This window comes from Solanum verrucosum, unplaced genomic scaffold (genome assembly GCF_900185275.1).
Source record: "Solanum verrucosum unplaced genomic scaffold, falcon-dt-bn FXZP01000102.1, whole genome shotgun sequence".
NCBI lineage: Eukaryota > Viridiplantae > Streptophyta > Magnoliopsida > Solanales > Solanaceae > Solanum > Solanum verrucosum.
This window is the reverse complement of record NW_026019930.1, coordinates 3658242-3730330: the sequence shown is the minus strand read 5'-3', so window position 1 is coordinate 3730330 and position 72089 is coordinate 3658242. Positions and strand designations below refer to the sequence as shown.

The 72089-nt window shown below is 32.6% G+C and overlaps 7 protein-coding genes across 8 annotated transcripts in view; 3 read left to right on the top strand and 4 right to left on the bottom strand.

The window, feature by feature from the left end:
* LOC125830882 (PHD and RING finger domain-containing protein C126.07c-like) overlaps window positions 1–2946 on the bottom strand; it is a 6437-nt gene extending 3491 nt beyond the window's left edge. The window contains exon 1 of the mRNA XM_049510065.1: window positions 2492–2946. Within this exon, the coding sequence (XP_049366022.1) occupies window positions 2492–2866 (375 nt within the window). The 5' untranslated portion in view covers window positions 2867–2946. The remainder of the gene's footprint in view (window positions 1–2491) is intronic.
* Window positions 2947–19670: 16724 nt separating this feature from the next.
* LOC125831020 (protein SOB FIVE-LIKE 4-like) lies at window positions 19671–20147 on the bottom strand. Its single transcript, XM_049510212.1, has one exon. The coding sequence runs from the start codon at window positions 20145–20147 to the stop codon at window positions 19671–19673; it is 477 nt and encodes a 158-aa protein (XP_049366169.1).
* Window positions 20148–39803: 19656 nt separating this feature from the next.
* LOC125830962 (uncharacterized) lies at window positions 39804–44226 on the bottom strand. 2 transcript variants are annotated; one of them, XM_049510154.1, is made up of 6 exons: window positions 43813–44226; window positions 42887–43029; window positions 41666–41809; window positions 41342–41527; window positions 40972–41096; window positions 39804–40225 (listed from the first exon to the last, which is right to left on the bottom strand). In XM_049510154.1, exons 1-6 carry the CDS (start codon window positions 44006–44008, stop codon window positions 40000–40002), a joined length of 1020 nt encoding a protein of 339 aa, XP_049366111.1. In that variant the 5' UTR covers window positions 44009–44226; the 3' UTR covers window positions 39804–39999. The 2 variants fall into 2 exon arrangements, with proteins under 2 accessions (XP_049366111.1, XP_049366119.1); XM_049510162.1 differs by lacking the exon at window positions 39804–40225 and adding an exon at window positions 40783–40887 and having other exon boundaries at window positions 43813–44081.
* A 3863-nt stretch (window positions 44227–48089) lies between these two features.
* On the top strand, window positions 48090–49454 carry LOC125830986 (tetraspanin-8-like). Its single transcript, XM_049510184.1, has 2 exons — window positions 48090–48667; window positions 49093–49454. Exons 1-2 carry the CDS (start codon window positions 48170–48172, stop codon window positions 49393–49395), a joined length of 801 nt encoding a protein of 266 aa, XP_049366141.1. The 5' UTR covers window positions 48090–48169; the 3' UTR covers window positions 49396–49454.
* Window positions 49455–58135: 8681 nt separating this feature from the next.
* On the top strand, window positions 58136–62280 carry LOC125831013 (protein Dr1 homolog). Its single transcript, XM_049510205.1, has 6 exons — window positions 58136–58513; window positions 58699–58762; window positions 59827–59916; window positions 60857–60951; window positions 61578–61646; window positions 61930–62280. Exons 2-6 carry the CDS (start codon window positions 58708–58710, stop codon window positions 62095–62097), a joined length of 477 nt encoding a protein of 158 aa, XP_049366162.1. The 5' UTR covers window positions 58136–58513; window positions 58699–58707; the 3' UTR covers window positions 62098–62280.
* A 1579-nt stretch (window positions 62281–63859) lies between these two features.
* On the top strand, window positions 63860–65017 carry LOC125830976 (protein MIZU-KUSSEI 1-like). The gene has a single exon (XM_049510172.1). The coding sequence runs from the start codon at window positions 63916–63918 to the stop codon at window positions 64786–64788; it is 873 nt and encodes a 290-aa protein (XP_049366129.1). The 5' UTR covers window positions 63860–63915; the 3' UTR covers window positions 64789–65017.
* A 2374-nt stretch (window positions 65018–67391) lies between these two features.
* On the bottom strand, window positions 67392–69870 carry LOC125830944 (piriformospora indica-insensitive protein 2-like). The gene is made up of 2 exons (XM_049510135.1): window positions 69676–69870; window positions 67392–68612 (listed from the first exon to the last, which is right to left on the bottom strand). Exons 1-2 carry the CDS (start codon window positions 69859–69861, stop codon window positions 67392–67394), a joined length of 1407 nt encoding a protein of 468 aa, XP_049366092.1. The 5' UTR covers window positions 69862–69870.
* Window positions 69871–72089: the final 2219 nt, after the last annotated feature.

Here is a 72089-nt window from a genome sequence, read left to right as displayed (position 1 = left end):
AGACATATTGGTGTAGTCTTCAGGTATGATCGGGTTCATATTTCGTCCAACCTTTCTTTATTCCATCGGTTTAACGGGTTTGATATCTTTTCTTTCTTTATCATCATTAATTTTGGGTTGCACCACGTTGATATAATTCTGAATATCACTGTTAAGAAGTCCCACATCGATAAAGGGATGGAATATTGGTTTCCTTATATGGACTTGGACAAACCTCCCCTCATGAGCTAGCTTTTGGAGGTTAAGTTAGGCCTAGGTTTCATATCTTTACATGGTATCAGGATCGAACCCATCTCAATTTTTGTTGTTCACCAATGTTGGGCCCCCATTCATAAGTGTTCAAACTCCAGTTGAGGTCTGGGTGTGCGGGGGAGTGTTAAGAAGTCCCACATCGGTAGAGGGATGGGAAATTGGTCTCCTTATATGAACTTGGACAAACCTCCCCTCATGAGCTAACTTTTGGGATTGAGTTGGGCCCAGATGTCATATCTTTACAATTACTATTATCTTTATTCCTTCTAATTTTAATTTTAAGCTTTTGTTTTATTACATATCATCTGATGCTTTGGAAAGAATATCCTAGCATATGGTATGTTTATTGCTGGACAAATATATAGAAATTTGCCATTATATAGGTAATTTTTTGGCATACCTTAAAATGAATGAACTAACTTTATTGATTCATGCACCTGTAAAAGATGACTAGAAACTGCCAACACTTTGATGAATATATCTTTTTAGTGTGTGTGACACTTCTTAATATTTCTTATTTAGTACTATTAGATATTGGTTCTTGATTTCAAAAATTACAAAATTTTCAAGTTTGAAGTGCCTAATCTTGCTCATTATAGCGAGTGCCGTATAGAGAAAATCTTTTGATCATGACTTTTTGTTGAGATATGTTTTTTCTTAATGAAGCAAGCTAATTTTATAACCACCCTGTTAATAAAGGTGGAGGTCATAAAATCAAAATAAGTAAAAAAAAATAAAAAATCACATGGATCTAATTAAATTGATCATTCATTTTAGTAGGTATAGAGAATGTCCAAATATCTTGACCTCACAAACAAGTCATCATACAACGATTTGTATTGACTATTGATATTATTTTATATCACTCGGCATACACATGCAATGCACGTGATGTGAAACTTGTAAGAAGAACAAGTATGAAACACAAAAAGTGGAAACAACAAGAATGGTCTTCCAATCCAAACCTTTGAAGAATTAAGATGACTCTAGTAAAAAAAATATTATTCAGAGTGCAGTGAGAACTTCATAACTTCTCCATCAATGCACTAAAGATAGTAGATCGCTAATAGGAGTCACTGTTTCTGATAGACTACTGGCTAAAGATAAATTGGTCAGAATTTATTATGAATCTTAATGTGTAAACACCAGTTTGATAACTTACGAGATATAAAAGTGTAAATGCAGGATGATGAAATCACAATAGACCAAGTGGATAGATTTTATACAGCACATGAACATAAGCTTTTCATCAAATTACTAAATTACATAGTATAACTAAGATAGAAATACTTTGCCAATTTCTGAGTTGAAAATCAGTAAAAATGAGCCTTATTACCTCCTTAAAAAGGACTCTATATTTATCCTGATGCAAGCCTGCCTATCGTTTCCTTTTTATCTTTAGATGTAATTCACCTGTCGACTATCAGTGGAGGATCTATGAAGAATGGAGGGGTTGCCGAATGTTTCGGTTGAAATTCTGTATATATATATATATATATATATATAAGGAAATGTAAAAATATTAACCATGGGACCCAAAGAAACAATGAGCCTCATGGTGCCGGTGGTTAAAGTTCAAGATTACCACTTTGGGGATGCAAGTTCGAACCCTGTTGGGTGAATTTACTTTTAACTTTTTTTTATCAGGCGGACATCCTTTTGTAGTGAATTTATTAAAAAATTAAATGTGGATAAGAAATAAGAAGAACAGAACCTAGACCTCTTCTAGCTAAAACCTTGACTAAACCAACTATCCAAGCCTAAATCTTGTGTAAAAGTTTGCTAATAAATATTAAGTATAGTCTTCCTTTGTGAATATTATGCTACATATGTTACTGTTCAAAGCCACGTGGCACCCGAAGCTTCCAAAATCCTGAATCCTCTTATGTTGACAATAATCATCAGCATTACTGAGACAGATGTTAGTTAAATTTAAACAGAGATGTTACTGTTCAAAGCTATGTGGCACCCGAAGCTTCCAAAATCCTGAATCCTCCTCTGTTGACTATAATCATCAGCATTACTGAGACAGATTTTGGTTTAATTTAAACATAGATTGACATGAGCCTGAATGGTTTTACTACATAAATGAGTGTATAAACTTGAGCTCACAGTAGTTATCACTATTTGCAGAATTGGGAAATCCTCAATCATGTAAAAAAATCTCAAATAGAGCAAATTCAGCACTCAACATTCATCAAATCCAACAGAAATTCAAGACAAAGTCAGAGTAACGAACCTGATCGCGGACAGGAACATTGACAACGCGTTCGGAAGGGAAAATGGGAGGTCTAGGAGGGCGGCGGATGATGGAGAACCGGCGTTTACACATGGGGCATCTGGACTCAACTTTAGACCACTCTATGATACATACAAAGCAGAAGTAATGGTCGCAACAATCTATAACACCTCTGATAATTGTTGTTCCATGTCCAGTTTCAGTCAAGCAAATTCCACAGCAATTCGATTCCGTCTCTGAATCCGAAAGTTCAAGCTTCGATTTGCCTTTGTCGGATGAGGACGGGGAAGATTCAGGTGAACCCAGGGTTAGGGTTTTGACACGTTTGCTTGGATACATTTCCGGAGCTCCGGTATCTTCCTCGTCGGACGCCATCTCTGAGAAGAAATTCTAGATAGCCGGAGTATTGGAATCGCCGGAATTGTTCCCGTCGTTAGTTGTTTTCTTCACCATTAACAAGAGGAATACAGATAAAATGATCCTTTGCACATGATGGAGCAAAACTTTGGGCCCATGGACTCAAATCTAAGTAAACATGCACAAGAAGCCCAAGCCCAAAATACAAACTATATAATTTTGCCCAATATTTTAAGGAAAAATTACTTAAATACACAACATTTCTTTACCTATTCTCAATATTTCCCTACTCTATTACTAAAATACAAAAATCCCTTATTTTCCCCCAATTCAACCTAATCGGATACTTTATTAGTTTAAGTATCCGCCTGTTATTAATTAAAGTATCCGTGCTGCTATATTATGCATCCGCCCGTTAATTAAGTATCCGTGCTGCTAACAACTTAATAATTTAAGTATCCGCCCGTTATTAATTAAAGTATCAGTGCTGTTATATTATGCATCCGCCCGTTATTAATTAAAGTATCCGCGTTGCTATATTAAGTATCCGAAAAACACTAAAAAAGGGATTTTTGATAATTAATGAAAGAGTAGGGAAAGGAAGTAATTTCTTTCTTATACTATGTCATTTGCCTAATTTTTACATATTTTAAGGAAATTTCATTGTCCTACAATACTTGCCATGAGAGCCAAATTATGTAAATTTTGACTAATATTTGAAGATATTTATTTTCACCACAATCGAAGAATTGCAATTTATAGTATTTTTCATGTGATTTTTGAATATTTTCATTTTAATTTTAAAATATTGAGTTAATCTAATCCAATTTAGCTCTAAAAGTGAATTACATCAACTCTCAAGAAGTGAAATATGATAACTATTTCGAGACGGAATGAGTAGTATTGCTGCATTTGAAATAAAAGGCAAAATAATAAAGGCAAAAGCAAATCCACATTTATGCTAAGAGTTGTATCTATTAACACTGACACTACAACAATACATAATTCTATTTATTTTTCGTAGAAACTTGTCCCAAAAAAGTCATTTATCCTCTATTACTTAGTTATTTTTTTAACCAATTTTTTTGCCTTTCATGTGATTTAAAAAAAAAGAAGTGATTGCACATCCTTTGCTATATCATCACTTAGAGATATATTAATTTGTTCCAAACTTTCAATCGGAATAAGAATTAGTATTTGTAGCATAAGAAAAGGTTAACGAATCAAAACTACAAACGACATGTGAGACTTGTTGAAGTGGTTGAACATCTTCATTATTAATCTGTAAACGATAGACTAAAAGTTTGAGTCACGTTTGAAAACACATCCTTGGTGAGATAGGAGGAAAAACTATAATAAGTACTAATTAACATCACCATCTTTAGTACAATAAGAAATTAAAGGACCCAAAAAAAAGAAATTTAAGTGCAATTGTTAGTGTATATATATATACTCTAGCACATGAAAATATGTAAATTCTTTTATACCTTTGCTAGATATTTCCATTGGATGCATACAAGTATATATATAATTCTTTTATTACAAGATCATTATATTCATAATTAATACATAGTTTGAAGAGTTGTGTATAATTAAGGTTAGTTATTCCTTGGAGGGTGTGTTGTTGCCACATGATAATCAGCAGCAGTGAAATCCATTAAACTTGCTCTATTGCCTTTCATTTCTTTTCTGCCTCTGCCAATTACTTCTACTTTAATAGATGCTGGAACATAATGACCATCATTAACTTCCTGCAAATTATACAACCCCTTAATTAAGTTTTTTCAAACTCTAATTTAAAAAAGTAATGATAGAGCATGGAAAGATAGTTAGTTGAACATCCTTTGTCGAAAAATTTTATACTATGTACAATAACATTGCAGTCTGAGAAGGGTAGGATCAAGGATGTATTATATACGCATACCTCATCCCTACCTTATACTGCATACATATATATGTCAGAAACATATAATGTAATTTCTGATTTCGCCAATGTGGAAAAGTAAGGTGAGAAATTATAGTAAATTAAAGGAGAAAAACAACAAGGTCATGATATTATAAGATGGTTCCTTCCTACCTTGTGATCAATGCCATTTCCAGCTTCATCAACAATTACCATCTTTTCTTTAACTGCAGAACCATAGTGTATAAATTAATGTACGATATATTATTCATGAGATTTCTCAAGAAAGGAACATTTTAAATGTATAGAAACTATGTACACCTATAGAAACTAAGGGGGGGAAATAAATTAAAAGTGTAATGTACCTTGGTCATGAGTAGTAGTATGAGCAATTGTAGTATCTTTTATGGATACTAAAATAAAAACAAGAACAAGCATAACTTTTAAGGACAACATTTTTCACCTCTTAGTCTTTTGTTTTCAAAAAGGGAGGGGAAGCACATAGAAAGAATTACTAGGATTATATTTATAGAAAAAGACTAAGGTAAAAAACTTAGTCAAATCTTGGGTTCACAACAACAACTCACTTTTTTTTAATTAAAAAATTGGAGATAAACATAAAGTACATTAATTACTATAGAAAACTTATGTAAAACAAAACATTAACAAGACCATTTTTATTTATTGGTGCCAAGAAACAGTTGTATAGAGTATAGACTCACAATTATTAATTAAGAATGCATTCCCACATATATATACTATATATATTCCACTATGAAGTTTGTTCCGATTGATCATAACATAAAAAGTCATATATACTTACTTATTACATAATACAAATAGGATAACTTAAAGACAAATGAACCTAATTAATATAACATTTAAGTTTGATTAACATTTTCAATATTCCCCTTAAATTTACTTGACTGTCTTTTCACATTCTTCAATTGCTTTTGATAATTTCATTTTCAGCTAACTAAAGCATTTAATTTGGAAATCCCAGTATATATTTGTTTAATTTGGTAAATTAAAGAGAGTGGAATGGCAGATACAACTGTTTTCCATCCTATCTTCTGTCATGCATACAACCTTAATTCAACCTTAGTTTGCGTAAAAGCAAAACAGGTTTAATGTCTATACATTCATTTAATTAATAGTGTACACAGATGACAAAATTAGCTCGTGAAATTATAACTTGTCTAATTGATTTAATTTGGATTGATTATTGAACCGTTAATTTATTAGCTCAATCCATTTCAACCAGATAATTTTGGATGGGTCAATGACATTGGTAAAAGGAGGGAGAAGGAGGAGAACATGGGCAACTCAGGGCAAGTGGTAAAATTGCCTAGATTCACTCAATTTTATATATCATGCTACTAATTGATAACATAAGTTTAGGATTTAGTATTTACTAACAAATAAGTCCACAACACGAGGGCTCGGTCTTCCACTTTTTATTATTATATATATAATGGTTGATTTTGAATTATTTTTTAAAAATATGTAGCTCAAGGATTGTGGAAACTCGAGCTTGGTGGTATTGTGTGAATTATTGTGATGACCCGTCATGTCATTGTAAAAATGTGAGCAAGTTGTAAGGTATGATATGTGTGTTTAGTTGAAGACTAAAGACGTGACAATAATATTTGATGGCAAAAATTGTTATTTTCTTGTGGAAGTGTACCCTGGATTGTACGGAAAAATGAAGCTACTATAGTGAGAGTTTTGGGATTCTACTTGGGATGTCTTCCAATTTTGGGTTTTGGCCCCGCAGAGTGGGTGGGACTGTAAACAATTTCTAGGTTTTCGAAAAAGAGAAGACTTGTTTGCCTTTTTTTAAACATAGCCACATGAAACAAAACAAAAACCCAAATTGAAAAGAAAATAGTCAATCAAATGACTGACTGCTCTACTTGGTTCTTTGTTAATTTGTAAGCAAAATTGTAAGTAAATTATTATGGAGTATTTCATATGTTGTCCCCCCTCCTAATTTGGATTTAACACTAGCTTAAAAAAAATAGAAAATAATAATTAAATTTTATAATTTAAATAAAGTTATATATAAAATGTATCAAAATATTATTTCATTTTGTGAGTAGGTCAATATGCATGCTTTGGCATGTAGGGTCATTTTAGTTACTCCGTGGTTCCTTCGTTTTAATTCATTGTCTTGTTTATGAGTTTTTGTATATTTTAAAATTACATAAAATTATTATAAATCACAATAACAAAAAATATATAAAAAATTGTTTGACTTTTAGAATTTTATCAGTGCCACATAAATTGAAACAAATAATATAATATGTATTATTTGAAAATGGTTTAAAAAGTACAAATAAATCTCAATAACTAATATCTTGAAATATTTTCGAAAATATATTTAAAAATAATTTGCCCAACTCTTGAAATTTTATTTGTGCCACATAAATTGGGACAAAAGAAAATAATATATATTAATTGAAAATTACGTAAGAGATACTATAAATAATAATTAGCATCTTCAAATATTTAAAAGATATATAAAAAGAATGTCTGGCTTTCAAATTCTATTAGTGTCACATAAATTGGAAAAGAGGAAGATGCCATATAGTATTTAAAAATCACATAAACGATACTATAAATCACAATAATGAACAAACTTAAGATATTTAGAAGACGTATAAAACACTAGGTTGACTTTCAAAATTATGTCAATGTCGCATAAAGTTAAATAGAGAAAATAACAAATATTATTTAAAAATGACATTAACATTAATATAAATTGCGTTAACTAACAAATTTAGATATTTAAAAATTAAGACGACTCTCCAAATTTCATCTATAATCACATAAATTAATAAAGAAAGAGTAATATATATTGGGTTTGTGCTAGCACGGGCTCCAATGTCTAGTAATAACAATATAACAGTGTTTGTGTATGTTTTGTTTTTTGGAGTCACATGCTCACTCGAACTCACAATCTTAGAGTTGGATGTGAAGGGTATTTACTATTTGAGCAACTCTCTCTAATCGTGTTCGGATCTGTTTGCATGCAATGATCTTTTTCTTTTTTTTGGTTTCCCACCCGGTGTCTGGAGCTCACATTGGAGCTCCGATTAAATCCGGATCGCGCACTGCAGGCCCCATTCGGATTTCTCCATACCCAGGGCTCGAACCCGAGACCTCTGGTTAAGGGTGAAGCACTCCCATCAGTGCACCACAACCAATGTTGGTATGCAATGATCATTTACCAGTGTACTCAAAGTGCTATCCCCTACCAAAACAGTTTTCAGATAACTTTGTCTACTGACATTTAGACAGATAAAAAGAAATCACTTATTTCATTGTTTATTTTTTGTCCCAGGACACAATGAAAAGAAGAGGGAAGCATGACCTATGAAACATAAAATCAGTAAACCTTTTGAATGACTTTATAATTTCAAAATTTGGTGGAGTTGTTTGAATCCTGTAACTGAATTCAATTACTGTAGAAGACAACATTGCAACTGGTGTATTATAGCCCGTGGTGGAGCTAAGATTTATAATTAAGGATTCAAAATATGAAGAAGTAAACACACAAATTAATCAAAGAGGGTTCAACATCTACTATATATACATAAAAATTAATTGTATCCATGTATAACTAGTCATATTTTCCGCCGAAAGGGGTTAGGCTGGCTCCGCCCCTGATTATATATCTATATTTAGAAGGCCAAAGTACTTATTTTTAAAAAGTGAGGTATTAACCGAGCTTTTGGGGAAGTAGCAAAAAACTGTTTTTCAGAAACTTGGAAAATATTTGAAGGTACTTTTAAAGTAAATTAATTAGATACAAATTGTTTCTCACCGAAAACAGTTTTGACAAAAATAATCAGAATAAGCTGATTTTAAAATCTCGACCAGGCAGACTATTATACTGTAATGCAAATTTGAATATTACATTACTTTCTACTACAAGTAATAAAATGTAATATGATATCATCAACCTTCAAACAGTAGTCGCAAATAAAATGATTAAAGAAAATAATAATGCTAGTTGTGCAAAATCCGAAATGGAATTTCTAGGAAAAGTTTAAGATTACACGGTAATAAAAACGTCTCTAATACCGATTAAGAGGACAACAGTATAGAAGGGATGAGATTATAAAATAATTATGAGAATCTCATTGAAACGTATACTTCCTCTTACGAACATTTGATGGAATTTTAGTAGTAGAATTTGGCGCTGGCGCACTGTTGCTACCATCATTAAAGTTTGCAGGGTCTGCATAGACTTGGTAACTTAAGAAAAGGAGTACAAGAACACAAAAAGGGCAGGTGGTGCAGGAAGCATCCCGCAGGGTCCAAAGAAGCTAAGGGCCACATATTCAGGCAGCCCTACTCAAACACAAGCATCAATGGCTGACTTTACGGCTCAAACTCATGACCTATAGGTCAACATGGAGACAAGTTCCCAAAATCTCCTTCAAAATATTTTCTGCTATAGTGCTCACTTCTCCATCTTTAGTCGTTTTTACATCAAATATGTTTCATGTAAACAATTGACAGCAAACTGATCAATCATGTAACGAATTACTGCTGCTTTTTAATTAAGGAAAATTTACGACTGAGTGTTCTAACATAAACCGATTGTTAGCCTATTAATGCCAAACTAAAAATTATACCCATGTTCCTAGCAGGAAAATTATTGTCACAAGATTCTCTAATTAACTGACCGTCTAATCATTGATTCTTCTTTTTCGAAAAGATTTAGAATCCTAATTCATATTTTAAGATCTCATTTCTCAACAACATTCTTATTAGCTTACAACAGTGCAACCCACCGAAAGAGGGGAAGGCATTGGTTCAAAATGTTCTACTTTAAACCAGAATTGTAAAGAGGCTCTTATACGTGATGCAAAGAAGTAGGCAGAAAGGGATAAAATACATGTAAGCCTACAAAAGGATGACAAGTCTACTGGTTAGAAATCACAACAACAACATATCTAGTGTATAATAATGATAGTTGAAGATCTCCGTAATAAAGTAATAAAGAATAATAAACGAGAAAATAGGTAAATGTGGTTTAAATAGATAAAAGAGAAAATACATCGTTACCCCATTTAACTATAACACTTTTTCTAAGAAAATACTGAAACTTTACAAAGGTCCTAACACCCCCCTTAAACAATTTGAAAGTGTTAAAAGTGTCTCATTTTTCGACGGCATAACCCATCGATGACCCCCTAAACTTGGCACGAAGTTTCACTTAGGCACCTCAAGTGGGCGATGTTCATTTTAGATACCTCATGTAGGGTCTCGCTATGTCATTTTGACATTTTTTGCTGACTAAGCACAGTACGTGTGCTACACGAATTTTGAGCGCGTCAGAGACTTTTTTTGTAAATATTCTGAATTTTTTTGTAAATATTTTCTTCTCCTTCTTCTTCCTTGCTTTCTCCCTTCCATCTTCCCCACCTTCTACCATCCTCCATCACCACACAACTTTTTTTAAAAATTCTACAATATTTTACTAGGTTGTACTCTTTGATTCTTCCATCTTCTTTGAAAATCGAATTTGCATCTTGATTCATATTCAAAAACAAAATCGATTTCAAGGGAACAAAAAAAGAAATCAACTTCTTTCAAATGGAAAAGTTGATTTACATTCTTACCTTCTCCATTGAAAATTAAATTGATTTCAAGGAATAAAAAAGAAATAAAGAACAACCTCCAACGAAAAAAAGAAATTTATTTTACATATCCTTCATTGTAAATCTCAATCGTAGTAGCACAAGATATCATCTTCTTTTAAATATCATATAAAAACTTTTCAATTTGGTATGATTTCCCTTATTCTCCAAAACGTATTTTACTTTGTAAACTAACCTATGGTCTTGCCTTTTTTATGGAGAAGAACAGATGAAGGGGAAGAAGGCGCAAGAAGAAGAAGAAAAGAGGTGGGGGCATGGGGTTTGGGATCTGGAAGAAAGAAAAAAAGAAAGTAAAATTGAGATTTTAAAAATAAAATAAAATTTTCACGTGTCACATACCAATTCGTTTATTTTCCCACATAAGATGCGTCTGGATGTATGCACTTAAAATGCGGTTTTGAAAATATAAAAAGTGGCAAAATGACACAATGAGGTTTGACATGAGGTGCTTAAAATGAACAAAGTCTAGTTAAAGTGTCCAAGTGAAAGTTGATGTCAAGTTTAGGGGGCCACCGATAGATTAGCCCTTTTTTGACCAACCCCAAGTATAATGAAGAACGTGCATACACACCAATTATTACTTACCACCTATTAATTCTTTTTATTTTCATGTATGTTATTTCTTATTAGTTAAATAAATAAATTGTCTTTTCTTCTTCTTGTTCAATCGTTCAACCGCAGGTAACCCTCCTCTTCGCCGCCTCCGCCGCTCTATAACATCATCTCAACCATTTGCAGAGCGGTTTAAAATTGAAATTGAAAAATAAAAAACTCTATCAAATCAATGGATAAGCAAAATTTCCTCTATTTTCTCCAATGAATATTTTTCTTTTTGTGTACATTGTCTTTGATTTTTTCTCAAAATTAAGATGTTATCTGCAAAGATTGGAACTCTCTTTATAATTCAGATAGGGTATTTGTGAACATGTCCCCCGGCGATTCTCCCTCACGTCTTTCTTTCCCCATGAAATCTAATACTTCTCTCACGGTGTTGACGGTAAAAATCTTTTAAGCTTAAAAACTCTCAAATCTAATACTCTTTCTCTCACCATTACTTTCCGATCTTCCCCTCCCACCTAACTCCGCTTTCGTTTCTTTCTCTTTTCAATAATCTCATATGGGAGCAATAACAAAGAAATAATGCAAAATGGGAAGCATTACACAAGAAGCAAGAGAAAAACAGTAACAATTAACAAAATAATACAATAACCGAAGCACGAATAATAGCCCAAATGGGAGAACAAGAAACTACTAGAATAGAGCTAATACTACTAGTGAGAAGAAAGGTCCAACTATGACCACTAAGCCTATCAAGCAAGGGAATGCTCGATTACTAATTAACATTATTCTACCGTAATCTGCAACCTCCAAACTCTCCCTAATCACTTTCCCCAAATTCTCCTATGTAGGTTAAGTTAGACAACTTTAGTAAACAAATACGGAAAGAGCAAATTACACACAGGGATACGACAAAGTATTAATAATAACGCCTTCCTGGGGTAAGCAAAGGAACCTGATCTTGTAGAAGCGGATGAGGCGGAGGACATAAACAGATTCGGAAGACGGAGAAACCATTGAAATGCCAGTTTTAGTAATCTCGAACTGCATCAAATACTACTCATAGACTAAAGCTTAGTGTTCCGACTGAATAATGGCTCATGAATGTACAATAGAGACAAAAGAGTACTGTAGAGAAGGTATGATTCCGATGTATTCGCCGGCGAGTTTGGGGAGCTGAAGGGGAAAGCAGAGGACTGAAAATAGTAACCGACCGGAACAATAAAATTTGGAGGAAGTTAAAAAAATCAAATGAAGCATTCATATGAATGAGAAAAGGCCTAAAATAGTCCATATTGAATTAGCCAAATATTTACACTCTGTACAGAAAACCACCTGTGACAAAAATCTCCTGCCGCATCTATCACTCTACTGACAGAGAACCTAAGAGCTAAAATAAGTCTTTAGGCAGGTAGCAGAAACGGTAAATGTAGAAGTCGTAGAATTGAGATTTCAAAGTTTCTTTAATTCCTTGAATTGGAATGACGTCGATAGAAATTCAGTTCATCAAGTTATTTAACCAGCCAGCCAAATCAAATTTGTATGTAATACCTACAGCATAATCACTCATATCTCTCCATACATAATATATATTTAGTTGTTAATTAGCTTAGTTGAACAACTTCACACAATAGAGCTTTTAGCTCTTAAAGTTGGCTGATCAACCAGAACTAATTGTTGCATCCAATTTTAAATAGAAATCTGCGCTTGATACGACAGATGAACCATTCATACTCATCTAAGACACCCCACCCCACCCCAGCTCACGAGTCTATCACTCTATCCTTGGTGTGTACGTAGCCTTCTCAATCCTGCCATTCCGACTATAAACTTCTATTTAGTCCACTGGAATTTACCCTTCCTTGCTACATATATCTTATTAGTTGATTATTTTTGTATGCTAACAAGTTCAATCTCCAATACTCCAGCAACTTTTAGACACCTCCATATCCTTTGTACCACTATATTCCTGTCTTTGATATAGTAGCTACGTATTTAACTCACAAGCTATCTTTTCCACTATATATGTTCCTTTCTAACAGCTACTCTGTTTTCGAAAGTCGTTTTGGCCTCAAATTTAAGAAAGAAAGACTTTTGAAATCTGCGGTCTACAAAAAAATCCTAGACTATAAATAATTTTTTAACGTATAAAAAGAGAAACTCTAAAATTAAGTTACTGCTAATTATAAGAAGATGATATAAGTTATTTTCAATTATAAGCAAATTACTTCTAATGTGTCGCATAATTAGAACATAAAGTAGTATTTTTAAATTGTTCACATAAATGTACACAATTCTTAACATTTTTGTTGTTAAAGCCTTCTATAATTAATTATCTAGACTACACTGCTCTGTCTTTCAGGTTTCCATCCGTGTAGTTGTGATTATTGTACTCAAGTGTGATTTCCTTGCTAACAGAAATTGACACTACTTACCTGTTTCTATCAAAGAACAAAACAATATATATTACAGTACTCCATTTCTCCGAACTTTCTTAATGGTAACCAAAGCTTTTATAAATATGTTTATTAGGATTATTGCCATCTCTTTATTCTAAATTACTTTATACCCTTCAATTCAACTTATTTCTTTCAAGTTCGAGCTAGCTACTACGTAGAAGCTGAAGATGATTAGTTCAAAGAGTAATAGTAATATTTGTCGAACTACCCCATAATTTTTGCTACCAACTGCACAAGCTCATAGTGAACATATCACGTCTCTAACTGGTAATTTCTGTTTTTTGTTTGAGTTGCTTACTGCAACATTACTAAAATAATAATCTTTCGTTCCTATTTTCACATTTCCTTTTGCAGAAACGTCTTATCTTTTTGCCCATGCACTCCCTTCTATGAAAAGCTGAAATAATGCCCGATGTTTTAGCAAGGTACGTAACCATATTCCATTCTTACTACGCTGCATATCCACAACTTAAAACGCTTCTCTTTTCAACTGCAGGTATTTTGTCAACAACAATGTTGCAGCAAGATGACCTACCACCATCGTCTATTTTGCCATTTCTTTACAAAAATATGTAAATAGCATAATGTAAACACACATAGAAAGTACAATCACAAATGTAATTTCTAGATATTAATAATCTTTTACTACTTGTCGCCCTACCAATATTTGTCACAGATATCACCTTATATATATATATATATATATATATATATATATATATATATATATATATATATATATATATATATATAATAGTGTATATTTTAAATTGAATATACATATATGAATGAATGAAATATTGAGTTTCTTATAAGGTTTGAACAATCATCATATCTTCGAATTATTTTTTGAGATATGAATTAGGCACAAATTCAAATTATCTAATTTAAGTAGCTTTTGAGCGATATATCAAGTGACCAAAAACACTTTTGAGGGATAAAATTAGTTTTTTTAGATTAGATATTGCATGTGTTGGATAAAAATCGGGTGGTTCAATGCCTTTAAAATTGAGGCATACGTCTCAGGCCCCAAAATTTAGGGGATCTCATCTTTCTGTAATAATAGAATATTAGTTTTTTTTTTAAAAAAAAAATTACTACTATATCTTTCTATTTATTTGTCTTTCTTTTTTAGTTCGTTTTAAAACATTAAAGAATAATTTTTTTCTTGTTTGTCAAATTTTAAATTTAACTTTCCATCACATGTTTAAGACTACAAGATTAAAAGATATATATATATATATATAATTTAGCTTAAGATCACGAGATTCAAAAATCTTCCTTACTTTTTTACGTGTCAAATAAAAATCAGACAAAAGATTAGAACGAATGGACTATTATTTATAGAAAACGTAAACTTTTTTCATTAAAAATAAGAAATAACTTTGCATCTCAAAAATAATTTTAAATATACTAACAATTTTGCATCTTAAAAAACTAGAAGAATAAACTTTAAATATATATATATATATAAAGTTTAAAACCTCCAATTTATTTTTAGTTTTAGTTTTAGGCCGGTTATTAGCTTGAACCGCTAAAAGTTGTTAGAAAATGAAAATAAATCATTAATGTATTTTGTGAAAAGCAGTTTTCTCAGTTTATTTTTATTTGTTCAATACTTTAAAAAATAGATTTTCACTTTTACTTGTTACTTTTAACTTATCAAGTAAATATAAATATGTATCTTTTTTCTTATTTTACCCTTAACATTAATTATTTATTTTCGAAATTATTTTAAAGAGCTAAAACTATACCTCAATCAATATTTATATTAATTATTATTTCTTAAGATGCATACAAAATCAAAAGTGGACAAATAAAAATAAATAGAAGAAGAAAATATATGCTAAATGTTATAAGTACTTATATATCTATCTATCTATCTAACTCGAGTCAATTCCCTAAATGGTCACCCAAGTTTGGGGAATTGTCTTGAAATATCATTTATGTTTCACTTAGGACCAAAATATCACTATTTTCCTCCAAATATACTTAACACTTTAAAAACTTTACTCTCTCCTAGTTGTCATGCCATGTTATTAAAGTCTTTTTTAAAATAATAGACTTATTTAATTCATCAAACTCATTTAACTAAAATAATAGTCTTATTATTTTATATATATATATATATTCGTTTATTAAGAGGAAATTTTCATACTAAAGAATCTTTTATCATAATTAAACTTTTTTATTTTTTTATGTTATGAAAAAATAGGGTTTTAAAATATACTATATTGTCATTAATTTTGAATACTTATAAACACATATATTCAAATAAAAATATTGGTATACAAATCACTCATAAATGTTAACTTACATCAATTAATCATAAATTATATAATGAATCAATAATATTAAATGTCAATTAACTATTACAATAGAATTAATTGTGTACTTTGAAATTCATGCTTACAATATTTCTTTTTAAAAAAAAAATAGAAAGTGAATAATATTATTATTAATTTTTTTCCCAAAAAAAAAATACTAAATGCCTCAAAAGTCTCCTTCTATTCTAGTTGATATGACATGCCATTAAATCATCATTTTAAAAAAAAAAACAATAGACCTATTTAATTCATTTAATTTATGCCTCTACAAAATAAATATATAAATTACGTGAAAATTTATGCAGATTATAAAAAAATACTTTTAATATATCTAATTCCTTCATATTTTTTTACCAAACAAAATTCAGTGAATTTTTCTGTGTGCAATTGTTACCTGAGAATTTTTTAAATCTCTTTGAAAATTTTAAGTAATTTTTTCATAAAAGTATTCAAATAAATTTGTAAGGTTGACAAAATAGTTGGTAAAAAGGAGAAATTTCTTATTTAAATTTTATTTTTAATTTAATTTAATTTTCATCAGTGATTTTTATATCAATATTTTTTGAATATATGTGTTTATAAGTATTCAAAATAGATGACATTATAGTAAGTTTTAAAAAAACTATTCTTCATAGAATAAAAAATAAAAAGTTAATTATTATAAAAGATTTTTAAGTATGAATTTTCTTCTCAATAAACTAATATATGTAATAAAAAAATAGTAAGATCATTGTTTTAGTTAATTGAGTTTAATGAATTAAATAAATCTATTGTTTTTTAAAAAGGCTACAATGACATGGAATGTCAAGTAGGAGAGAGTGGGGCTTTTGAAGTGGTAAGTATATTTGGAAGAAAATAGTGATAGTTGAGTGATATTTTGATCCTAAATAAAACGTAAATAATATTTCAAGGCAATTCTCTAAACTTGAGTGACCATTTTGGGAATTGACTCTATCTAACTCTGTTACAGATGAGGAAGTTAATACTATGTGGCCTATCCTTATTTTCCAGTCTGTTGACAGGTTGGGAGCATGCATTTTGCTGTAACTTGAATTGAGAGAAACCCTTAGAATTTACTTTTACATTCAATATTTCACATGCAATATAGCACTGTCAATTAATTGATTTATTTTTTTCTTTTTTGTTGTATTTCTCTTTTTATTTGAATTACTTGTCGATTCACCTATTTCAAGGAGAATTCATAATTTAAAATTTATAGATTTTTATATGTATAACAATAATTGAATTCACCACCAATAGTATGAAATATTTAATTTGACCTCCTTTATTTTTCTTTATTTTTGCATGCGCCGTTGACTAGATTTTAACGTAATCCTTTATACTTTAGTAAGAAGACCTTTCAAAGATCTTGTCTGTTGGATGCTCAGACTTTTCAACTACTGATGTAAAACATGTTAATTGTCGAGTACTGGCCGCATTGCCCTTGGCTTGCACACAACGGTCAGCCGACTTCGGACGTGGCATGCTCGCATCGGGCGTGGCCTGACCGCATCGCCCTTGTCTTGCACACATCGCTCAGTCGACGTCAAGCGTGGTCTGCCCACATCGCTTCCTAATTATTTGTTCACTTTTTTATATTAATTCCTAATTATTTGTTTATTTTGATAAATCAAGATTGGATAAAAAAAAAATTATCGATTATATCCTCACTAATTACTTTGAAAAATGTAGAATTTTTTGAAAATCTTAAGTTTTTAATTCATCAATTTCATAATTAATAGGGATAAAATAGTAAACTTACTATATCATTAATTAATTTTTTAATAGATGTGTCATATCAAAAGTGAACAAGTAATTAGGGACCGAAGAAGTAAATTACAATTGGGTCAATGCCTTGCTTCGATATTAAGGAATATTATTGAGCAAAGGTTCAACTAAACCATAAGCTTTTGTTAATGCATCACCTTTTCCCTTCCTAAGAGTACTCAAAGAAATTTTGGACTACAATTTTCAACTAGGAGTATACATTTTTCTTTTAAAATTAAGTGCAACTTATAGTGGAGTAGTATTTTTTGTTCAAAATTTTGAATTGAATTTAATTTTAAAATTAAATCAAATTAACTCTTGTTAAACATAAATTGGAACACCGCAAGAGTACTTCTATATCATGATATTTGCACTTATATTATAACCTGAATAACGCTAAGTTACCATCTACAAGATGTTAATGCATTGAAGGGTCATTTGGTACAAAATTTAATAACGCAGGGATTAGTAACGCAGAGATTAGTAATGCAGAGATTAATAGTGCAGGGATTAGTAACGCAGAGTTTATTTTTATCAAGTGTTTGGTTTATTGTTTCTCACCTCATCTTGTGTTTGGACTAAAACTCTATAAAAAAAATTCTTTCCAATTATACCCTTGATTTATTATAAAATTGGGTCAAGGTAGATAATTACCAAATAGTATTTTTTTTAAATGACCTTCTAACTAGATAGGAAAAGAACACTTTTGTTGTCATGTTTGCAATTTTTTCACTTAAATTATTTGAAGATAAATAATTGTCATCTTAATAAATACATATGCGGCTTTTAAAGATGTTAGTGGGGAGGAATTCTTTAGGTGATTATTAGATATGTTCTCTCGAGTAAAGTACATTTTAGTTAATTTAGAAGTTCATAATCAATTCTACACATGGTTATTTTGCAGAGAGTTGTTGGATGATACAGACTCGAGTGGCTTATTACTCTTCAATGTTTAATGTCATTTTCTTCATAAAATTTTGATCAAATACCTCAACCTTTTGAAATATATATATATATATATATATATATATATATATATATATATATATATATAAAATAAACAAAATAATGAAAATAATTTGAGGGATATTTTTATTTTTTAATAGATTTAATAATACATTCAATTAAAATCACAAACGTCATGTGGTGTTATATTTATCTTTTTAATTAGTAAATGTTAAACAATCAAATTTCAAAATATTGCATTGATTTGTATTGGATTTCTTTAGTAACAAACAACTTTCTCTAAATAATTTATAAGCTAATTTATTTAAATAAATTAACTAGTACAAATATAAAAAAAGTATCAAGAAAATAAACAAAATAATCAAAATGATTTGAGGGATATTTTTGTCTCTACATAGGCTTATTCCATGATATTATATCCAATGTATTACTAATACCTTCAAATGAGAGGTATTGTAATACATCCTATAATACATGTAGGATGTATAACTAATTCATGAATTAGTTATACATAAGCCTAAAATTCTACCAAACATAATACTAAATAGTACCATATATAATACATGGATTATTTCTCTTAATACTTCCTACCAAACGACCCCTGATAGTATTACCTTCTTTGCACCAAGTTAAATCGGTGGATAATATATTTACAATGTTCTGAATTCTTAAAGAGGTGTTAATACTTGCAATTTGAATGTCAAATTTGAAGTTGTGATTTGAAATTTATATTCATTTAGCAAAGCTTTAGTTTCATTTTGAAATTTTGTTTCAAATTTCACCTTCAAGGTATTGATAGTTTCCACAATACTGTTTGTGTCATTATAAGCATTTTACTAATAACACAAGAACATGACACAATGTGTGGGACGACAATGTTAATGCACTAACAAAATAAAGAAGAAAGGAAGATACATAAGAGTACTAATACTATCTAAAGTAAATAAGACTTTTGAGCTTCCGTTTGACCATAGATTTTGAAGTTGAAATTTGAAAATCTGAGTTCTTGAACTTGCATTCTACTTGGAAAAAGTTTTGTGAGTAGAAGTAAATTTTCTCACTAGTGTGAATCAGTTTTTGGGAACTGAAAAATATTTAAAACTCAAGTTTCATTCGTGGTTCTGATAAAAATTCTATAGTCAAACGCTAACAAATAGACTATAATGTCTACTTCCCTTTGCCCATCCAAATACTTTTCCTAACCTTATTACCACCGCCATTGGATGCACCTTTAGTTCCTTTTGCAGCAATGATAGACTCTTTCACCTTATCTTGATCATCATTCTTGTAACCATTCTTCATTGAACTTTTGGCTTTGTTGCTAATAAAACTGCAATTCTTTTCCTTCCCCTTTTCCTTTGAATTCTTGAAATTAACCATAGTAGCTACACCACCACTCTTCCCATTTCTCGAAAAATTACTAATTGGTCCTGAAGATGCATCAGAAGCCATTGAATCATCAGTCTCACAATCCTCATCGTCTTCATTAACGGGACCTTCTTTGTTATAATTACTGTCTTCTAATTCATCAAATTCCCCAATATTGTCATCACCAGTTGAAGGAGAACCAATGTACATTGTCCATCCAGATTCACTGCTGTTACATTCTTCACCTTCTCCAAAGAATTGGGAATTAGAATCCATAGAAACAGAGTAAACGCAAGAAACAGAGCAATAATAATTAGATGAGCTAAAAGACAGAACAGAAGAGTAAAAAATGAAGGCAAAAGGAACACTTTTTTTTAATTAATACAATACAGCTCTCACACCACACAAATAAGAAGAACGTGGCAGATTTATAATATTTTTGAAAGAAACCGCAAACCCCTGTATTTAATTTTTGTTCTCTCTTTAACACCTGGAATGGACAACATGTACATACAGCCATTATTTCACCTGACTTTACATCACATACAGGGACAGATAGAAGCTGTCAAAGATATTCATAGAGAAACAAGTTTTTATAAAAAAAAAGAAAAAACACGGTGGAATGAATGAGACCCTTCTATTTTTAATTAAATATTTTGGATTCGAGTCATGAGAATGGTGCAACTCTGGTTAGAGAGTGTTTTTTCTTCGGTGGGCTACACTATACTGTGTGAATTTGAATTAGTTGGATTACAGAGAAAAAAGCATAATGTATAAACATGTCATGTAACTTGGTCTTAGCTCTATGTCCTTCAACTTGAATTTGCATAAGTAGATAGTTGAACTTGTATAAATTTGAACAAGTAGATACATGTGTCATATGTAGCATAATATACATAGGATACCATGTCAGATGCAAATTGGCCATGTAAGATTAGACACCACATAGGACTCACATATTTACTTGTTCAACTATATACAAGTTTAAGTATCTATTTATGTACAATCAAAGTTTGGTGGCACATATGTGTTGGAATTCTACCCTCCTGAATTCTATACAGGAACACGTAATGACTACTTGTTCTTATTTGTTTGAAGCTTAACAATAAATAATTTCATATAACAACTTGCTCAGTACTTTGTATTATTTAAAAACCTTCAAATAACACAAGGATTACAAAGCTATGTAACCTAAGGAATTATAAACTCTAATTCCTAACTACCCAAGACAAAAAAACCCCAGGTTTTAGTCTTCAAACGTTCTTCAAGTAATTCAACTTGTCAAAAGAAACTTACTCACAAACACTTGATTGTATTCAAAACTCTTGACTACAATCGTACAATTTTTCTCTCAACTTGCAGCACTCCCAAAAATAAAAATAAAAACTCTCTCAACTCTTGATCGTGTTTTGATATTACTTTCAATGTAAGTGCGCAATCTTTCTGAAGAAAATAACCCTCTATTTATAGATCAGAATTCCAGTAAGTCTTTATTCGACTCAACTTTGTCTTTGCCGCTACAAAGCCTTGTTGACCTCAACTTGGACTCCTATTTGTACTCGACCTCTTTCACAGAAACCTTACACATAGTAGTTTTCCTACTTTATGTAGTTTTCCTTATTGATTAAGAAAACTTCCTTAACCTTGAATTTCTACTACTATACATTTTTGACAAAGTACTTTTGTATCACGTATGCACGACCTGTTCTATTCACTTTGTCATTCTTCAAAACTTAGAGGCTTTAACAAATTCCCCCTTTTTGACTATGGCAAATTCTTTCCGCTTGCATCGAACAGGTAAACACCATATGCACGCTTTCCTTCCCCCTTTTGACATTAGGCAAAAAATCTGAAAATGAAGATATATCCAAGCCAGAAGCAATAACATCACAAGAAGCTATAAAAACAAACACACCAAACTGAGTCATTAGTTACATCACAGATCAGAAACAAAAACCATTATCCACAAAAACAGAAATGTCTACTAAAGACTTGAGAAAGTGAGAACCCAAAACACAAGACATAGCACACTAAGCGGATGTTTAGACAGATGGTGGTAAAGCAGAGGACGAGGAAGATAAGTCTTTGGTTAGCAGTTCATAGAGGTGCTTCAGACGATCGGAATTAGATAATCTCTCAGTATTCAACGCAGCCTGAGTCTTAGCAAGCTCCTCTTTAAGCCTTGAATTTTCCTCAGCTAATCGATCATGCTTCAGACCATAATCACTGTGCAACTTATCTAATGCAGCAGAGTGAGAAACTTGTAGTGCAGTAATTTCCTCAGTCTTAGCAGTCAACGAGGCTCTCAACCGTTGCATATGTGCATTTGCCTCTCTCTTTGTAGCAGGTATAGTTTCATGATTCACAACCCCTAAGACATCCTTGATGGTCTGAATCTGCCATTCCCTAACAGGAACACAAAAATGTTCAAACACCATACCAAGCCAGAACCCATACGCCAGTCCACGTTTCTTTTTATCAAACACACATAGACCATGTATATGACTGAGAATCAGGGCAGGTAAGTTAATTTGGATATTAGATAGCAACAACTCCATAAGAGTAAAATCCAAATAATTTTCCTCCGTCCTTTTTTGCTTTTGAGGTAGTACTATCTTATGCACAACATCAAACAACAAACGATGCAAGGGTAGCATAACTCCTTTATCAACTCTGGTATAATCAGTCAGTGTAGGATCATTTGAGAATCGGCGACATATTTCAAGAGCAGAGATGTTACCCTCCAGAGGTGGCCAATTTCGCTTAACATAGTGACCCCATCCATTATTTGGTACCCCGATTATAGAGGATAAAATCTCAGCATTGAGGGTGAACGAAACACCACAAACAGTACTTGAAATTGACGTATCAGACCCTGTCGCATTAAGGTAGAACTCCCTGGTTTCCTCTCTACCCATTCTACGCCTAAAGGTTCCTTGACTAAGTAGTTCAGTCCATCATTGGGCTTGCACAAGTTTCAGTAATTCACTTATCTCGTCACCCCCAAATCCAGTAACTACCCTACCCCGAATCACACTTTTTCTCCTAAAAGATTGTGCCCTAGCAAAGTCAATTTCAACAATTTATTTGGGACCAGATTCTTTCGGTTTAGATGTATTTCTTTTTCGTTTTCTACTCTTCTTTGGTTCAATGTCATCATCATCAATCTCTATAGGATTAGAATGTAGAACAAACTTACTTTGCACCGGGCGAGTAATCTTAGTCGACTTAGCAAGAAGCATTGCGTCTTGAGTACGCTGTACAGATCGAGTCACTCGAACCGGAGCCCTCACTGATGGGTTAGAAATAAGACTTGCATGAGCATCTGGAAGAATCATAGCAATGGGTCGACAAGAGTTTTGACGCAGTCGTGAACGAAGCCTTTTAGAAACCAGCTGGACCAATGGAATATCATCGTAGGCGTCACAAGAAGAATATGCTTGTTCCTTTGAGGATGTTTGTTCCCCCTCACTAAGTGTTATCGTTTCATCTCCTAAATCAGACCCCAAACTCGGGTTTTTTCTTTCCCCCTGAATTGATGCTTCTTCCATTAGAAGATATGTAAGATGAGTTATTCCGCAAGGGTCAATGAACAGGACAACAGGTAATTCAAAGAGGTTTTCTGGATTTTCAAAGGGAATAAGGGCAAGGTTTAGATTTGAGGAGGATGCCATGGTTTTGAAAATAGGGTTTGATGAATATAGGGAAGAGACCAATGAAGGAAAATGGGTTTTCGATGGAGAGTAAAAAATAAATAAGGTTTGAGATTGATTACAGGGAAGTGGAAGGGTTTTTGGAGAAGAGGAACAGGTTGATTTGATGGAGGAGTCAGATTGATTTTTATTTTGGCGGTTTAAAAAAAATCCTGCTGACAGGTATTTAATGCAGAAACGAGTACCAGTGCACAAGTCTTAATATTTTGGTCTTACTTAAATAAGTATAGTAGACATACCTTTTAGTGTAGGATGATGAATTTTTGAAGTCCAAGTCCTTGAGTTCCTAATTACCTGAGAATGATGAATTCGTTAGTTACAGTTCGTTATGAGTATTAAAACCTGTTAGCATTTGCCCCTTTTCTAATTAAGTGCCATAGTTAACTCTCGTGAGCAGAGATACTCAGGTGATCTTCATCATTCCTAATTCCAACATGTTCCTTTCAAAGTGTTCCCTTGCTAATGCTTTTGTGAAAATGTCTGCAATTTATTGTTCAGTGGCACAGAAATTCATTGAAATTTGCCCCTTTTCTACATTGTCCCTTAGAAAGTGATGACGGATGTCTATATGTTTTGTTCTCTTATGTTGGACAGGATTCTTTGCAATGTTTATTGCGCTTGTATTATCACAAAAAATTGGGACACACTCAACATGAAGCCCAAAGTCCCTAAGCTGTTGTTTAATCCACAATAATTGAGCACAACACGAAGCTGCTGCCACATACTCAACTTCTACGGTGGATAATGCAACAGAGTTTTGTTTCTTTGATCCCCAGGAGATTAAACATGAACCAAGAAAGTGAGCCATACATGTAGTACTCTTTCTGTCTGCAAGGTAACTAGCATAATCTGCATCGGCATACCTTACTAATTCGAAGTTACTTCCCTTTGGATACCATAGTCCCAAATCAGTGGTTCCTTTTAAGTATCTGAGAATTATTTTAACAGCTTGGAGATGAGATTCTTTGGGACTAGTTTGAAATCGAGCACATAATCCCACACTGAACATAATATCTGGTCTGCTGGCTGTAAGGTACAAGAGAGACCCAATCATGCCTCTATACAACTTTTGTTCTACAGCAGAACCTGTTCCTTCTAAGTCTAATTTTGTAGCTGTAGCTATTGGGGTATCAATTTGTTTAGCATCTTCTATGTTGAACCTTTTGAGTAGTTCTTTGGCATACTTTTATTGATGAATAAAGGTACCTGATTGTGTTTGCTTTATTTGGAGCCCCAGGAAGTAGTTCAATTCGCCAATCATACTCATCTCAAACTCGTTGCTCATAAGGCTGGCAAATTCGTTTGTGAGAGTATTGTTTGTGGCTCCAAAGATGATGTCGTCTACATACACATGTACTATTAGTAGGTCATTTCCTTTGTTTCTGAGAAAAAAAGTTATCAATTTTCCTTCTTGAATAGCCATGGCTTAAGAGAAACCTTGACAACCTATCATACCATGCCCTTGGAGCTTGTTTTAACCCATAAAGAGCCTTATCAAGTTTATAGACACAGTCAGGATAGTCATTGTTTTCAAAACCAAGAGGTTGTTTGACAAATACTTCTTCCCTTAGTAAACCATTAAGAAATGCATTTTTTACATCCATTTGATACAAGGTGCACTCCATGTGTGATGCAAATGTAATGAGTAATCTGATTGCCTCTAACCTGGCCACAGGTGCGAATGTTTCATCATAATCTATCCCTTCTTCTTGATTGTACCCTTGGACTACTAGCCTGGCTTTGTTTCTTGTTATCGTACCATGTTCATCTAACTTGTTTCGAAACACCCAATTTGTACCAATTATGGTTCTATTTGTTGGTTTCGGCACCAGATGCCAAACTTTACTCTTTTCAAACTGATTTAGTTCTTCTTCCATAGCCATAATCCAATCTGCATCTTGGAGAGGTTCACTGATCTTCTTTGGTTCCATCATGGATATGATGCATTAAAAGCACAATGGTTTTTTATCCCTGATCTGGTGGTTATTCCGGAAGTGAGATCAGTAAGTATATTGTCCAATGGATGTGATCTTTGGTATTTGTAATCTTTTAGAACCAAATTTGGTTGTTCTGTATTTTGACCATCTTTCAGATCTGTTTGGTTTTCATTAGGCACCTTTTCTGAAACATCATCTTTCTCATGTGTTTCAACTCTGTCTTCATTGACTGTATCTGAATGACCTGTTTCTTGTATCTGTTCCTGTACAGAGTCAGTGTATTCTTTTGATGGTACTTCGTTTTCCTGCAAATCTTGGTTAGACATAGTATTGCTTTCATCAAATATAACATACACACTCTCTTCTACACACATTGTTCTTTCGTTGAGTACCCTATATGTTTTACTATGTGTGGAGTATCCCAAAAAGATCCATTTGTCACTTCTAGCATCAAATTTACCTAGCAGATTTTTTCCATTATTATGAATAAAACACTTACACCCGAACACTCTTAGATGGGAGATGTTGGGTTTCCTACCTTTTAACAATTCATAGGGAGTTTTACTTAACACATGTCTGGACATGCATCTATTTATGGAATAACAAGCAGTATTTATGGCTTCTGCCCAGAATTGGTTAGTGATTTTGTTTGCAATCATCATGGTTCTAGCCATTTCTTGCAAAGTTCTGTTTTTCCTTTCAACCACACCATTTTGTTGAGGGGTTCTAGGGGCAGAGAAATTATGGTCGACTCTATGGACATCACAATATTGGGCAAACTTTGAGTTTTCAAATTCTGTTCCATGATTAGATCTGATTGCCATTAATTGTTTATCAAATTTCTTTTGAAACTTTCTTATTAAAGAGCAGAATGCTTCAAATGCATCATCTTTTGATGTCAGGAATAGTATCCAAGTAAACCTAGTATAATCATCAACTAAAACAAACACATATCTTTTCCCTCCTCTGCTTTTGACTCTCATTAGTCCACATAAATCCATGTGAATTAGTTCTAAGGACTTGGTTGAGCTTACAACCTGTTTTGATTTAAAGGATGATTTTATTTGTTTCCCTAGAGAGCAGGCTTCACACATCTTTTCTTCTTTGAACTTTGTTTTAGGTAGTCCTATTACTAAGTCCTTAGTGATGAGTTTATTTAGTTGTACTTGGCTAGCATGACCTAGTCGTTTATGCCAGAGTAGAGGATCTTTATCCAACACACTTAGACATACTAGATTCTCATCAGATGTGATTGAATTGTCTACAGTGTAGATATGTTTGTCCCTTTTTCCAGTTAAGACTACCTTTTTTGTGATTAGATTAATTACTTCAACACCGGTGGATAGAAAAATTACCTTGTTTCCCTTGTCGCATAGTTGGGATATACTAAGTAAATTATGTTTCAGTCCTTCTACGTAGTATACCTTTTCGATTGAGTGTTCATCAGATCTTTCAATCTTACCAATACCTTTGATTTGTCCCTTTTTTCCACCACCAAATGCTACCATTCCACCTTTTCCTTTATCAAGTGAGAGAAACATTGTTTTGTCTCTAGTCATATGTCTTGAGCAAGCGCTATCCATGTACCAATGTTGCTTGCTTCCTCTCACTTCTCCCTGAAGGAACAATTAAAGGTTAGTTTTAGGAACCCAGATCAACTTGGGTCCTTTGTTTTGATCAAAAGGATGAATAAGATCTCTGTTTATCCATTTTGGAAGTCCTGTTTTGTTTAGAGAGTGTATGTTCCTTAGGTGTGTGTTAGTTTTTTGACAATTTAGTTTAGAATGACCAGTTTTACCACAGAGACTACAAAATAAAGAAGTTTTATATTGAGATTTATCAAAACCTATTCCAGCCTTAATGTTTCTAGTATTATTACCTAGATGTGCGACTATCATGGATGATCTTGTCCATTTATTTGCTCTTTCCAGATCAATTTTTATTCTGGACAATTCAAGATTCATTCTTCTAGAATTTTCTTTTTCCAAGCTTAAGTCATTTTTTAGTTTATTCACTTCATGTTTATACTTAGGTTGATCGCATGACTTTTCTTTATCAAGAATTTTCAGTTTTATATTTTCAGACTTTAGTGCTAGATTGCAGGTTTCAAGTTGCTGAGTTTTCTGCAGCAATTGTTTGGTTTTCTCTTGTAGTTCACTGTTGAGTTTTTCGAGATCGATGTACTCAAACTTTAAACTAGTCATGGAGGCAAGCAATTGTTTCTTGGTTTTAACTAGTTCTTGAATTGTATCTATAGATGTGAGCGTTAAGAAGGATAATTTTTTCTTAGAGAATTTAACTAACTTATCTTTAAGATCAGAGAGATTTACCTTCATTCCTTCAGAGTCTGATTCAGGTTCTGGTTCTGATTCTTCCATGGCCATTAAGGCAATGTCATCAACATCTTCTTCATACATGTCCGAACCTGTTCCCCAACCTGCATACATTGCTTGTTTCTTCTCTTTGTTTTTTCTTTTGCTTAAAAGTTCCCTTTTCTCCTTTTTCAGCTCTTTCCTTTCTCCATTCTGCTTCCCACATAGGACAATCCTTAATCTGATGATCGGTTTTACCACACTTAAAACATCCACCACTTTGTGATTTTTCTGTAGTCTTTTCTTTAGTGGGTGGTGACTTTTTCAAAGAATTCATTCCTCTTTTGAAGAGTTTCTTGAAGTTTCTGCTTATCAGTGCTAAATTCTCGTCATCTATATCTGATTCTTCACTCTCAGTTGCTTTGAGTCCAAGATTTTTCTCTTTGTTTCCTTCACCTCTTTTGTCAACATTCATCTCATATGTTTTGAGATTCCCTACCAGTTCATCCAAGGTCATATTTGTTAAGTCCTTGGCTTCTCTGATTGCAGTGACTTTTATTTCCCATGATCTAGGCAAGGTCCTAAGCACTTTGTCTACCTGTTCCTCAGTGGTGTATACTTTCCCCAAGGAGATTAACTCGTTCACCACAGTAGTGAATCTGGTGATCATATCTTGAAGTGATTCTCCGGATTTCATCTTGAAGGCTTCATACTCAGAGCATAGGCTGGCAATTCTGAATTTTCGAACTTGAGTTGTACCTTCGTGAGCGTTCTGTAAAGTGTCCCATATTTGTTTCGCGGAGGTACAACTTGAGATGCGATTAAACTCATCAGGTCCTAGTCCACATACAAGAATGCATTTGGCATTTGCATTCTTTCCCAACATCTTGTAGTCAGCTTCTCCGTATTTATCTTTAGGTTTTGGTACAATGTTTCCTTCACTATCCGTAATAGTAGGAGTTAATGGTCCATCAGTGATTCTAACCCATAGTTCGTAGTCTTCGGCTTGAATGAAGTCTTTCATCCTTGTCTTCCACCATGAGTAGTATTGACCATTGAATAATGGAGGCCTGTTGATGTGTTGCCCTTGACCATGTCCGAGAGGAGGTGCAAAACTCATAATGATCTTTCTCTCGAGTTATTAGACTCTTGATTAAGATAATCTGCTTTGATACCACTTGTTGGAATTCTACCCTCCTGAATTCTATACAGGAACACGTAATGACTACTTGTTCTTATTTGTTTGAATCTTAACAATAAATAATTTCATATAACAACTTGCTCAGTACTTTGTATTATTTAAAAACCTTCAAATAACACAACGATTACAAAGTTATGTAACCTAAGGAATTATAAACTCTAATTCCTAACTACCCAAGACAAAAAAACCCCAGGTTTTAGTCTTCAAACGTTCTTCAAGTAATTCAACTTGTCAAACGAAACTTACTCACAAACACTTGATTGTATTCAAAACTCTTGACTACAATCGTACAATTTTTCTCTCAACTCGCAGCACTCCCAAAAATAAAAATCAAAACTCTCTCAACTCTTGATCGTGTTTTGATATTACTCTCAATGTAAGTGCGCAATCTTTCTGAAGAAAATAACCCTCTATTTATAGATCAGAATTCCAGCAAGTCCTTATTCGACTCAACTTTGTCTTTGCCGCTACAAAGCCTTGTTGACCTCAACTTGGACTCCTATTTGTACTCGACCTCTTTCACAGAAACCTTACACAGTAGTTTTCCTACTTTATGTAGTTTTCCTAATTGATTAAGAAAACTACCTTAACCTTGAATTTCTACTGCTATACGTTTTTGACAAAGTACTTTTGTATCACGTATGCACGACCTGTTCTATTCACTTTGCCATTCTTCAAAACTTAGAGGCTTTAACAATATGTAAGCTGAAGTCAAATTAAAAGACATATTTATCTATTATATGTTAAGTTCAAGCCAATAGAAAATGAAGAAACTCGTAATAGGAGCATCTTCCACTTTAGTGGGTTACAATGGGTGAATTCAAATTAGTCGAGTGAGTAAGTTTTGAATGTGTTTTTTTTTATTTAAAAGACAGATTGCATGAAACACGCCCAAAATTTACCTTTTAGTAAATGTGAAAGGACAGAATTGGGGCTGCTCTGAAGAGAAGATATAAAATCTTTACTACTATTATTTTGAATACTGAACATGACGCATTAATAAGAAGCTGTATACTTTGAATGCAAATTACAGAGAGAGGTGCACAGTCTATGTGCTGTGCTACTGAGAATAATGTATATTGTATTATGTACGTTGCTCAATTCATTTCAATTTAAGTGTCTTTTTTTTTTTTTTTTTGCTTATATTTAATAAGTTTTTCAAAATTCAACATCTCAGGTAGCAAGTTTAATATCAAAAGATTTAAAGTACCATACACATATTTAATTTAAGACTATAAAATTCAATAAAAAAATTTTATTTTTTAATTATGTGTCCAATTGAATTAAGACACGTAAATTAGGACTGAACGAGTATATAATATAATATAGTCATACTGAAACTCCTCCAGGCCTCACTTATTTGTAACTTGCTGATTTCTAATGTCATGTCAAATAATAAAACAAAAGGCATGCGAGTAAATGAAAATGCAGCTTTTTCTCCAACTGGAGTTGTTTGTCTTCTGATAATAGTCTTCTCAACAAGCAGTGAAGTTTTGTGCAGGGAGCCAAATACAAGGTACTCTCTAACTGTTGGATATTTTAAAATAATTTAAGACATATTTTGGACTCTATTAATTTGTGACATAATCACTTATGTCATTAAGTTGATAACTAATGTGCTTATGTCATTAAACTTAATCTCCAAGTATTAATCTACGTTGTTTCCAAATTTAACTCCTTTGTCTCCAAGAAATGCTCCCTTTGCCTCCAAGTAACATTGTGTAATATGTTTTACTCCACTGCCAATGCTCCTCTATATATAGTAGTTGATGGAGTTTTGAGGAGTGGCAACCAAGTGAAGAGTAAGACTTAGTCAATTTCAAATATCCTCTTTCGATTTGCTTTATTTTGTAGTATTTATATTTTGTTGATTCATGTGTCTTCTAATTATAATTAGAGAAGACTTGTTTAATTCTGGGGAAACATTTCACACCACTGAAATAGTTTCTTAGGATAGTGCCTAGCACGACTCAAGTATTATATATATATATATATATATATATATATATATTACTTAAGAATATTATCGTTGTAGTATTTATCCTAATTCTTGTATCATTATTTTGATATTATAATTTCCCCATCTATATATTTTCCAACATTAACTACTACCACGGTTCATTTTTACCTATCTATTATACTATTTTGAATTTTTCAATAATATTTATCCCGTTTAAATATTATTCATTTTTCAATTTTTGGATAAGGGTGATTTAGTTCGTTTACTCTGCTTCTTAATTCTTATGCAAGTCAATAATGGATAATTATTATTGAATATACGAAATAATTAACTTCCTTCTTTTTTCTCTTTTGGGACAATCGGTATTCAGAATTGATTGACTCAATTAATCTTTGATTTGCATTGTGTATGCACATCAGAAGGAGAAGCACTGCATCCAATCCAATAAATACTTGCCACCATCAGATGTTTTACACCAAACTATGTAAATTTATGGAAAAATCTTTTTGGCCAGAAAATTTGGCCAGAATTTGGTCAGAATGATATTTTATCTTTTGAATTATTTTTACCTTTTTTACTTTAATACCTTTTAATTAAAAAATGAAAAAAAAAATCAATTTATTTTAAAATAAAAAAATATTATAGTTTTTTTAATTTCCTGGCCAAATTTTGACCAAATTTTCTAGCCATTTAGCACTTTCCTAAATTTATTATAGTTAAATAATCTGGTGAGATAAAAATATACTCCATGTTAATTAACCAAAGTTAAGCGCTAAAACACATAATTATACATCTCTCGACTTGACGTAACCATCCAATTTTGGGTAAGTTTTTACTTACCCCTTGGTGATTAATTAACTTCTTTCTCTTTATTGTTCTAGTTTATTTGGTTTCTTAGCTCCGGTTTAGCTATAGATTCTGAATTTGAAATTTGCAAATTTGAGTTTTTGAAGTTACTTTGTATTTTAGGAACGTTAAGTTGTGTTTGGACATGTATTTTCTTTGATCAAAATTTGAAGTTTTATAAGTGGAAGTCCAAAAGCTAGTCAACTTGAAAACATGTTGAAATCTGATCCAAATTTATGATCTAACAGTGAAAAATTAGTCAAAATCTATAGTCAAACACTAGCTTAATCAGTTACTCCCTCCGTTCATTTTTACTTGTCATTGTTTGATTTGGCACACCCATTAAAAAAACATTTATTGATATAAATATTTTATCACACTATCCTTATTTTTTTTGTTTCCCACCTAGTATCCGAAATCGATATTGGAGCCCCGACTAAATCTGAATCGCGCACTGAAGGGCCTATTTGGGGTGGCTATCTTGAAAAATGACATGGAGAATAGTATTTGATGTTAAGGATAAAACATGAATAAAAAAAAAAAGTTGTCTTTTCTGTTCAATGCATCACAATTATGATTTTTAAACCTTTTTCCTTTTATAAACAAGTATTACATGTTACTAGTAATAATTTTTTTTCTAATTGTGATATTGGCAAATGGCAATCTTAGTTGATGATCTGGCAAATTAGTTAGATCTGAAGTCCAAAAATATTATTACTACCTTTAATGATATGAATCTTTTGTTGCTATTCATGTTATATAGTAGGAAGACCTACTTTTTTGGCTTTTTTGGGATGTCATTTTTCTTGATATTAAGGGGAAGTAGCAAAAGGCACTTAAAATTCAGAAAGAAAAAAAAAGTGAAGAATGGGACATCATAAACCCCTTTTTAGTTGTTCCTCACTTGTAAATCCTAGAAAATGGTTTCATAATTACCCCATCTCTCCAATTATAATTATCCACTATTTAAAAATAGTTGTCCAACAATATTTATCTACTATTTTAAAAATAGTTGTCCAATAATATTTATCCAGTTTAGAAAATCAAGAGATAATTTATTTTTTGTGTTTATTTTACCCTTATTATTAAATATTATTTATCATCTAACACATTTCTCAAAACATTAAATTTAATAAAGTCAAAAGATAAAATAGTAGAGTAATATTACTCTATTATTTATTGACTAATAAAATTACCCGGACTTCACGCGGGAATTTAATATCACGGAATTTATAAAATAATACTTAAAACTTATCGGTCATTAAAACTAAAACACTATATTATCTTACATACAAGATTACGTAATAACAAACATTAATAATGTAAAGGAAAATGAAAATTATTACATCTTATCATTTATCCTTAATAACATAAGCATAAATTAATGACTGTAAAAATACATACCAGGAGTCCAGGATCTGTAACATAATCAATGGCGTCAGTGAGTCACTCAATAGAAGCAAAACACACAAATATTTAATTGTGAAGAAGAAGAGGAGGTTCAGAATTTTCGTTGTTTTAAAATGAGAGGAAATTCCTCTATTTATAGACAAAAAAGGGTAGTGTGAACAAATGTTTATCGTGCCTTATCGGAAATGTTACAACTATTTGGAAAAGTTGCAACGCTTCGGAAAGGTCACAACCCTTCATAAAAGTCGCAACTCTTCATTAAAGTTACAATTTTTCATAAAAGTCACAACTTTTCCTAAAAGCCACAACTCTTCATTAAAGTCGCAGCTTTTCATTAAAGTCGCAGCTTTTCATAAAAGTTGCAACTTTTCATGAAAGGGGAAGGCTAGTTTTGAAAATAAATAAATTAAAAGGGAATTCTGGTTTGTGGTGGCGCCACGTAGGCGGACCTAAGGTTCTCTTTATATATATAAGATATATAATTTTTAAGGGGTGTATCAAATTAATAGTGGACAACTATTAATGGATTGAGGAATTAAATTGCCACACAACTTAGGCCCATGCATGTATTATTCTTGTTTCTTGTCATTTTGCGTGATCATGTCTTCAATTGAACTTTTTTGGGCTCCATGTGATTAAGTAAAAATTGTCCTACAAATTCTTTTTGGCTATAAGACAAATATCCCAAGGCTGGAAAGATTTCAATCTAAACCAGGTCAGTCCATCACTTTTTTGCACTTTGTAGTATTTTAAATAAATGTGGTGTGTGAAGGAACAAACAAGAAGATAATGTTTTCTAAGTGTTCAAGTCAAACTTAGATATGACAAATCTGTCTTTCACATTGCAAAGCTAGGAATAAGTATAAATTTGCGCATATATATATCTTATAATATCAAACAAATTGATACATATTTTCACTTTGTTAAAATTATTCGATCCACATAAGTTGAATCGATTTGATGTAAAATGTGTTGGAATTTACGCACAACATTGTTAGGTCCGCTTAGGGCTGGCAGGGGGATGGGGTCGGCCCGCCCCGGCCCGCGAACAGTTTGAGAACCGCCTCACCGGATCCGATCCCGTAAGTTCTCGCGGGTTGGGAGGGGTTCGGGATAGGGGACCGGTTAGGGGCCGGTTCACCCTTTGGTCCCGGTCCCTGCCCGGCTGAACTGGTCGGTTTCGCGGGATCCCCTCAATTTTAATTTTTTTTTGTTTTAAAATTATATTCGTTGGGGCAACGGCTAGTGGGCCCCCCAACGGATTTATTTACCTTTTTCACTTCCCCAACACCCCCTACCATCCCCCTACTTTTAATACTTTAATTTAAACTCTCAAGTTATCATAAATAAACTTTAACCCATTTTTAATATTATAAATACCCCTCTATCCCTTATTATTTCATACAAAATCATCTATTTTCTATATCCTCTCAATCTTAAGTCTCAATTTTTTATTCCATTTAGGTCTCATAATATATCATAATACATATATTTCAATTCTAAATTTTCATATTATATCATAATATATATAATTCTCATATTTGCTATCAAGTATTGGAGTTCCAAATTACAAGTTACAACAAACTACAAGCTTCAAGAATCGGTTATAATGTCTGCTATTAACGCAGACGTTTGGTACATTTGTTTCATAATATTTATATTTTATTTTTCATCATTAATTTTTGTGTTATTATTATTTTTATATTACACTTTACATATAATTAAATATGAGTTCTAAAAAAAATACCGGTAAAGAAAAAGAGAAAGAACCAAGTGGCATTAGTAAATTATTTAATTTTAATAAAAAAAGTAGTAAGGAAAAAAATAAGAGTAAATGTGGTGGTACTTCTTCTAAATCAATGTCTAGAGTTAGATTTAATACAAATGATTCTACTTATGTTAATGATACTTCTTATGATATTGATTCAAATGCTCAACTCGATGATGAAATTTTACAACAAATTTATGGTGATATTAATCCTTATCTTGATGAAAATTCAGGTGAAGAAGTAGAAGTTGGTTCGGGAGAAGAGGAATTAGAAGATACACCTACTAGTCCGGTGACAGAAGTTCCAAATGAAACTACAAATTCAACGGAGCAAAATTGTGGACGCCCACCCCTTATATCTCCTACAAGGGAGAAGGTGAAGTATCAACGCTCTAAAACTTCTGTTATGTGGCAATCTATGACTTTAGATAAGAAAAACTCTATTGCTATTTGTAATAAGTGTAAGCAACATTTTAAACATAAACAAGATGGAGGTCAAGGTGGGACAGGGGGCTTAAATAGACATTTGTTATCTTGTGTGCCGATTAAATATAAAGAAGCTAAATCATTAGCCGATAAAAAAAAAGGAATTTCAGTTAATGATTTTGATATTAATGTTAATGAATCGGTAGGGGCTTCTAACATGGTTCAAGGAACATTAGATCCTTCTAACCCCGGTGGTCCACTAACACAACGTAAATATGATAAGGAAAGAGATCGCAAAAATTTAGCTAAAATGGTTTATGTTTGTGGTTTGCATTATAGTTTTCCTTTACATCCCGATTTTATTGAATATATTCAACAAACTTATAATCCTACTTATAGAGGTTTTTCAAGAAATACTGTTAAATCTGATGTTTTTGTATATCAAGGTAAACACTCTCAATATCTTCGTTGTATATTTAACATATTAGATTGTAGAGTGTCTATAACTTCGTACATGGGTCGTAGTGTTAATGGACGTGATTACAACACATTGGATTGATCATAACTGGAATTTACAAAAAAGAATCTTAGGTTATAAAGAATGTGTAGAGAAAAAAAGTGGTGCATATTTAGCTTCAAATATTTTGAGTGTTCTAGATTATTACATCCTTATAGATAAAGTAATGTCTGTCGCATTAGATAATACATCTAATAATATAAACGTTGCTAGTATGTTAAAAACTAGATTAAGTCCAATTGATGATAATTCTTTTCATGTTAGATGTGTTGCACATGTATTAAATTTAGTTGTACAAGATGGTACTTCATTATTTAAATGTGGTTGTATGAAAATTGAATATGTTGTTGCCTGGATTTTTTATGCTCAAAGAGCTGCTAAAATTAGGGAATTTAATGAGCGTTGTGTACTATGTGATTTGCCATCAAGAAAAATTCCAAGACATATTAAAACAAGGTGGAATTCTTTTTACGAAATGTTTTCAATTGCTTACGAATATAAAAGACCCATACAAATAGTGTTTAATGCTCATAATGCTGACCCATTAGAGAGAATTTGTGAAGAAGATTGAGAAGAAACTAATGAACTATTAGAATTTTTAAGACTTTTTTATGATGCTACAATCATGTTTTCTGGAATTTATAATCCTACAATTTCATCAGTATTAATAAATATTTGTGTTATTTCAATTCAATTTTCTAAATACAAAAAAATTGAAAAATTTAGAGTTGCAATTGAAGGTATGATTGAAAATTTTCAAAAAATATTTTTTTCCTATTCCTTAAATTTTTTTAACTGCTACTTTACTTCATCCTGACTATAAATTACAAGGTGTGCAGGGACTTGTTGACACTTTTTATGATACTTTAGAAATTTTACCGGAAGAAAATCCAACTTGTGAAATGTGTAAGTCTAACATAAAAGTAGAAGCAAAAATTTTGTATGAAAAATATATAACTACAGGAAATACTCAAGGAGAAGTTGGTCAAACTTCTAATCCTCAAAGTAAAGCTCGAATTTCAAGTTATATGCGAGGTTTTCTTGGTCTTAATTCTACTAACCGTGATGATTTTGAAGAATATCTTAATCAATCTTTAGAAATAGTGGAAGACGGAGATAGCAATGAAGATTTATTAGCATGGTGGAGGAGGCGAAGCGTTGCATTTCCAATTTTGAGCAAAATGGTTCGTGATGTTCTAGTTATTCAAGGTTCATCAGTTGCATCAGAGGTTGCTTTTAGTGCGGCAAGGTTTCAACTTGGCGATCATAGACATTCATTGGCGGAAGAAAGTTTGGAAACATCAGTTTTATTTAGAGACTGGGTCAACGCCGAGAGGAGGAATTCTAATTTGCCAAGGTTAAGTTCCAAATAAGAAGCTTGGATTAATGCGGTAATTGGATCTAGTGATGATGAATTAGAGTCACAAGAGTTTCTAGCAAGTTTGCCAACACCAGAGGATGTTACCGTCGATATGATGCGACAATTAGAATTGAATTTTAAAGGAGAATACAAATATTAGATTACATCCGAGAACTAATTGAAACAGAACTCTTCCTAGAAGGTGGTTGCGTAAATTAGTTACTCATCTAATATTTGTAACAAATATTAGTTTTACATATAAGAACTTATTGAAACAGAATCTTTCCTAGAAGGTGGCTGCGTAGATTATTTACTCCACTAATATTTGTAAATTGTAACTTGTAAGTTTTAAGTTGCAATTAGATTTTATTGAATAAATTTGAAGGCTTTATTCAAGTCTTTTTTATATAACTGTTGTCTTGCATTTTAATTTTAATTTTAAAATACTTAATTTAAAAATTGAAATTTGACATTTAAAATTTCAAGTTAAATTCTTTTAAAATACAAATTTGAAAATTGAAACTTGAAATTTGAAATTTGAAAACTTAAGCAATTTTTATTAGCTAAAAATGTTATTGAAAACTAAATAAACTAAAAATGCTATTCAATAACATATAATTTCAATACAAATAAATAAACATATAAAAAAAAAAATCTCATGTCCCGTCCCATCCCGTATATACAGTGGGACGAGATGGGACAAATTTTTATCCCCCAATCCCGGTCCCCTCAAAATCCCGGTCAATTGGTCCCCTGTCCCGTCCCGTCCCCCAGTCCCCGTCCCCTTGCCAGCCTTAGGTCCACTCACCATCTGATGGGGCATTATATAATTATAGTTCCTCCCATGTAACTTATAAAGTAGTTATATGAACAGTTTTATGTGATTTAGAGATCTTACAAAGTCTCTGCCTTTTTCTTTTTAATTTTCCCTCCTTTAATATTGTCACATGCAATTTGTATGGCAATCTTTATTACCATAAAAGGAATCATCAATTAAAACTGTAATTTTTTTCAACAACCACTTAAGCTTTTAAATAAGATGATCATTTGTCACATATGAAAAAAAATAATAAAAAAAATCTACAGACGTGTTTGACTATGAAAAGGAATGAAATTGAATAAACACGTACGTGTTATGACATAATATATAGCTAACAGAAAATGTGTTACAATAAGGAGAAAAAAGAGAGGAAGAGATGCTTAATTAATTAAACTTGTTGGGAATTATTTGAAGAAAAAGTATATGTAGGTTTTGCAATATACAAAGGTAATTTATCATTACCAACAAAGACTAGTACTATTTTAGGCTCTGGATCTAATGCACTTATTATTTGATCATCATATATTTTCTTTTCTGGCAGTATTACGGACTCTGAATGATCTGAAATTGAATTTTCTCGATTTTGAAATCGATAGAAGATGGCGAAAGCAACGGCAGCGCAAATGAACCCAACAGCACAATATAAGTATGGAATTGGGGAATTCCATTTCCATAATTCAGCTGAATTAGTTTTTATATACTTCACTTCCTCCCACTTTGCACCTGGTTGCATTTTTCTTCTTGTTGTGTTTATTTGATTTGATTTTATGATGAAAACTGGTTCAATGATGATATGTTTTTATAGACAATTGAATATTGTGAATTTATTATACAAAAAAAAAAAAAGAATCATATCATCCAAGTAGGCACAATAATAAACTTGGTGCGTCAAGAATTTTTCTTTTTACACGTTTATTTAAAAAATATACTAATATTGTTAACATGAGAATATTTTAACTGGACTGATCTCTTTTGGGAGAATCATATGTTTCCCATAACGCTTTTTTTATGAACTTTTTTGGTATAGATTAATTAGGTGGGAATATTAAACCAATTAATTAAACACAGTAATCATATTCTTTTCCTTTATACTTTCGTTAACTTATCCATAATGCATCAAGTGTTGTATTAAAAATTCAAGCAGTGTGCCTAATTAGATCTTAATAGATTTCACTTTCAAAAAGAAATGGAATTTTATTGGCCATCTTTAACTAGATGGAGAAAGAATCTGATTATTACATTCTCACGTTTAATTAATGAAGAAATGGAGATAGGATCTTTTCATTGACTCATTCCTAAATCAAATGTCTCATGTTCGAGACTTGAAATTTTGTTTGGAGCGCGGAGGGTCAAAAGTCTCAACTCGATCAAAGCAAATATTTTAAACGGGGACAAGTACGAGGGTCTCTCAAATTTACACACCCTTCCTTTTCTTCTCTGTTGAGCGCGGAGGTTTTTTTTACTTGTGTATCAAGATCAATGACCTTCACTTAGATTGATAGCATCAAAACATTACAGCGAAAAGTTTGAAATTCAACAGCCTGAAGGAATTTTTTGTGTTTTTTCTACGAAAATAAGTTATTACAACATAGGAAAAGTCTACTTCAAAAGGCTGGATAAATAAAATATCAACAGCAATCAGACTATGTAACTACATTTAACTCCCAAAAATACCCTCTCATCACATATATATTCCTTCTTCTATCACTAAACAACAGAGAACTACTGCTTCTTCAATCACATTTCGACTGGAAAAAGGTGAAGAATGAACAGTAACATATGGTATATACGTAACATGCAAAGATGTTTATATGGATGACACATATGTAGACTAACCCAATGTGTCTCCTCCATCCTTCTAATGTGAAAACTTCGAGATCAGTTTGTCGACATGGATTACGATATCATCTATCCGAGGTCGAACTGTTGCTTGAGGCTGAAGCATCCATTTCACAAACTGATGTAGGCCCTCTGGATATGGAGGCTTAGGCCCAGTTGGCCACTTTATTTGTGCATTTACAATAGCCAGCTGCAAACTCCCACCAGATTCTCCAAGTGCATACTCAAAAGGAGATACCCCATACCTGAAGATAGAGCCATGAAGTGCAAATTTAACTACTTTTTATTGTAAGTGACCCCATCAAAACCAAATTTCATAATTACGCAAACAGTTCGTACATTCAAAAAGGGCAGCCCAGTGCACGAAAGCATCCCACGTTCACAGGGTCCGAGAAAGGGCCGTACCCCAAGGGAAAGTAACATAGACAATCTACCCTAATGCAGCATCAATGACTAATTTCACAGCTCGAACTTGTGATCTATAGGTCACACGAGGACAACTTTACCATTACTCCAAGGTCCCCCTCCAAACAGTTCATACATTGATCAAGAGAAATTCAATTTCTTTGAATTGAAAAAATTGAATAAAAAAAAAAAATGGGCTGATAACTTTTTATGATGGTGGTGTCCAAGCCAACTTGCACGTACATTAACTATTCCACTGAGTACCACATAGCACAGGTACCGGGTAATTCTACCCACCAAGGCTTAGGCACAGGGAGACAAATCATCTATTACACAGAGAATCATACAACAAGGCCATACATTCCGTCAGTACAAGCACCTAAATACTAAATTCACAGGATGAATGTCAAGTGCAGGAAATTCCATGGTGGAGATGAGTAGGCCTACCAATCTTATTCACATCAAACCTAAAATTATTGGACAGTCTTGATGCAACCAACAGCTATGTAAACAAGAAAATAAAATTTATTTTCTGTGGCACAGAAAAAGCTACAACTATCTGCACAAGAGTATACAGAAGTCTTACATTATTGCATATAAAGTGCAACCTAGTGACCAGATATCAGTCCTTTCATCAATGTCACATTGGCTTGGGCAATCCCATAATTCAGGTGCTCGGAAAGGTGCTGACACATGCTCAGCTGCCCATTCCTACATAACCAACACCAGAAATTAAAAGCAGAGAAAATGCAACAAAATGGGTTACGTATACAATATCAGAAATGGAAGCCAATTATGAAAGATAACACCCGTTACAACTTAATTGTAATTTGCATATCAAAGCAAACAGAAAATCACTTTCGCCAGGTTCAGAAGAAGCAAACACAAGAAGCCTACAGGCATACAAACAACATAACATACGTCTACATAATAAAAGAATCAGAACCCAGATATACCTGCAATTGAAGGGCCTCTGAACGAGAGCGAATTTGCCTTCTTGCAGGACGTGCACTTCCAAAATCCATTAATATTGCAAGTGGTGGCTGTCCTTTTCTATGGGTTAAAAGGACATTACCAGGTTTGACATCATTATGTGCATAAGGGGGATCCAAGCTATGCATATGTTTGAGTCCTGCACAAAGCTGCAAGAAGACTTTTCTTTCAAGTTCTAACAAAGCTTCTTTTATTGGCGTCACAGTTGTATTTGTCCTTACCCTTTTTTAATCCCCAGAAAACCGTAAAAATGCACAAATTTTCTGAATACACTAATTCTTGTTTACCTGGCGAAATATTTGAAGCACATCTGAAGTAGAAAAGAACTCCTTCTTAGCATTCATCGTTTTGGCATTATCCAGTAATGTCCCATCCAAATGAACTGGAAATAATAGATAAGCTTCATGCTTCAAAGACTGATCTTGGGCGACCTGTCCAAATAAATTATGTAGATAGAATCCAAAGGCATAAGATATAGTATTGAGAAAGCAACTAAGAAGACACAAAGCAGCATGACTAACACATTTAACACAATAATAGCGAGCATTTCTGTTACCAGTTTCAAAAAAAAAATAATAGCGTGTATTTCTGTAAATGACTAATGAAAGCTTCAAAAATAAGTACATGACCAAGAAACAGAAAGTGGTTGGAGAATAATGTTTAAATACTTCTAAACATGTAGGATTCCTCAATTCATAGCCTCCCTCCTACCCTTTTGACAAAAGAAACGAACTAGAGGAGAACACTTCTTTTGGCAACTAGCGTGGATGTTCAAGCTACTTCATGCTTAGTGTTCCCAGTGTTCTTAAAAGCAAAAAAGCGCAGAGAAGCAACAAAGTCCATGGGGCTAGAAATGAAGCACACGCTTCCTTTAAGTGAAGCACATATCACGGAAAATTAAAAATACACCAAACAATTATAATTATTATTTTTTTTGAGAATTAGTACTATTGTATTCTTCAGCATTAAGGAATGTTGGCCACCTCCAAAAAGTTACCAAACAATTATAAATTTAGTATTATAATAATCAAATCGCAATTTAAAGAACTAATCTTAACAACCATTTTACAATAATATTGATGTTTATCCAATTCAAAGTTGATATTCAATGAAATCGCCTCTCATTAGGATCATTTTGTGTATTATAATTAAGTGCACACTTCTTTGAAGCACATGGCTTCGCCCATGAAGCGATAACCCCTCATTTTGTATTACTTTGTTGCTTAAAGCAACGAAGTAATGGTTTCTAATAACACCATGCTCCACCTTCATCTAAAAGCAAAGCATATATGAGCATCAATTTCTTGTGATAGGATTCAGTACCAAGGATAAACAACTGTGCTATGAATCACCTGCTATGCATGACAGTGCAATCTCAACTTAATACTTCCACAACCTAATTGTTTGAAGCCCTATAGCTAACATATAATCAGAGTGATTAGGGAGAAGTGCAGCTCTTTCATTCCATTTTCTAATCAACACAAACCTAATGCGCTTGCAGCAATTACCTTGACTGAAATGATAGCATGATCAAGAAGAGGAAGCAGGTTGGGATGACTAAATAGAGATGAAACACGAATCTCCTCCCTCACCATCTCCAGCTGTTCACTATTCTGAATAAGAACTTTTTTCATGGCATAAGTTCCGTCATCTGCACATTCAGACAGTGATTTTGAATATCATGCAATCACCAAATTGATGGGAAAATGACAAACTTTGAATAATTTATTTAGAATAAGAGAACATGAAGACTACATACAACAGGACAAAGCTTATACCTTGCACTATTTTCCAAAAAGAACGATTTAATGATCAGATTGGATCAGGCACATAAGGAAACAAAATAAGCCTTACTGACTGATCAAAAAGTATTGCTGAACTTTCCTTTTATAACTCATTTGAGCAATTACAAATCATCCACCCAACAACAAGGAAATACAAAAATAAAGGAAATATAGCTGCAAAGGTTCTCTTTTTCTTGTGTTATTTTATTTTCTGATTGTTAAATATGGTGTATTTCAAGCTAAGTTGCTCAGACTCTCCAAAAAAGTCTTATGAGTATGTGTTGGATCCTCCAAAAGTAGCACATTTTTGGAGGATACAACATGGGTGCAGCAGCTGTTTTGGAGAGTCTGCACAACACAGACTTCAGGCACCTGCAGTGAGCTTTAGAAGTTAAACAACCAATTTCTCAGGGAATAAATGCATTCTGAAGTTTAATACGCCTCGTAGTGATTGAACATAAGCAATATTTGCCAAAATCAGCTTATGCATCAAAGATTCAATTTTTAAAAAAGGTCCCTGTGCTCCAATATTTGACATTGAACTTACCCATAGCTACTACAACTAAACAAAATGTGTAATACTCACAAATCTCATCCAATTATGAGATAATAAGAAATTAGAAAAATAGAACAGTCAATGGATTGAGTACCTGAGATGTGAGAAGGGTCTTTGAATTTCTTGGAAATTCCAGGGTCAGAAAGGACTTCTTTAACAAGGAAGACATAGGCAAAACCACCTTCACCGAGCTGCCGAATGATCTTGAACCGATTCTCATTGATCCAAACATCACCTCCGCCATTAACGGCGTCGTATAGCCCATTCAACCCTGAGAACGAGCATCCCATTTTCTTCTATAGCTCCTTCTCGTCAGTTCGTTCTACTACTACTCTAGATCTCAATCTTTTCACCTCTGTCTCGAAACAAGTTTTCGTTTTCTTTATTTTCTTAGTTTAATTAATAATTTTTCAGTTTTTTTAACATATAGTATTGGCTCTATACTCTATACACATGTATGTATGCGTATAAATTGAGTTTCTGTCGAAACTTTTGTTTTCTTCACTTATTTGCCTCGATTGTCCTAAATGATATGACATCAGACACGATCCCCATCCTTTAAATACATATCCTGACCCCGAGACACAATTCTTAATCTCAACTCTTAATCCTACCCTCGACTCTTGCCTAACCCTAACCTAGAACCAAACACTAACCCAAGCCATGTTCAGGACACGACACAGAACTCGTTCTAACCTTGACCTTGATTTTGATCCAAAATTGGATACTCATCGAGCCATGACCACATGTGACTCCAATTTGGGGTCAAGAGTCGAGTCCCACGTTGGGTCGAGGGTGAATTCTTGAGTCTAGAGTTGAGTTTTGAATTGGGGTCATGGTTAGGATTCGGGGTTGGGATTACGGTCGAAGTCGGGTTTCAGGTCGAGGTAAGGGGTTTGGATCGGCATTTGGAGTCGGATTTCAGGTCAAGATCGAGTACTGTATCAAAGTGGGATAGGAGCTAGGTTGAAATTTGAAGAGAATTTTGAAAAGTAAGTTTATTTAATAGGGAAACATTTTTTAAAATATTTAAGTCAACGACAGATTAAAAAAATTGAAAAACACAGCCTAAAAGCCAAGTAAGATTCATAAAATATGTAAAATTTGAATTAATTGCTTCTTAAAAATTCTATAAAATTTGTAGAAATTCTCATCAATATATTAATTAATTAATTAGATCCAGAAAAACTCAATAATGCATCTCAAAGGAACATATGGGGTTAGTTGGTCACCAAAATTAGAGTTCGACACTATTTTGGTCATAGTTTTATACCACATCTTATCAATTGAATTATACAAACATATACTCAAATAGTGTCATGACCCAAAAAAAGACGTGATGGCACTCGTCTTATCCCACCAAGACAAGTCAACCTAAAATTCAACCATTACAATAAAATGCGGAAATTTTATAATCAACTTAAAAATATCCCCAAAATCTGGTTGTCACCTGTACACGCATCTAAAGTATTAGAATTGATTCAAAAGAAAAACACAAGTTTCAAATGACATTGTTTCTAGAATAAAACAAGATCATAAATAGGAGTAAGAAGGTCTGCTGAGACGACAAACAACTACCTCACAAATCTCCAAGAAGCCTTGGAAAAGAAGAGAATGACAAGTACTACAAAAATTCAGGCTTGTAACCTACAAAAATTTGTAGAAGCAAGGGGTGAGTACCAAATCACACGGTACTCAGCAAGTAAACTCCTAAACACAAGCTAAAGGAATAGAATACGGGTACTCCTTACCACCCCAATTGAACCTACATAACTACAACCTGCATAAAACCAGCTCAACCTAATAGTTCACAGTTTACAAAACATAGCTCAACAACAACACTCTAACAATTTCATATCCTTAACAACAACACTCTAACAGTTTCATATCCTCAACAACAACACTCTAACAACTGCATATCTTCAACAACAAGCTCAATATTCATCAGTCACAAGCTCCACAGAAAGGCACTCACAAGATCAGCAACACACAAGATCAAGTTCACCAATAATAAAGAAGTGCAATGCAATGTCAAGTATAGTGATGCATGTCTAACCTAATGATGCACACCCGCTGTCTCTCAATCTGGGACCAATAGGGGACATATCTGTCCATGCATCCATCGCGGCGCCTGATACATCTCTCGATATATAGTATCCATCGTGGCGCGTGATACATCCCTCGAAATATATAATCCATCGCGGCCCGCGATAGGTCCCTCGAAATGGTACATCCTCTTATCATATAACACTTATCACAACCATGTCTCAGAATCAATGCAAATGACATGTTCACACAAATAATGAAGAGATGACCATTTTCATAACAATACACAATTCACAACAATACAACTGTGATACAACATCAACAATGATTCAACAAGCCTTTCAACTCAATCTCAAACATCACACATCAACAATTAAACACATTGTCTTTTATTACCCCTTTTTCATCATTAGAAAATAATCAATATGTACAAGTCAACCCATCACCAACTCTCATTACCCTTAAACACATATCACAAGGAAATACACGAATTCCATACACGTAACAAGGGTTTAGAAATTCACTTGCCTCAAATAGTTGAACAATCGCTCCAAGACTTAAGTCTTCCCTTTCGTTAAACTTCCAACTCAAAGCAATCTATTCACATTAATAATTACAATAAGATTTCGAAACTAACCACACTCAGATTACTATAGGTCTAGCCTAGACCCAAAAATTCACTCAATTTATAATCAAGTTCATAATCTTGGTGCCAATTAACATGTCAACTCTCATGTTTTCCGAATTTCAAGCCTAGGGTTAAGTTCCAATTTCTCCAAATATCATAAATATAATGGTATTCATATGATATCATGCACCTAGTATTTAATTACATGTCTCAATATCTCAAAGCTTGAAAATCCAAATTTATGAACATCGCGATTTTGTTCACAGAAAAACCAATCCAGAACGGTACATATTGATACAAGTTATATTCTTATAATTTATTCCCCAACAATTAAATATTTAATTATTGGCCTATAACTACCCTAAAATCAGTAGGTCATTATTAACCATAGCTTCAACTATCCAAAATACATTCTAACCGCATGTTGCAAAACATATATTGTATTCCAATTCCTTATCTGCTAACATATTAATAATATATATTAGTATGATAAATTCTCATCAATTCAATCCTACAACACTTGCCACTAATCCCCATAAACAATTATCGATAGCAGCAAGAACTTGCCCTCAATTTAATAAGCCGGCACGACACCAAGTCTCAAATCCAATTCTATTCACGCCAAATACATAATAATAGCACTAATAACATGACTATCCATAATCATAGTACAAGATTTTGGTGTGGTGATGAATTACCTGCAGCAAAGTGATGTCTTCGTGTTGTTGTCACACCGTTTGTGGATTAGCGGTTACTACTAGTGTTATGCAAAATAGTAATAAACCTTTTTAATGTAATTCAGTTTTACACATGGGCTTGGCCCATTAACCCCCAATTAAAATTAATTATTTAAAAATCATCCATCCACTAAATAATCGTAATTAATAAATAGCTCAAAACTTTCCAAACCAACTCCACCGATTTATCAAAATAATTCACTCATGCAATTATCCAAAGGGGTAAAAATGATAATTTATATGATAATTTCCAAAAACGACTTTACGGGTCATTACAAATAGCATTGAGTTCGTCTTTATATTTTGTATTAATATTAATTGAAAATAAGATTAAGATTATAAGTTTTCATATTATGAATAAATATCTCTATTTAAACGTAATGAACTAAATAATTGTACTAGTTAATTAACTCATTATTGAATTTTATGATCTAATAATAACTTAACAAACAACCTCTTAAGATTTATTTGAAGTGTGTTTGATTTTTACGTGTATTTTGTCCAATTATTCACTAATAGCTGAATTTGACGGAAAGTAGAATACCAATTTCACAAATCACAACCTCAAATAACTTTCTTGCTAGGTCAACTTCACATAAAATTTCCACATTATTAATCAAACATTTATTCGCTAAAAAATTATATTATATAAATAAATTTTATATACATATAATGAATTTTCTTAAAAGTTTACCAAATTCATAAACCACCCAGGTATATATCATTAATTACCTTATATGTAATATAACGTAATGCATACGCTTTAAATTTAACCGTGGACTCTTTTTATTAACGAAACAGTAAAAAGTAAAACATTTTCCACCATACAAGATTTTCTTTCATTTTCCACCTTTTTCTGCGCATTTATTTCACTCTCCTCCATAGCTACCTAACAATACACAAAACGAAAAATAAAAACTACGTAACAAAGAACATAACATTGATCAGATTTCTTAGGTCGATTCCTAAGAAATCCGATCATCCATATTAATTCACATTCTATCTTCTTCTTTTTTCAAAAAAAATAAAAAATTTAAAAAATGGTTCGCGTAAGCAATTTCGTTATTTCACTTGTTAACGTATTAACCTTTATGGTTGCAATTATGGCCTTAGGATTTGGACTTTGGTTTAAAGCTGATGAAGCTAAAAGCCTTTGCCAAAAATCATTATATATGCCTTTGTTAATATTTGGGGGTTCACTTCTTGTACTTTCATTATTGGGATTAATTGGATCTTGTTGCAGAGCTTCGTTTTTCTTGTGGGTTTATTTGTTTTTTCTGTTTATGTTCATCGTTGGGATGATTTGTTTATCGATTTTCACTATTTTGGTGACGAATAAAAGTGTGGCTAAAGCATTGTCTGGGAAAGGTGGAAATGATGCTAAATTTGGAGATTGGGGAAATTGGTTGGAGAAACATGTTGTGAATGATGAAAATTGGGATGAAATTAAGAGTTGTATGGCAACTTTCAAGTATTGTCAAATGATGCCTCGAGGAAAACCTGCTGATTTTTACAAATATAGCCTTCCAGCTGCTCAGGTTTCAATTTTTTCACTTTCTGTACGTTCAGTATTTATAACTTATGGACTTTTTTAGACCACGATCCAAATAGTTTTTGTTCTTTTAAACAAACTGAAAGTCTTATAAGAATACATTAGATCATAGTCTAAAATTTTATAGATGCTTAGACATTTGATTTTGTTTATAAGGTTGAAATATATATGAACAAACATTATATACGAGTCTAACCTTTTTTAGAAAAATAATTTCAACCTATATTTACACAACTTTTAGAAATAGGCCCAACATCAAAATTTAGGACCTAAAAGAGGGACATTGAGTGAATCAATTGCTTGATGTGGCACTCCATATTCAACAAACAAGTCACGACTCAATCCGTTTAAATTTGGACAGGTTTGATTTTGACATCACTAATTCTATTTTATTTGTTTTTTTGGGTGTAGTCAAGTTGTTGCAAACCACCTACTTACTGCGGCTTTGAGTTTACAAACGCAACATTCTGGACGATGCCAAAAACAGGGCCAGCAGTGCCAGACAGTGACTGCAAAACTTGGAACAATGCACAAAATGAGCTCTGTTTCGACTGTCATTCATGCAAAGCATCATTCCTCGAAACCATTCAGAAAAATTGGAACAAAATGGCAATATTAAACTTTTGTGTATTTGTTTTTATTATTATTATTTACTCTATTGGTTGCTGTGCTTTGAGGAATAACAGATCAAAGGGATACAGACCATACGCATAATTTTATTTTTCAAAGTGATAAGAAGGAGCTTATTATTTGGTTTAAGGCTAATTAACTGTGACATTTAAACAATCTGTAAATTCCTATTTGTATTGATTTGTAAAATTTTAGTAATTTTATACAATCACCACTTTTGTACTGATATCAACTCTTCTCTCAAACAATAAATATTCCGTGCACAGGATTGTTATATTATATTTTGGTGTATTACTATTAGTCGAGATGATAGTTCAAATATAAACTTTAAAAAATCGAGATACTTTAATTTGTGTATGTGTTTGGTCCTTCACTAGAAAGTTATCAATGTGTAACAAATGAGGCTTGAGCACATGACTTGATGTAAATCTTATTTTACCCTTATGGCTATTATTATTGGGAAGTGCTAAATGACCAGAAAATTTGGCCAGAATTTAACCAGAAAATTAAAAAAATTATAAAAAAAATATATTTTAAAACAAACTGATCTTGTTTTCATTTTTTAGTTGGAAGGTATTAAAGTTAAAAGGGTAAAAATGTTTAAAAAGGTAAAATAACATAGATAAAAATCATTCTGGCCAAATTTTCTAGCCAGAAAGATTTTTCCATTATTATTTTAAGATAAGAAAATCATGACTCGGAGAAGATTTAATGAAGAAGCAATTGATTCATTCAAATTCAAGACCATTTTTTGTTGAGAAATCTACACAGATAAGATCACATACTTGATCACTTGATGTTATAAATGGTTTTATTCCTATATTCAATTTGATTTATGGAGCTAGTATGCTAACGACTAGCATTTTCATAATAGCAAGGTGTTCTCCTTTATTTAAATATCTATCAAGAAGAATGGTCCGAGCTTTCAAAAAGATGAAGATGCAAATTAAGAAATAAGTAGACAGACTTTTAAATAACCAAGCTGACATAAGAATTCTAGTTATATATGTTTAGAGCCGATGAAGATTCTCCAATAACCTTTGCTTAATTAAATTTTGTATGCGTTAAAAAATGACTAAATAAGTGCAACTAACAATTTTTTTCAATACCAATAAATGCAACTAACAAATTTTCAATATACCAATTAATAAGATATAATGTGGTAGAATTTCAAGTCCAAACTCATCATAAAATTCTGAATCCTAACTTTAATCCTCCCTCCATTCCATATTAATTGAATTGTTGAGACATTTTTTATTTTTCAAATTAACTTAATTGTTCAATTTTTAGACTATATTTAGAGTGTTCTTTCAATTTTACCCTTCATTATTTAGTATTAGAATTAGTGATTAATTAATATTTAGTTATTTTAATTATAAATTTGACAATAATTAATAAGGGTAAAAATGGAAAATTATGTTCAATTTATGTCTTAATCTACTTTTCTTAAAGAGTGTGAAACACCTCAAAAATTCAATTAATATGGAATGGAGGGAGTACTCCCTTTAACCCAATTTATATGACACATTTCGCTTTTCGAGAGTCAAATAATTTAAGTTTGACTGAGAATTTGCTCATGAAATCTTCAAAGGAAAAATCTTTTTGCCAGAAAATTTGACCAGAATGATAATTTTTCTATGCTATTTTAACTTTTTAAATATTTTTACCCTTTTAACTTAAATATATTTTAACTAAAAATTTGAAAAAAGCTCAGTTTGTTTTAAAATTAAAAAAAATACTATAGTTTTTTTTTAATTTTCTGGCCATTTAGCACTTTCCATCTTTAAATTATTTAAAATGAAACTCAAAATTTAAAATGTGTCACATAAATTGAAACAGTGAAAATAATATTAAAAAGATGCCATTACTATTTTCTCGCAATTTCACTTTGACTAAGACGTGAGGCTTGATAAAAGACTCATTATATGTAACTATTAATTTAAAAAAAATAGCAGAATCATTGTTTTAGATGGACAATTTTGTCACTACATAGCTACTGGTAACTCAGCATCTGTAAGCCATTATCTGTAGTGTTAATTAGATGGCCACTATTTTGTCACTATATGCTATATTCAATTAATGTAATCATTGATTGCTTAATGTCAATGTGATTATTATTGTCACATCTTTATCAATATCAATGGCATGAACGGCTCATGATGTATTTGTGGGACCAGACATCAAATTATGTTAGTATAATCTAGTACTCACTCCATCCATTATTAATTGTCATACTTTCCATTTTTAGAGTCAAATTATAAAAAAATTGACTAATATTTTAGGATATATTTTTTCATCATATTGATATGTGAAAAATTGCAATGTATAATATTTTTTGTATAGTTTTTGAACATCTACTTTTTTTGTTTTAAAAAATCAAATTAATGTAATCTAATTTAACTTTGAGAATAAGTTAAATTAATTTTCGAAAAGCGCAACATAACAAATAAAAATAGACAGAGGGAATATTAATAATCAAAATTTAAAGTCAAAGATCAAGTAATATAAAACGGACAAAGATTAAGTAATATAAAACGGAATTAAATTAAATCTGTGTGATCAACTTGAATCTGTGTTTCCAGTCATCTACATCTTGAAAGTGACCAAGACCCTTTATCTGTTGATGTTAAAGCAAGACATTCTGATTGTTCAATATGACTATAAATCACCTCATAAAAAGTTAGAATAAAAAATTAAATTTAAAAATATGATAGTTTTATGGCAAAAATTAAGGGGTCGTTTGGTGTGATGGATAAGAGAATTTAATCCAAAAATAAATTTTAAGTGGTCATTAATCTGTTGTTTGATTGTCAAGGGTGGGATAACTTATTCCAGAATTAACAATTGATCCTAAAATAAGTTATCCCTTCCTGGGGGTGGATAGTAATCCCAGGATAAGTTATCCTGGGATTAGGTAGGTAAAATAACAAAAATATCCTCCTTAAACTCTACTTTTATACACCACTTTACATTCATGTATATTAACATAATTTTTAACAACATTTATAATAACATGCACAACCTTAATTATTCCTTGTTCTTAAGATGATATATTTTTCTATTAAAAAAAATACATTTTATAAATATAACTTTTATTTATGAATATAATATAAGTTGAATTTATTTGCCTAATTCATAATGCTATTTATATTTTGATTTCTCTCAAAATGTTCACTCTACTACTAAATGGCATATTTTTAATTAAATAGTTTATTACTCACTTTTCTTTTCTTTTTATGACAAGGGAAACCCACAATCACTACTCTTTGGATGCGCACAAGGTAAAACCCCCGCTCCTATTCACTAGCTCGCAAACCACATAGGAGAGGTAACATGCACTAGGCAAGCCCGGTGCGACGAGCTCGACCCAGAAGGTAAACCCCTTGCTTTTGCTGGCAAGGGGTTTCAAACTTGAGACCTCCAACATGAAAGTCTCAAACCCAAACCACTGGGCCACCCCAAAGGGTAATAGTTTATTACTCACTTAAAAATTATATTTTATATATCAATTAAAATGTAGATAGCTTTTATAATAAAATTCTTTTACTTTTAATAAACTTAAAATGAAAGTTTTATTTTTAAGCTAAATAAGATGAATGTTTTATTTTTAAATTAAATAAGATGAAAGTTTTATTTTTAAGCTAAATAAGATTGAATTTTTTTTTTAAAGCTAAACAAGATGGAAGTTTTATTTTAAAGTTAAATAAGATGAAAATTTAATTTTAAAAACACACGACACAATCATGTAAATGCACACCAAAAAATATTTAAGCTAAATAAGATGAAAAAATTTAATTTTAAGAATGAATAACTAAAACTTACAAAGAAAATGTAAAAAACAAAAAAAACTAAATAAGATGAAAGGTATTTTTGTAAACAAACAACTTATTCTTAGAAATTATGTCATGAATATAAGTTTGAATATGACAAATCAAACAAGCAACAAAAATTAATCTCAACATAATTAATCTCAGTATAACTTATCCCAGCATAACTAATCCTAGTATAACTTGTATTCAAACCAAACGACCCCTAAAAGTATATATGCTAGGATAAAAGAGTAGGTAAAAATCTTGTCTAAGTTAGTACTCCCTCTGTCCCTAATTACTTATCAACTTTTGAATTGACACACCTATTAAGAAAACAATAATTGACATAGTGACTTTTACCATTTTACCCTTATTAATTATGAAGTGGATGAATTAAAAACTTAAGATTTTCAAAAAGTTCTACATTTTTCAAAGTAATTAATTGAGGGTATAATAGGTAAAAGAAATTATTCTTTCTTGATTTGTCAAAATGAACAAATAATTAAGGACAACTAAAAAAAAATATAGACAAATAATTAGGAGCAGAGGGAGTAACTAGTAAGCTTGGCAAAAAGAATAATACTAGGAGATGCCTAAAAGTGTTGTATAGATTCTCTAGTGATTTTGGTACTTGACAACTATGTTTGCCTCTACCTACAATGCCTAAAGAATATGTTTTCCACTGTTCCTTTTGACTAACTTTGCTATAGTGTAAAGTGAAATTGATTTGTATATAAAAGAGGATAACTACAAGGTCGCAGGTTCAAAAGGGATAATTACAATAGAGAGTAATTGATTTCAAGTAAACATATTATTTAATACAAGTAAACAAACATGAAATACAGTAATCTTATGATTTATCCCAATATTATCATTATATCCCAAAATTATTACTATCTTTTATCTTTCCAACCAAATGACCTCTAAGTGTGTGGCTTATTTTCGACTCATAAACTTAGATGATAAAAAATTGTTGTACCCAAAAATGTAAGATTTAGGACTCCAAACAATTAGGAAAATTATTGGAAGTCACAGGCTCACAGCAGTCGATACAAGTAAATGGGGATCAAAAAAGAAAACTCTAATTCTACCACGACAATAATATATTCCGTGAAATCCCTACTAGGTGTCTTGCAAGGATAGAGAGTACACAAACCTCGTGTAAAATTCTACCAAGACAACAAAGGAAAATCCCATATCAATAGGAACTGAAGGGGTATCTGATCAATTTATGCTAGTGAATGTGAAGCAGAGTACAAATTAAGCGATTGTAATCCCAGCACAAAGCATCAGATTCACAAACAAAAAAAAAGAATTAAAAAACTGACAGTAATACTTCTAAATTTTGCCAAGAAGAAAAAAATCCTAACCAATTAGTAAGGGGTTAAGCACTGGATGCAGAGGTTTATCGACCGGTTCCTTTTGCTGTATTTTTTGCATATATATTCAGCTTTCAGGGAACAGATCGATGAACCGCTGCCTCCAGTGTCTTCAACCAACTAAACAAATACAGAGTGCGTCAAAATACTCAAACGATATCCAGAGGCGAATGCATAGATTTATCTGAATCCAGTATTTTCAATACCGCCTATAAATCTATACATATAAAATTCAAACATATATCATCACAGATCTGATTTCCACAAATGCAAAATGTAATCTGCCGGAAATTGCACAGAAATCATAAACACAGATCTCGACAAACTAATAAAAAAGAAGTTTGAAGATATGTAATATAGTACGAGTAAATAAAATTAGATAAAGTAAAATCTAACAAAAAAATTCTGAAAGATGATATGAGAGAGGACATAATAGATGAAGTCTGACCTCTCCGTTTGATACTGTGTATTCTTGAGAGAGCCGCAGTCGTCTAAATATAGACAAACCTAAGGGGACTTTAGGTTTGCATTATTAATTTACTTATTTAGCCTTCAATACCAAAAGATCATTTTAGGATAGACTGACCGGGATAAAATCATGATATGAAATCATATAGAAAAAAAAAATTAGGTTACATTACTGATTTACTTATGTAGCTCTCAATACCAAAAGGTAATTTTAGGATAGTTTTATCCAAATAAAATCATGTTATGAAATCATGTTATGACAAACATGCGGGGACTTCGGGTTACATTACTAATTTTCTTATTTAGCACTCAATACCAAAAGGTAATTTTAGGATAGTTTGACCGAGATAAAATCATGATATGAAATCATATAGACGAACATGCGGGTTGCGGCGACTTTAGGTTACATTCATAATTTACTTATTTAGCCCTCAATACCAAAAGATAATTTTAGGATAGTTTGACCGAGATAAAATCATATAGACAAACCTGCGGCAACTTTAGGTTACATGACTAATTTATTTATTTAGCTCTTAATACCAAAAGGCAATTTTAGGATAGTTTGACCGAGATGAAATGAGATTTAATGATTTAGCTCTCAATACCAAAAGGTAATTTTAGGATAGTTTGATTGAACGAAATCATACGAGATGAAATTAAAGTTTTGTTGGGACATATAATTTGAATTTTTGAAGTATATGTTTTGTTCATAAACATAAAATCCTCATAAGAAAATTATTGTGTGCCTAATTCTTTATATAATTTTACCAAATAAGCAAAAATTTATGACAAAAGTATAATACACTATAAGAAAGTTATTCTATACAATATTTATTGATTGAACTTTAGTTCAATACAAAAAAAAAAGAACATGAGTTAGAGTGTTCTATGTTTGTTAATGTGTTGTCAATGTTATTTGTAACTATATCATCATATTCATATTACGTGAATATTTCATTGTAGGTCATGTATAGAGGTTGGAAATGTTATGTTATTCACAGGATTTGTATGGAAGAGTAACCAGGTCAAACGACATTCTGCTGGAATTTTATAACAATGCAAATAGAATAAAGATATATGGTATAAGTACTCAGACAGTGATCGAAATCTCAAATATATATTTTAATTAAATTAAGGTCTTATTACCTTCTCAAACTTATTTTTTTGTAATTTTGTACACATTTTTGACTTATGTGGCATTCAAAAATCTCTCATGCGCCTCAACTATGTGGAGTCACAGAGTGTGCCACGTAAGACAAAAAGTGGACAAAATAAAAAATGAGTTCGAGGAGGTAATAGGACCTTAGTTTAGTTAATATGTGTCTCTGAATTTCGGTCATAGTCTAGGAGGATACTTGTGTCTTATCCCTAGAATAATAAATATGAAGTGATTACTGGATTGTTTAATGTCGTTTTGAAGACGGCGAATGTCTTAAGAATGAAGGTGGAGTACCATGAACAATTATACAAGAACAAATGAGCTACTAAGCCAAATATGAACGTTTGAGAGAGGGTAATTGAGATGAGAGTGAAAAGGAGCATGGGTATTTTTTGAGAATCAGTTTTGATTCATGCTACAGTGCTTAGTTGCGTAAGTCATTCATCTTGTGAGGAGACTGGTGAAGCAGTATAAGGAGAATAAGAACTTACACATATTTTTATCAACTTAGAAAAGGCTTATGATAAAGTGTTAAGAAAGATTTTACAAATTTGGAGGCTAAATGTGTATGTGTAGCGTATATAACGATAATAAAAATCATGAACAATGTATCTAAGATCAGGATAATAATGGTGAGGTGACTTAGAGCCCTTTTCGATCTGCGACAGGGTTGTATCAAGAATTGTAGGCGTTTTCTTTGAATCTCGCTATGCCATCTTAAGGTGATTGCTAAATGGACGAATTTTATCAACATTTGATCGAATTGCTGAATATTTTTTTTGGGTGTTAATTATCATAAAACATTATATCATTAAGTTCAAGAGTATGAGATAAACAGACTTTATCCACTAACATCTGCCGCAAGGTTAAACCACTGTCTCTCAAGTCCCCGACTAATTCTGTCATATGGCCAAAAATCAACAATAACCCCTTTTGAACATAACTAGAAACTTTCATTGTACTTTCTCTTCAACTATGGGCCTATTTTTATTTTCCTTGGTAATATATACATTGACTCGATAATTTTTTTTAAAAAGTGCATTATTGTATGCTATTTATAGATGGCATAGTTCTGATTGATGCTCAAAGTCTTATTCGGTCTTTTCCTCAAAGACGGATACAATTGAATTAGCTTTGGACTACGAGAGAGCTACATAGCAGGGATGAAGGGTTTGTGAGGAAGAATCAATGGCCAATGGTTCTACAATTGCAACAGCCCGCCTGCCCAAAGACTTATTGGTAGCTCTTTGGTTCTTTATTAGTAGAGTGATTCGCGTCGTTTCAGTCATCGTGGTCGACAACGAGCCATGCTTCCTTGAAATTTGTCAGAACTGTCATCACCAGAGACTCATGACATAGTTAATATTAAGCTGAAGGTTTGTCTCAAACCTTGGAGTCTAATGGATTCAAGTTAAGTAGGACCACGACAAAAATAGTTAGAGTATAAATTCAATGATGTAACACATAAAGTTGGTGTGGGTGTGGGACTCGATACATATGCCGTCCAAAAGAAAGATAATTTCAAAATCTTGGGTCTACTATCCAAGGGAATAAAGAAATTGACGAGGATGTGTCACACTACATTAGTGAATAACAGATGAAATTAAGGGTTGTATTACGAGTCTTGTGTGTGATAAGAAGGTGTCAACAAAACTTAAAGTTAACTTTTATTGAATGATGGTTAGACCAATTATATCGTATGTGTAAAGTATTGACCACTCAAAAACTCTTATCCCCAAAAACTGAGAAGCTATGGAAATAAAAATACTGAGATAAATGTGTAAATAATTTGCATACACCTATTCTTTTCGGACCTTCTTTGTGCCTTTGTGGGATTATAATTGATATATTGTTATTCTAAGCTAATTCAAATAAATAAAAAATTGTATAATTAACTTATTTTTAATTTATTTGAAATTAGTCTTTGACAAGTTTTTGAAATTCGTGCACAATCCCCCCTCCACGGTTGGCCTCAATTAACAGATCCATTAGAATCGGTAATCTCCCCTCCACTCCTTTCGCTTCCATTTTCAATACACCAAAATTACATCATCCCCTACCAATTCTAGGACTATATATTATATTATTATTTCATGTCTTCTCACACATTCCCACACCTTCACTACTTCTACGTGCAACCCACCCCTCGATTACCATTCACAACCCCTTGCATCGTGAGCCACACGTCATCACTCGCGCGTCGAGATCCCTTTGTTCAACGCGCTTTGCAGAAAATTTGCCCTAGACCACTTCCCTTCTCTATATCCACCATGGACAACCACCGTCAGCCACTCCGATCACGGCTGCATTGCCATTAATTTTTTGTAGTGCTCTAATTCCGATCTCGTTTCTTCAATCTGTCAGATTCTCGATTTTCTCTTCGTAAGGTAAGTTTAATTTTGTTTATTTGATCTTCGCATCTGTAGATCTTTTTCCTTTTTGTTTTTTGAAGGATTTTGTTAGTTTTGATTTTTTTGAAGCTGTAGATCTCTGCTTTTTTTCGTTTTATATGCTAATATGAGTTTGTGATTGTTGAATTTGGATTCTGGATTTTTTATTTGTTTTTTTGAAGGGCTAAAAAATGGAACCTATGGATATCGTTGGTAAAACAAAGGAAGACGCTTCACTTCCAAAAGGTTTCTTCTTATCTTCCTTCGTTTTACTTTATTCGATGTTTGTTGCAGTTCGTGTACAGATTAATTTGTAGTTTTCTCTGGTTGCAATTTTTTTTGTTCCTCTTGTTCCTCCTTTCATGTTTGGTTGACCTAACTGCGATATTTTTGAGTGGATGAACACACAGTGAGTGATTGAAGTAATGAAAGTATTAATTTGTAGCCAGCAAATATATATATATTTGATTACTGTTACTTGGATTGCTTTGGACCAAATTGCACGAGTTTCTCATGTTATTTGGTGAGGAAAGTTTTATAATAGCTTAACTTATGACTGTCCTGTCTAAAATATTGGAGCTTTTGTGAGATATTAGCTAGGACAAGGTGTGTTAATCACCATCCTGACGTGGCTTCATCTGCAGGGTACAGTTTGGGTTTTTTGATCCTTTTAGCTTGTTGGTTATCCAAACGACAACGTAGTTGGCTGCGTGGTCAGCAAAAGATGTAGCATTTTGGTGTCAGTGTTGAGTTTTAAGTTGAAAATAGGGTTGTGCCCAACCTCTTAAATTCTAAAATCAGTTCCTACTAGCTAATAGCTTGTTTCTTTGTGCTGTCTTAAGGACTGCTAGTTGGCTGGGTGGTCAGGAAAAGATTTAGCATTTTAGTCTCAGTGTTGAGTTTTATGTTGAAAATAGGATTGTGCCCAATGTCTTAAATTCTTAAATCAGTTCCTGCTAGCTAATACCTTGATTCTTTGTGCTTTCTAATCTAAAGCTCTTTGTTTTGGTTCTACCTCGACATGGTAAGTAGGATGTTTATGTGAAGTTTCTTAAGTTCCTGTTGCATTATGTGTCGATAGCCAGAGTAAAGTCAATCTTTCTCATAAGATGAGTAATGAATAAAGACAGCTATCATTGTGCTACTTTTGTTAAAATATCGTTGACATTGTGTTAAAATGATTCACTTGTGAATAATGATATTGAAACTTTGGCTACCTCATTTAATCTTTGCAAATTTGATATTAATGACTTAGTTTCGTTAATGGCTTACTTTTCCTTGGCTAGACTAACCATTGTATCTCTTCTCAGCAACTATGACAAAAATTATCAAAGAAATGTTGCCCCCAGATGTTCGTGTTGCCCGAGATACTCAAGATCTTTTGATTGAATGTTGTGTAGGTGAGTTGATTTTAATTTGCTTAGTTTAATTCTTTATGTTCAGCTTAGTTATCACGACGATGATTGTTGTTTACTACCGTTTGTTAATGACCACAACTCTGCTTCTCTCTGATTTTAATGGGAACTTTTATCAAGCTGATTTTTTTTCGTAATGATGATGTCCGGGCCAATTTGCAAATGGGAAGAAATCACCTAGTATTAGTTGCTCCGCTGGGATTTGAACTTGGGACCTCATGATTTTGTTCTCACTTTATTTATCACTAGGCCACACTTGTGAGTTATGGACCAGTTGATTTTAATGGGAATATGTTGGTGTATAATCTGTTTCACATGCGAAGTTTATGGATTGAAGGGGAAGTGTGCCTTAAAGGCCTCTTACTCCTCAAATTCCAGTCTGACCAGACATAACAAGAAGAGTATGATAGAAGTGCATGGTAGTGACTACTGAGCACGCTTTAAGACATCAAGTAGGTCACCGTGGACACTTTTAAAGGAATTTGAAGTCCTAAGTTTTGACATCATGTGTTTTATTCTAAAATTATACATACAACTCAAACAGATCAATGATGGAATCCAGGCAGAGGCAAAAAGGATAGGTGATTCTCCCAATTGTCATGAGTTGTGGTTCAAAATGTACCTGGAGCTTGCAGTAGTGTAAGGGTGCAAGTACCTGGTGAAATATTTTTGTGGCTGAACTGCTGTTTCCATAGATGTTCTGGCTGGTGATGTGTCCTTTGTTATTTGAACATGGTTTGGTTAAACTATTTCCCCCCTGTTCTGTCTATGGATGATTGGATATCACCTTTTAATTATATTACATAGATAATAAATCTGCTTCTATTAGTACTTGCATCAACTTCAGATTATTATTTTATTTTATAAAGTCGTTTCCCTCTTTCTCATTAAGCTAAGTATGTGTGACTTTTTCTTTGTTGTGCAGAGTTCATTAATCTTATCTCATCGGAATCGAATGAAGTTTGTAATAGAGAAGAGAAACGAACAATCGCACCCGAACATGTACTCAAGGCTTTACAGGTGCTTGTCCTGACCCTATAGTTCTGCTTCTATAGTTCTATGTGTATCTGCTTCAAGTTAGTTTTGTTTTCCAATTCTCTGCTGTCACTTTTTACTGTATGATTTATCAGTTTACTCCAAGACGAGAAAGGTCAGTTCACACCTAGTTTTCCTCTAAGCTAAAGTTATGTGAATAAGAATGGCAAACTATTTGCTTCTTGACTTTGGAGTCTGTTTCTTATGCCCTAGAAGTGATATCAGGTGTTATCAATGAGACAATGAACAATGCAAATACTATTCATGATTTTAACTGATGTCTGCTTTATGTATGAATCAAGTTTTCTCTCTGGGTCTCAAGACTATATTCACCACAGAAATTAATGGAACCAGTTTTAATCTAATGGTGAAATAGTTACATTTTATTTTCGTCACTGACCATCCAGAAATCTTTTTTTTGTACCTTAAAAAATACCAGCGAGGAATTTGAATCATGTAGTGTCCTTTCCATGTTAACCTATTGATATAATTTGCAAGTGAATTTTATGATAACCTTTCGTTGACTTGGGAATGAAAAATAAAGGTAGTAATCAGAATTTGCTTGTATTGTGTTTGCCAGTGGCAGCTTATATTAAGTGATGATCTCTCAGGTTCTTGGTTTTGGGGAATATATTGAAGAAGTATATGCTGCATATGAACAACACAAGCTAGAGACCATGGTAAGTTCTTCTTCCTCTGTTGTCTTACTTTAGTTTTGACATATGGATGACCTTTCTATTGCAGCTTCGCTGTTGAATAGCTGTGTCATCTATTGCGCTACCATCTCTTTCTATTTTTCATAAAGGTTTCATCTTATCAGTTTCTTTTCATTTGTCGTTTTTCCCCCTAGTCAGTCTCTTCTCCCCTTGACCCCACAACATGTAGCTAAACCATCTGAAGTGATTTCAAAGTGCAGTAGTTTTTATCATTTGTATTGCCTCATGATGCATTTTTCTACCATAGGACACTGTGAGAGCTGGAAAGTGCAGTAATGGAGCTGAAATGACTGAAGAAGAAGCATTAGCTGAGCAACAGAGGATGTTTGCTGAGGCGCGTGCAAGGATGAATGGTGGTGTTACAGGTCCCCCCAAGCACCAAGATTCAGAAGCAGAGCAAACCTTGAATAGCTAACTTTACTTTTTCGTTGTTGTGTAGGAAAAAAAGCATCTTTAGTCTGTTTTAGTAGCAGGACCTCTCTTCTATTGTGTACAAAAAGGCTCCTGGCGCATGTGTCCGCTTGTGAGGGCTCTAGTTCAGTTTGTACTCAGATGCATTATGTTCATATATTCTGTAAATTAGTAAGAATTTGCTTCAGATTGTCCCCCTAAAGTTTCTGTCAAAAAGGCGTCTTTGTCACTGGATTGGCCATTAGCTCACGCGTTTGGCCGACTTCTCAGCCTCCACTTTGGATGTGCCTCTTTCGAATTTGCCCTAATAAAAAATTGTCTTTACGCTGAAAGTTGAAACCACTGAGGAAAAAATTGTACTTCCACCCAAATAAAAAATTGTCACAAACTGAACTAGTGGGAAAGAATGATGACTGTGATGGTCTCTATACAATTAGGGTCGTTTGGTATGGGATAAGGATAACAATTTCGAGATAGGATTTGAGATTAACTTTATCTCGTATTTGGTTTGAGGTATTTGAAAGGAGTTTGGACCTGATCTTAGATGTGTATTAAGGTAGAAGGTTAGTAAGCAATGAAGTGTTGTCTTGTTTTTCAAGAGTTAAGGTGTGACGTACTAGCTGTAATACTATAGTTATTGTCCGTGATATTGGACAGTTTGTTGTTTATTGTGTTCCGACTGTTGCATTGTTTTGTTGTTCTTGTTCCTTTCTCATATGATTTGCACTACTTCCCTTATTAGCTTGAATTTGCTACAATTGAGCCAAGGGTCTCTCGGAAACGGCCTCTTTACCTCCACAAGGTAGAGGTGAGGGCTACGTACACTCTACCCTCCCTAAATCCCACTTATGAAATTCTAGTGGATATGTTGATATATTAAAATGATGGGATTACTATCTCATATAGAAGATGGTATATCCTTGGCCACAACTCTAGGGGTCATTATAAGTTGCCTAAATGGGCATTCCTTGTTTACTTGGATCCACCAGATCACCACTATTTGTTGCTAGTGCAATTCCTTTTTTTCCCTTTCCGGAAATTTGAACATAAAAATGGCTCCTCTGCATCCTTTAGGCCCACAATCACTTTTTTCATTTGTGGCTCTGTTGTTTATTGCAAATAATTGTGTCTTCAGTAGAGAATCTAAGTGATTGCTGAGCTAAGCCCAACATCATCACTGGATCTTGTCCTCTGGGTATAATTTGCAGTGTTATCAGAAAAAAAAAACATCATACAGAACGTTATGTTGGGGGATGTTTACTGTAATAAATAGCAATGGTACTTTGATTCTCAGTTACTTTGTGACCACACCACCCTTTATTCGTCTATGTTTTGGTTGAAGACAAGAAATAGACCGTCAAGCCACTCTTTTTCAAGAAAGTGAAATAACACTATACTCTGTTTCACTTAGATTCCTTTAATTCAAAATATTATTCCCTCGTTTATCTTGTGAGAATGTCTCTTTTCACATGACATGTTTAACACCTCAAGATTAAATAATGTTTTGGTACATTCTATATAGCAAGATTCAATAGTTCTCCTTACTTTTTAAAATTTCATTTCAAGTTAAAATCAGATAAACAAATTGAAACGGAAAGAGTATTCAGTTTCTGGGGTAATTCCTTACCTCAAACCTGTCCTTTTCCTGTATGTCACTGCCAATTCCCATGACAGTTTGTGGGGTAGCATATGTTATCTATTTTTTTTTTCAGATTCTTATACCCTGACTATGTACTAGAAGCAAAACAAATTAACAAACCAAAAAAGAAAATAAATCATTTTCCTAGCCAAAACACTTTAAAGGTGCAGCCTACTTTCTCAAATGAAGACAATCATGGCAAAGAGTTCCCAAGATTTGTCCTCTAAGAAACAGTTCAACTGGAGAACTAAAGTCAGCAATGAAGAACAACAACACGAAGTAGTTGAAGAAGATACATCTGTTAAAATCTCATCAAACACAAACAACACGAAAGATGGAAAAACAGTCACTCCTTTGAAACTCCCAGAAGTCTCAATATCCAAATCTCCTTCCTTAAACACTATCCATGAAGAGAAGAGAGACGACGCGAAGTTAATTCAAGAATCAGAAACATCAGCTTCAGCATCTGCATCAACAAGGAGGAAAGCAGTAGTAGCCAAGCTGAAATCAGTACTAACATCACTTGGTAAAAACAGAGGAAATTTCCAACAAGGCTTAGGAACCAAAGTTGTGGGTACACTTTTCGGGCACAAAAACGGGCATGTACATTTTGCATTTCAGAAAGATGCCAATTCACAACCAGCCTTCTTGGTAGAACTCGCGACGCCCATAAGTGGACTAGTCCAAGAAATGTCATCCGGGTTGGTTAGGATTGCATTGGAATGTGATAAGACAGACGAGAAGAAATCAACTAGACTCATAGATGAGCCTTTATGGAGGACTTATTGTAATGGGAAGAAATGTGGTTTTGCAACAACAAGGGAATGTGGTCCAAAAGAATTGCAGATTTTGAAAGCTGTGGAGCCTATCTCTATGGGTGTTGGAGTTTTACCGCGGAACGAAGAAGAGAGTGATGAATGTGATTCAGGGGATGTGATGTACATGAGGGCTAAATTTGAAAGAGTTGTGGGGTCTAGAGATTCAGAGGCATTCTATATGATGAATCCTGATTGTGATGGAGCTGCTGAACTTAGTATTTACTTGCTCCGAGTCTAGTTAAGTAGACTCAGACAAGATTCATATAGCCAACTCCAACTTGTCTGGGATTGAGACGTATGTTTGTTAATATAGTCATGTTATGTCTTTACTTTCTGTTTTCGGTTTTCAGAAGAAAATCCGGTAGGAGATTGGAAACTGGTTGATGTGTTTCTTTAGTTTTTTCTTTCTTGGGTGAAATGGGAGATATATATTACTGATATAACCAAATTATACTTGCAGTTTCACTTGTTCATTGTGTTTGTATTCTTAATTCTAAGTTGATGTCAGTGTTCTTGGCTTCATGAACTTGTATATTCACCAATTTTGAAATTATCTTCCCAAGTTTGTGGATTGTGGCAAGTCCTTCGCAGCACATTCCGATCATTAGTCGAAAATGTTGTTTTTCCACAATCTCTTATGACCACTTACCAATTGGATTGACGAAAATGTCATTTTTCAGTTCTGTTATGTGTAAAAATAAAGATTTTTTGTTAAAAAGACATAAAACTAAAAACAAGTTTGTCAAGTGCTACGAAACTAAATCTCCCCGTGTTTTTTGTCACTACACACCATAAGAATTGATGAATGATTCGAACAACTTGGTAATATTATGACAATATTTGTATCGGTAGAGGTCATTAGTAGATACTTGATGGAATAGTTGAGATCGAAAAACTGCCCTTATAAGAAAAGAAAAAAAAGTGTGGGATGTGTGGGGCAGATCTAGAGGCCAATTTATAGGTTTTACCTGAACCCAATAATTTTTATTTAACCGTGAACTCAGTTATAATTGCAATATTTATTTAAAATTAGTGTCGCCAGTCATAACACATAAACTTCAAATTCTGAATTCGCCTCTTGTTTGATGTGTGTGAAAAAGTGCAATATGGGGCAACGTTTTTCCTTTTGTAGATGTGAACCATGGTCATGTTTAAAACATCCAAATAGATAATGCTTGGTGCTTTTCTTTTTACTTCTTTTCTTGACTGCTTTCCTCTAATTTTGAAAGATTTGCCACCTACTTTTTCCTGGCATCTCATTTAAAGTGTCTAATTGTCACATGTTTTGGTGCGTAATTTGATCTGCGCTTTATCGAAGTAAGCATGAAAATCCCAAGAAAATCAAACTATTATAGCTTAATCACACAAGTCCATTAAAAGCAGCGCCAAGTCGCCAACCAAAGATTTCTTTGGCTGACATACATCTTACTCAGCTTCAGAATTTTTCGGGGCGTTTGATCATGAAATTTTTCCCACTTTTTTCTGTCCCCAGAAAACACATTTGACCCAAAAATTTCAGAATATCGAATTTTCAAGAATTTGAAAAAAATAACGAATACATGTTTTCACCTTTTTTTTTAAGTGTAAAGTATTTACAAAAAGTCAAAAACAACTCAAGTTTGTATTCATAGACAAACATTACTCAACTTCAATTTTCAAATATCATTTTAAGAGGACAAACGTGTAAAGATGAATCTTGGGCCTAGCTAAACCTCAAAAGTTAGCTCATGAGGGGAAAATTGTCCAAGTTGATATAAGGAGACCAAATTTCTACCCCTTTTCCAATATGAGAATTCTTAACACTCCCCACACGCCCCATATCTCGTTAACTGGAGTGTGGACGGGTCTAACATCGGTGAACAAAGAATTGGAATGCGTTGGCTATGATACCATGCAAAGATGTGTCTTGGGTCTTATTCGGCCCCAAAAGCTAACTCATGAGAGGAGGATTGTCCAAGTCCATATAAGATTCTCATCCTTTTTCCGATGTAAAAATTCTTAACAAAACGCCCACTTACTTTCTCTTTTACAAGAAGAAATTATAAATTACAAATTTCTGGATCTACTACTATCTACCGAAGAAACGAAAAATAAGTCACAACAACAACAATTCACCCAATGGCCAGGATAATCTCACAAGTAGCTGGGTTTAGGGAGGGTCGTGCGTACACAGTTTACCCCTATTTGGTGATGGTAAAGAAGGTGTTTTCGATAGATTCTCGGCTCACCAATAATTAATCACACTTGAAAAAAAGGTTAGAAGACCAAAATTTCTTCGATTTGACCATAATTCAAAGAAAAGTTGTTTAGCTATATGCCATCATTCCCTCTCCAATTTCAAGGCTTTCTCAATTCTTTTGTTTATCTTGGCTTTCCCTTTTCTTAAAGCCTAAAAAGAAAGGTTAAAGCTTTAGGGTCCATCTTAGTGTAAGTGGGATTGATTACAACTAAAAACAAATTAAAGAGATTATCATATTAAGATTACATCCATGGTGTTTTTGATGTTTTCTTTTGATCATTCTGTTATCATTACTCAAAGATTCTTTAATTATTTGAGGCAGATAAAGCTTAGCCTTTTTTACTTTATTTATTTAAAGCATGTTTAGAGTGGTGATTTCGAATTTGATTTGGGTGTAATTGGATGAATTAAGTGTTTATAACACATAGGCTCATCAGAAATGCTCTGATTTTCCTGATTCCAGAGAAGTTTCAGTTTCTTCATCTTAAAATCCTAGATTCGCCTTATTAACGCCCAAAAGACAAATTCCATCTCATTCATTCATACTAGAATAGGGAAGAAATAACCAAATTCGATCTCATTGAATGGGACATGAAATTTATTTATAAAAATACGATCCATGGAAGAGACATAAGTATTATTCTTGCGACATAACAAAATGTAAAATGACTAACAACATGTCCTGAATGCCCCAAAGAAGCTATAATATGGTGGGAATTCTGACTCAAATATTTGTTCTTTAAATTGGAGTCTGAATCTTTACTATCTACTGTGCTTTCTTGTTCACATTGTTGTACACCTTCTGGAACATGACTTGTTGACGTTAACTCGAGGGACAAGCAGAGTTTCACATTACCTGAAGCTCGAAAACGACTCCTTAATTTTGTATAAAACCTTTGTGAAAATTCAAGTTTCCCTGTGAAATCATTTCCATCCAAGTATAGAGCATTAATAGTTGATATTTTCTCGAATTTTGACGGAATAATTCCTGAAAGAATGTTATTACTGAGGCTGAGGAATCTCAGTTTCTTCATTTCTGTCATGGAATTTGGTATATTCCCTTTCAATCCCGTGTTTGAAAGATCCAACATTTCCAAGTTTTTCATGTTCCTCCATTGAATTCTTGTAACATAATCGCCTATCGGATTGTCAGATAACACAAGTTCTTCTAAGGAATCCATTTCTTGAAATGTCTCTGGCAAACCATCAGAGAAATTGTTGTGGCTGAGATCAAGTAGTGTTAGACTCTTTAGTCCTCCAATTTCTCGAGGCAATTTTCCATCTAATCGATTGTTGCTCAAGTCGAGCTTTATGAGCGAAGATAAATCACCAATAGTCACAGGTAATGCACCAGATAGAAAATTCCTGCTTGTGTCAAGTATCAAAAGATTTGTCAATCTTCCTAGACTAGTTGGAATAGGACCAATAAAATTGTTGCCTGCCAAAACGAGGCGCTTTAGTTTAGTTAAATTGCCTAAAGCTTCTGGTATTTCTCCTTTCAGTCCATTTTCCAGCAGTACTAAAGATTGAAGATTCTTAAGGTAGCCAAAACTTGTGGGAATTGTCCCAATAAGACCAGAATTTGATCGGAACTCTAACGATTCAAGGCTGTTCGCGAGACTATCCCAATTTGAAATGGGAATTGATTTGTGCTGATCTGAGAGGAAGCAATTTGAGAAGGAAAGTCTTTTTAGATGCTTGAGGTTAAACAAGTGTTCTGTGAACTCTGCAGCTTGGGAGCAACGAAGGGAATTGTCATATAGGTCTCCAATAGTTAAATCCGTTACGTGCCAGAAGCCATTGGAGAAATCACATGATACTCCCTGTGAATTATAGTAAAAATAAGAGTTCACAGAGTTGATTAAAGTGTTAAGACAAGAGTTTATGTTACGGTGTAAAGAATTTTTACACTGTTATGTCAAGTTAACATACAAGAACGATAATTTCAATGCATATAACTACTTGGTTTTAGGAATGAATTACATCAATATAAAGCCTAAATCACTATAAGAAAGTGATAAATATTGCAAATTACCAATAGAATACTAACATATATATTTACTAGTACTACCAGAAAAGGTGTGTTAGAAATTGGAAAGCTCCTAACTAGTGATGTCTCTCTTACACACACTCATATAACACTGTTTGCAAATCCAGAACAGAAAAAGTAAGAATTTGAGAAAGTCTCTTTCACTTTAATTAACAACCATTGAGAGGACAGTTTGATCTATTAAGAGTCCCACATCGGATATGAGATGGGTAATTGATCTCCTATATGGTCTTGAATAATCCTCAACCTATGAGACATTTTTTGTCTTGAGTTAGGCCAAGATCCATTTTTTTTTATCATGTTACCAAAGTTCGTTCATCCGAATTCTTTGTTCACCTATGTTGTGCTTCCACATTATATTGCCCACAAGAGTCGAATATGGGATGGGTAATTGATCTCAAATGTCTTGAACAATACTCATCCTAATTCCTTTGATGTAGTTTATGCGATTGAGTAAGGCCCAAGATCCATTTCTTTATATTAAAATAAAATAAAAAATTTAAGGACATCCATGCATGGCTTTGTGACATTACTGTTTTCTTGATTTTGAACTACAGCAAGAAAAGTCAATAATGGTAAAAAAAACATAAGACTAGAATCAACTAGCAAATTATGAAATCATATACTCTTCGTTTCTTTTTAGTTGTCATGTTTTCTTGTTTTCTTTAGAGTAACTTTGACTAACTTCATCATATTAATATACAAAAAATTACAATTTATAGTATTTTTTATATTATTTTTAAATATATAAATTTTTAGTTTAAAATATCGAATTAATATAATCTAATTTAGCCTTGAAAATTAGCAAAAGAACATCGAGAGCAAAAGATTAGTACCTCAATTGATGTCCAGCCACAAGGATCAGGATAAAGAAATGAACCATTCCACTCATTTCCAACAAAACCTTGAATAGCAGAGTACAATGCCTCTTTCTCATGTTTCTCCATTGGAGATATAGAAGCATCTGCTACACCTCTGTACATAACAATATACACCCCAACAAGAACAAGCTGAAGTAACATAATGTGAAAAATTTTGGTAAACAAGAAACAGAAGAGTGCAAAGCAAATTTTGAAAGAAAAAATTATAATTAATTGTGGACTTTGATGAAAGACATACTGAAAATAAAGAAGAGAGCAGAAAGAAAATTGTTCAATTTGGGAATCTCTGAAACTGGTATAATAAATATAAGGAGAGAATGGAGGCTGGAGCACAGAGGATATGAATTTGTCTTCTGTTTTTTTGCTTTATTTATTGCTACAGCAGTAAAGCAGAGTGAAAAAAAAAAAAAAAGTTGTAGAATAACAACAAAAGACAGAGGATCTACAAAAAGTTGCGGCCAAGTACAATAAGAAATGTGGCTCGAGGTTAAAAAGGCAATAATCACAGTGGTAATTAAGAACTATAATAGCAGAGCTACCAGTCAGTAGTGAAAACGAGATATGAACAAATTAAGGAGCTTTCTTTTAATGGTCGAGAATGTTAGGATCAAATGCTTACCATCATGCCGTGTTCTACATAAAATGATTTCTAATGTTTAACTAACTATAGCAAAAATTATTTTTAGCGATAATAAATGTGTTTATTAATAAATAGTGTTAAAGTCTTTACTAGTATTAGTCAATTGTCATTAGATCTGCTATAGGCTCTAGCTAGTAATTGTCTTTAAGAAATCATATTTAGTGACAATTAAGTTATTATCGTTAATTAATTATCGTTATAATATCAAGCTTATCCGATGACGTTGTAAGCTACTAGCAAGGTTCAAATTAGTGATCTAAGTTACAAGTTTCTCAACCTTTATAGCTTGAACTTAGCCCTAGGGATGAATAAATAAAAGTCATTTAGTATTGCTGCTTCTATGTTGTATGGTTTTATTAAGTGTGCCAACGTTTATAAACAGCATTAATGAGTATAGGTTAGTGTATTTATTTTGTGAAGGTTACAACAATTTGAATTATTTTATGGCAAATAATGTAGTGTTGTGCTTTGAAATGTGGTTATGGTAGTTTTGAAGGGGACCAGCTCATAACGTCATTGGATTTTGGACCATCTTCCATGCAGATCGCAGAGTTGCACTATTGCTTTCTCGTGATGCATGTTAAGGATGATGTGTGTTTTTTTTGTCGTTCGGGAACGTTACGAGTCTTAAACTTTGATTAATTTGAATTTTTGATATCATATTTTTTTATTTTTCTATAACATCATTCTGCTTATAATAGTGATATTCATTATAGAAGCACATTTTGCAAGATTTCATTGTGTATAAAAATAATTAAAATATTTATATGATAAATCACATTATAAGTTTCAAGTTTGAATATTTAAAAGGAAAAAGTATACTTAAATTAGTTATAGAAATATTTTCACGAGGAAAGACTAATAGTGTTTGCCTCTATCTTTTACATTAATACTCTTTTTAGCTATTTAATTTTTTTGTTAAATTGGTTAACAAATACATTCTTTCTTTTTAGTACAGAAAATCGTTACTTTAATTTTTTGGGTATTTTTATTTATAACAGCTAAATAAGATCAAATGTTAATATACATATATAACAACATGTCACTATAACAGTCACGAGATTTCAATATAACGAGATTTGACGGTATATATATGATTTCCTCTTCACTTTTACTACTCTTCCCAGTTTACTTCAACGTTTAAAGTAGCTCTCCTACTCTGATAAATGAAGGGCGATAGTGTATACTGATTAGGTAAAGTATTATTGCATATTAGGTTTGATGAACTAAAAAGCCTGTTACTACATATAATAATAGCACTGGAGAGGTTTGGGGCTATACATATATAATTAGTGTATACGGATTAAATAATAAACAATCTTCAACTTTATTGTTTACGTACAAAGTTTTTCTTCAACTTAGATTACCTAAAAAATTAAATAACCATTCACATTAAATTGAGATCTGTAATCTATAAAAGTAAGATTAATAATAATCTATAAAATAAGATAGAGTTAGAATATATCGTTTAAATCTATCATTAGGTAATAACGAAAAAATTCATTTTGTGTAGCGATCAATTTGGTGTCGCTACCTTAATATTTTCTTCTCATTTTGCTCTACTTATTATTTAATATTATATTTTATCATTTACCCTACTTTTTTAGTTTTCATAATATAGCTCTATCCCGTACCTTACAATTTCTTATAGGTTTATCATTCAAATTATGAATGTGTAACAATGGAGGACGATACAATCTATCTAAACGTTGTATTCAATAAAACAATA

Bases quoted from the DNA above. Each gene is read 5' to 3' on its own strand.
- LOC125831020 (XM_049510212.1), bottom strand. From the start codon at position 20,147: ATGGATTCTAATTCCCAATTCTTTGGAGAAGGTGAAGAATGTAACAGC.
- LOC125830962 (XM_049510154.1), bottom strand. From the start codon at position 44,008: ATGGGATGCTCGTTCTCAGGGTTGAATGGGCTATACGACGCCGTTAAT. The intron at 41,810-42,886 runs GTAATTGCTGCA...TTATTTGGACAG, and splicing joins ATGCTATCATTTCAGTCAAG to GTCGCCCAAGATCAGTCTTT. The intron at 41,097-41,341 runs GTATATCTGGGT...TTGGTTATGTAG, and splicing joins CAGAGGCCCTTCAATTGCAG to GAATGGGCAGCTGAGCATGT.
- LOC125830986 (XM_049510184.1), top strand. From the start codon at position 48,170: ATGGTTCGCGTAAGCAATTTCGTTATTTCACTTGTTAACGTATTAACC. The intron at 48,668-49,092 runs GTTTCAATTTTT...TTTTGGGTGTAG, and splicing joins ATAGCCTTCCAGCTGCTCAG to TCAAGTTGTTGCAAACCACC.
- LOC125831013 (XM_049510205.1), top strand. From the start codon at position 58,708: ATGGAACCTATGGATATCGTTGGTAAAACAAAGGAAGACGCTTCACTT. The intron at 59,917-60,856 runs GTGAGTTGATTT...TTTGTTGTGCAG, and splicing joins TTTGATTGAATGTTGTGTAG to AGTTCATTAATCTTATCTCA. The intron at 60,952-61,577 runs GTGCTTGTCCTG...ATGATCTCTCAG, and splicing joins ATGTACTCAAGGCTTTACAG to GTTCTTGGTTTTGGGGAATA.
- LOC125830976 (XM_049510172.1), top strand. From the start codon at position 63,916: ATGAAGACAATCATGGCAAAGAGTTCCCAAGATTTGTCCTCTAAGAAA.
- LOC125830944 (XM_049510135.1), bottom strand. From the start codon at position 69,861: ATGTTACTTCAGCTTGTTCTTGTTGGGGTGTATATTGTTATGTACAGA. The intron at 68,613-69,675 runs GTACTAATCTTT...TATAATTCACAG, and splicing joins GTGGCTGGACATCAATTGAG to GGAGTATCATGTGATTTCTC.